The sequence below is a fragment of the Phaethon aethereus genome (assembly GCF_964289735.1).
Source record: "Phaethon aethereus genome assembly, chromosome: 29".
NCBI lineage: Eukaryota > Metazoa > Chordata > Aves > Phaethontiformes > Phaethontidae > Phaethon > Phaethon aethereus.
In genome coordinates this window covers 1,719,360-1,789,803 of record NC_138605.1, presented here as the reverse complement: position 1 = coordinate 1,789,803, position 70,444 = coordinate 1,719,360, and the positions used below count along the sequence as shown (strand labels likewise).

Here is a 70,444-nt window from a genome sequence, read left to right as displayed (position 1 = left end):
GCCGTACTCGGAAAGACGCAGGGAAATCTTAACTCACCATCTCCCCTCCAGATTGCACCTGTTTTAATTCGACGTCGAATTTTGATATTGATTTACGGCACCCAGACCCTGGATCTGGGTATTTTCAAATTGATTGGAACCTGCTTTCTATTGATTTAGCTTAAGTCGGTAGACGATCACTTTATGTTAAGCAGCCGTAAGGCGCTTTTAAATCAACGTCCCTGGCCAATGCAGCGCTGGCACTGGCAGCTTAATAGGGAGGTATTCCCGTAAAGTGCCGGTCATCTGGCAGCCAGCGTTTGTGCCATCGCTGGGCTGGAAGCAAATGTAATGGGATTTTTATTTAAAATTCAAGACAAATGTGGGGTTTGGAGGCAGACTTCTGCAGGAAGGAAGGGGTTGTGGAAGCCTTTTGCATCGAAGGGAGCGAAGCTGGGGGTCCAGCCCAAGCTCTGTTGCTTTGGGATGGGTAGGGGGGGACCACTGTGGCCACACCACTGTGGTCATTACTGGGCTGAGAGGTCTCCCCACCACACCACCCTGCATGTCGAGGATGGCCCCATCAGTAAAGCCGCAACGTCCGAACGCCCAGGAGGGAAACTGAGGCACAAGGACCTGCATCCCCTGTGGCCAGCCACAGTCTTCTGCAAGTTGCCACCAAACATCTCCAGGATGCGATTTGGATGGGTTAAGCCTCTGTCCATGAGCTCTTGGCTTCCTTTCAAGGATGGCCGTAGTGTCCCAGGTCCCTGACTCGCCTCTTGTGACATCCCCTTGCTCCCCTGTGGCTGGAAAACCTCGCGAAATTCTCTTCATTGTGCGGGCTTTATTGAGCTATAAAAAGGTGTGGACCTTCCAGTCCAGCCTGCCGAAGGAGGGAGAAAAAGATAAATAACACATCCCCGTAAATCACGCTGAGATTAATGGCGAGAGCTGAAGATAAAGCAAATACGGGCACATGCAGGAGCGGCAGCGCTGCGGCAGAGCTGCTGTGTCCTTCAGGGAAGGGTGGATGAGTCTGTTGACGATGGGATGCCATTGGCGATGGGATGCCCTTGGTGATGGGATGCCCTTGGTGATGAGATGCCGTTGGCGATGGGATGCCGTTGGCGATGGGATGCCGTTGGTGACGGGATGCTGTTGGCGATGGGATGCCATTGGTGACGGGATGCTGTTGGCGATGGGATGCTGTTGGCGATGGGATGCCGTTGGTGATGGGATGCCGTTGGTGATGGGATGCGGTTGGCGATGGGATGCCAGTGGTGATGGGATGCTGTTGGCGACGGGATGCTGTTGGTGACGGGATGCCGTTGGCGATGGGATGCCGTTGGCGATGGGATGCCGTTGGTGATGGGATGCTGTTGGCGATGGGATGCCATTGGTGACGGGATGCTGTTGGCGATGGGATGCTGTTGGCGATGGGATGCTGTTGGCGATGGGATGCCGTTGGTGATGGGATGCCGTTGGTGATGGGATGCGGTTGGCGATGGGATGCCAGTGGTGATGGGATGCTGTTGGCGACGGGATGCTGTTGGTGACGGGATGCCGTTGGCGATGGGATGCCGTTGGCGATGGGATGCCGTTGGTGATGGGATGCTGTTGGCGATGGGATGCTATTGGTGACGGGATGCTGTTGGCGATGGGATGCTGTTGGTGATGGGATGCTGTTGGTGACGGGATGCCGTTGGCGATGGGATGCCGTTGGTGATGGGATGCCATTGGTGATGGGATGCTATTGATGATGGGATGCTGTTGGTGATGGGATGCTGCTGGCGATGGGATGCTGTTGGCGATGGGAGGCCATCCAGTGCTGCCTGAGCGTTAACTGCTCCGTACCTCAGTTTCCCATTCCCACTTCCATCTGCATGGGTTGCTTCTGGGGCTCTTCCTGCTTCCTTGTCCCCCACTGCAACACACCATCCCCCCGACTTCCCATACATCCCTGTGCATCCCCCAATTAACAACCAGAGCCCAAATGCCCTTTGGCTCCTTCAAAGCACCAAATCCAGCTCCAGGAGCAAAACCCCGGTAACCTGGATGCTCTGACCACTGAGCCGCGCTCCCACGTGCGCCAAAAGATTTATCCCTGGGTAGCTGGCTGAGTTTCTAATGAGAGCCAAGACGGATGCTCCTCTCACCAGTTAATAGGCTGGGTCTTGGATTAGTCACACTAACTGGCATCAATGCACTGATTTTCTTTTTATTGCACATTATAACTCATGCCTGGGGAGGCGAGATAGAGAGGACTCTCGCGGCACTGGGAAGATACGGCTCCAGCCGGTTGTTCAACACTCGCCGCCAAAGATTTGCCGCTTCCCAGCTGCCGCGGGTGGATGGCAGGGAGCTGGGAGGGCTCGGTTTCCCGAACCGGGGACCCTCATGCTCCGCAGGAAGGGGGAAATGGGGATGAGGAGTGGTGGGAGGGTGTGGGAGGGATGCTGGCTTTGAGCATCCCATTGGGGGTGCTGTGCAGCTGCTTCACCGTCCTCTTCGCGTCCCGGGGAGGAAGGACGCGGCACCGCGCCGCTGCTGCTGGAGCCCCCGTTGCACCTCCTGCAGCTGCTCCCCTTGGGTTTTGGTAGCGAGCCAGATGTTTAGGGGCTGGGGGGTCCTCCATCATCTCCCACCTCCAGCAGGATCCAGGTGGCCACAGGGCCAGGACACAAGCCCCGGACCACAACTCCCCATCTCAACTGGCCTGGATGTGCCGGGATGTGACTCGATGGGTGCCCGTTGCTTTAGCGCAGGGGTGCTGGGGTGCATCTCCAGCACCCATCCATCACCAGTTCAGGGATGGAAATCCCAGCTCAGCGGGGCCGGAGGAGCTCGGGCAGCCAGGCAGGAGCAGGCAGCAACTCCGCGCGCTCATGCTAAGCTGTTATCTCCCCATCTAGTGACCACAGCACGCATAGCAAGATGCACGACGCTGCAGATTATTTGGGATGCTCCCAAATTATTTAGGAGCCAAATAAACACCGGATGGAACAAGAGCTCCCGGAAAATACCACCACCCCCACCCCCCCCGCCACCTCCTCCCCAAATCAAAACCTTTTGGGTGAGCAGTTCGGATGCAATCCCACTCAAAAGCCGTGCCCAAGGGGGGAGGTGGGGTCCCTTACGTGTCCCCAAACCGGGGACGCACGGGGCACCCCAAGGCATCCCCACCCCGGGAGGCCTCGAGCACGAGGCGGCTCCAACCGCAGCCGCCGCGGGGTTTTTCCTCGGCTTTCCCCACTCAGCAGCTGGCTGTGATTTACGGCTCTCGCCTAAACGCTGCCACGTGGCCGAGCTCCCGTGGGCGCCCGCCCCGAGCCCCCGAAATCCCGGCGGAGGCCGATGGGATGCGCAAGGGGGATTTCTGTTGGGGTTTTTTTTGTTGTTGTTGTCTTTGGTTTTGGTTGTGGGGTTTTTTTTGCGCTGCGCACGGTGCTTTTTTTTTTTTGGCTTTAAAAAGCAAGCAAGGAAAAAAAAAAACCCAAACAAACCCAAAAGCAAAAAATTTGCTTCGATCGCAAGGATTGCTTCTGTATCCGGAGGGTGCAACTGAGCTTGGAGCGGGCTGGGGATGCACCCGCCGGCACTGGGCACCCTGGGCACCCAGGTGAACCCTGATTTTAGGCTCTTTCACCCCAATTTTTCCCCTTTAGGGTGACGTGGAGATTGAGGGAGCATTTTTCCTCCGGGTTGATTCATCCCAACCCGCTTCGGTGATGCTTGGGCCTGGCTTCTCCATCCCCCAGCCCACCACTGGGGCATCAGGGCACCTATTTTCCCCCAAAAAAGCAATATTTGACTCTCTTTCCGGACAAATCCCTTCCCTCCAGCCTCCCCTTTCCCTTTCTGACCTCGTGGGACGTTTCAAGCTTTACACCCCAAGTCACAAAGGCTCCGGCTCTCCCCAGATGCAATGCGGCTGCCGATGCCGGTGATTCACGAATCCATTTTTTTTTTCCAGACATTTCCATAACTTTCCCAACCTTTCCAGAGGCAAAACGCGGCCGATAATTGTTTTCATGCAAATTAGAGCCAATTAAACCAAGATAGAGTTTACTGGGAGGCGAGACGGACTTTCCGCGGAGCGAAACCTGTTTGAATTTCATCACGGCTTTAATTACGGGGTAACGCGGGGGTGATTGCGCGGCCGTGGCTTGGGCGCACGTTGGCCCCTTTTTCATCATTTTTTAAAGGTTTTTGTTCGTTTTCATGCAAAAAAGGAAGCCACAGGATTTCTCCTGCCTGCTGGACGCCATGAGGGGCTCCGTCCCGGCTGCAAACAGGGTGTAGGATAGAGGCAGGATCCGGCCCCGCTTGGGGCAGGCAGGGAAATTTGGGGCCGTCTTTTGGCAGGAATGCCGAAATCGCGGGAGCGAGGAAGGGGGTAATTGCTTTGCAGCCTCTGGAGCCTCGCGGAGCCCCAAAGGGAGGCAGAACCTTGCCGACGCATCCGTAAAATATGCAGGGAACAAGCCGCAACAGGCCGAGCCGCCCAGGCTCCAGCCGCCCGCTGCGCCCGGCTCGCCCCGGCTCCGCGCGGGACGGAGCACGCGGGGGGACGTGCTCTCCCCACATTTTTTTTTTTCTCAAAATTTTTTTTTTTTTTTTTTTTTTTTGGATGCCTTCGGCATCCCCATGCGGTTCTCGCAACGGGTGGCCCAGCGCAGCTCGCGGAGGGCTGGGTGCGAAGCGGGTGCGGAAGCAGGGTGAGGTCTCCGCTTGGCTTCGCGCCGGCGGCCGGGCAAAGCTGAGGCAGGGACGTCCCGCGGTGCGAGAGCGAAATCGAGACGGGGATATTCCCGCGGGGCAAAACCAAGGCAGAGATGCTCCCCCCACGCCAAAGCAAAAGCGAGGCAGGGATGTTCCCCCGCACAGACGCAAACCCACAAAGGTCCCGCACCGGCCCCACGGCCCCTCCGCACCCCCAGCACAAACCCGGCCAGCACCCACCGCCTCCCCCCCCGGGGGACTTTTCCCCGGGTGCCCTCGCGCCTTTTCCCGCGGCCCGGCTGCTTTGGAAGGCGTATAAAGGAGCCCAGCCCGCCGCAGAGCCCCAAATGCCGGCGCAGCAACAAGCTGGGACCCGCAGAGCCCAGACGGGAGGTGGCTGCCCAGAAAACGCACCCCGGAGAGGTAAAACCCTCGCGGGTTACGCAAACCTTTTCCACCCCGCGCCCTTCCAAACCCCGCTCCCTCCTCGCCTGCAGCGAGTCGTTTTCCTTTTGATCAGCAAATAAAATATAATTAGTCGTTTTCTTTTTTTTTCCTGTCTTTTTTTTTTTCCCTACTCTCAGCACAGAGACCGACGGGGGGATTTCAATCTTTTTAATTTTTATTTCCCCCTTTTTCTTGTCTTTTCTAAACGGCCGAGTCCTGCGTCCGCTGGCGATGCTCCTCTGCAAACTGCGGAGGGTTTTGCAGGATTTGGCCCTTCGGAGAGTGCCTGCAGCGGGATTTGGCCAGGCTGCAAAGCGCTGTCGGCTGAAATTGCCCTCCCTGGGGCTCGCTGCCTTCTGCTTGGCTTCTCTAGTGTCTAATACGAGGCTGTGCTCCAGCCCTCTGCAGAGGACATTGGTGCCATATCTCCCTTTTTCCCAGCTGCCTCGTTCAGAATAATTTAGGGTTTTTCTCCCCGCTATGAACGCGGTGAAGAATTGGCCAAATTTGCTTCAATTTTGGCAAGGGATGAACCACCTGCAAGGATGCTTGAGCAAAGTGCTATGAAATGCTCTGAAATAAGAGCTGGGGGGGGGGACCAGGAGCACCCCAGGGTGCTGGGCGCCGCGGGGGTGCCGTGGGCACCGGCGATGGCGGGATGCCGGCGGCGTCCCCGCTGCGAGCAGGGACACGCAGGGCTGCGGATGCGCGGACATAACGCTCCCCCTGTCGAAGACGGGCTGGAAAACCGGGATCCGTCGGCGACGCCGCAGAGCCAGGGCTGCCTCTCCCAGCCTCCCCAGGAGAAAATGGGGCTGGGGAGCGGGGGCTTGCCCCCAAACCCTCGTCGTCTCCGTCGTGACGTGCTCGATCTGCCTCCCACAAAGTCCTTCACAAGGTCGGGGGAAGGAAAAAGCTGAATTGCAAAAACCGCTGCTCAACCCTGGGGGCTTCGGCACGGCGTTTCGGCACCCCCGAATTTTCAGCGTTTCAGCTCTGCCTCACCTCAGAGATATTTTCACCCAAAGAAATAAATCTCTGGGGAGAGGCTTGACCCTGGGGAAGCAGCTTCAGACTGGGGACGAGGGGCTGAGGGGGGATGCCAGGCTGGAAAAGGTGTTTTAATTCAGCTGACAGCCCCTTTTGGGGTGCCTGAGGGATGCAGGACTGTTTTCTCCGTCAATCTGGGGTCCCCGTTTCCACATTCACGCAGCCCCACATGTTGCATTTAATTACTAATTACTAATTTCCCCTCGATATGACAATTTAATTGCCTTTTTGACCTAGGCAAGCCACCCTGCAGCAGCCAACCCTGGGGAAAACGTGGGTGGATGTCCCTCTGCCACTGCCACAACACGCGCCCATGGTCCCATTCCCCAGCCGCCGCGGGGTTCCCCAGGGGAATGACCCTCCCATGGGTGACATTTTTCAGTGCGGCCACTGTATCTCAAATAAAAAGCCTCTGTGGCCAGTGAATCCATATTCACCACGATACCGTTGCCCAGCTGACGAGGAGCATCTCATTTCCTACTTGAATTTATTTACCTGCAGCTCCCCGGCCTGATTAAAGAGCCCTGGGCTACCGGCTCCTTTCTCTCCGTGCAGCTATTTATAGACGAGGATTATTTATAAACAAGCCAGAAATGCTCCGAACGGATCGAAAAACCCATAAAAATAAGGAGATTTGCAAGGGGGACGTGGCGAGCGGGGGGGAAAGCCCACCGAGGGGCTGCAGCATCGTGGAGCATCCCCTGCCCACGGGGCATCGGGAGATGGGGGTTTGCTCCTTTTCCGTGGGGATTTGACTCTTCAGGCTGGAAAATGATGGTTTTCCCCCCAAAAATATCCCCAAGTGTCTCAGTGGCTCTTGGCTACTCGTCACAGCTGTGCGGCTACCGAACGCAGAGCGGCGGCCACCAAAACGCCCGTTGTGCCACTGCCCCGTCCCCAAAAGGGCAAGTTTCACCCCAAATCTTCCGCAGGATGCGACAGCTGAGCTGATGGTTGGAATCGCACGAAAAAGAGCACAAAATGCAAAACGGGGCAATTCTCAGGGATTTTGGGTCACTCGTGACCTGGGTGATGGGAAAGGGATGGCGCGTCCGTCCGTCCCGTCGTGTTCTGAGGCTGGCAGCGGACTGGACGGGTGGCGATGGGTTTGTGCTTTGATTAACCCCCTCTCCGATTAAATCGGGTTCACAAAATCCCACAAATCTCCATCAAAAGGGGCAAAAACCATGAATACAGGGGAAAAAATCGCCGCGGGGGAGCATTGCGGGGAGCCCGGAGCCAGCCAGCCCTTGGCAGCAAAGATCAGCAAGAGCCAAACGAGGATATCAGAGCAGGAAAAAACCCTCTTTTTTTTTCTTTTTTTTCCCTTTTCTTTTTAATTTTATTAACATTATTTTTTCAAAAGCGGCGGATTTTCGAGCGGAGCGCAGCCAACGCGATTTTTCTCCGGGGGCAAATAAATAAACCGAAATGAAACCTGCGGGAAGGAGCGTCGCCTGACCTTTTCAAAGACAATTAAAATCCTGACGGAAACGGCGTTTTAAGGAGAATAATCAAAGCTTTGCAGGAAAAAAAAGTCATAAGATCGTGTTGTTTTTTTTTTTTCCCAAGGAGGGTTTTTTTCTTTTGCCAGCTGAAATGGTGCAGCGAGCGGTGCTGGTTTATGGGGAAATAAGTGGGGTTTTGGGGACGTTTGCACCTGCTGATGGTAATTGGGCGCAGTGTGGGGGCCAAAAATTCCTCCAGCGTTTTTTGGAGGCGATAACGGGGTTTGGGGGGGGCGGATTTCTGCTCGGTTGCTTTTTATTCCCCTTCCTTCCCCATCCCTGCAGCCTTGTTCAGGTTTATAGAGCATCTCTGCGGTGCTCATTACCACCGTATCTGTTCTTTTGGACTATTTTAACTTTTTTTTTTTATTTTATTATTGGATTTTACGACTCTTTTTTTTCTTTTTTTTTTTTCCCAGGTAATACCAAAAAAAAAAAAAAAAAAAAGCCCATCCCGCAGCCCCTTTGCCTCTTTGCCTGGAGGGATCCGATATAAAATACAGAACAATTTGTCAGTTACAACAGGAAATAAAAATGATATATTAGAGGGACAGAGCCAACCTCCACCCCGCTCCCATCGGCAAAAGGTTTCACCTCCTCGTGTCGTGAGGAGCAGAAATGCCGGCTAAAAAAAAAAAGGCTGGAGAAAATACACTTTTTGGTGGATATTTGGGATTTTCGGTGGTTTTCCAGGCTGGGGAATGTAAAGCCATTTGTGGAGGGGGATTTTTAAGCATGGGAAAATAACTTGAAAACCAGTGGCTGGACCCTGAGAGGCTTCAAAAGTCACCGGGGCAAAATCTAGGACCCAAAAATATCCTTTAATTCTCTTTACATCAATAGAAAATGTCAATTTGGGGGCTGAAAGTACCCTGTGGGGGTCAAGGCTGCTGTAAGCAGACCCGGACCCACGGCCAAATTTTCTTAAATGTTCCACCTTGAGGCTGAAAATGGCCAAATTTAGGGGTTCTTCACCAAAAATGAGTCTTCTCTACCGGAAGCTTCCAACAAAAACACCCATGCCCAAAAATGCGGCAGAGGGGAAAAAACGGTTGAAAAACGGGGGAAAAAATGTTATTTTGCCATCGTCCTCTTGGGGTTTTCGACCCCGGCGTCTTCCCGGGAGCGTCACTGCGGGAGATGCTGGGGAGGAGTTGGTGCAAGGAAATAAATCCGGGTTTTTGGGGAGAAAATGGAGCAACCCGTCCCGGAGGAGGGAAGATGTCCCTGGGAAGTCCCGGGCCCCAGGGGATGGAGCCCAACATCTTCCCCAAAATACATCTTGCCTCACCCAGGTCCCACCCGTGCCTGGGGAGCACCCGTGGGAGATGGTGGGTCGAGGAGGGAAAGAAGCCCCCGTAACGCCTCCGAGGAGCTGCTGCCTCCCGGTTTGGGCAAAACACGGTTAAATCTGAAGCCTCGGGAGGAATCGGGGTCTCTTGGCCCCCACTCCCCCCGGCACCCCCCCGGCACCTGGCCGGGGCTGCTCCATGGGCCGAGCAACCATTCAGAAGCTCTTCTCTGCTGTATTTTGGGGTGTTTCTAACCCAAATCGATCCTATCAGACATCTGCTCCGGCAGGATGAAGGGAGAGCTGTGAATTGGGGGGCAGAGGCAGCCGGGCGCCCCTCACCCTGGCATCTGGGCTGCATCCCCACTGTACCCAAAGCCTTAAACCCCGGGTGAAAGCGCAGTCCCCGGTGCTTTGCCCCGACCGCGTCCCCGTTGCCCGCGTCCCCCCTTTCCCCAGGGAAGCTGCGGGAAAAGGAAAAGCTCCGCGGGAAGTGGAAAATGAAGGTTAAACCCCCCCGTTTTGGGTCCGTGGCGCGGACAAAGGACTGCGGCGCCCGCGCGAGACAAAGCCCTGGCAGATGTCTCCCGAGGAGCCGCCGTCCGTAAATCACGGCCGTGCCGGTGCGGATCCGATCCCCGGGGCTGGAAGCGCGGGGGATGGCTGGGGACGCCCCGGCTCGGTGTCACCCCCTGCAAAGCACCCGCGTTCCCCCCAGGGTGGGGGGTCTGCAGCGTCGCCCACTCCCCGGGTGGGGTTTGGGCCCTGTCCCGGCATTGCTGGGGGATGGAGGTCCAGGTCTGGGGGGTGTCTGCTGCCCCCCGGTCCCTGCCCCGGCCGGTTCAGCTCACCGAACCTGCAGGAAACTGGTCGGAAACTGGGATGGGGTAAATCAGGTGGGATAAGGGTGGGGGCACTGGGAGGCTCAAACCCACTGGGATAAGGGTGGGGGCACTGGGAGGCTCAAACCTGCTGGCCCGGGGCACCCCCAGGGCCATAATCCGGATTTTGCAACCCAAAAAAGGGAAATCGGCCTCGGGGCTGGGGGGGCCCGTGGGGGCACCCCCAGCGCTGGCCTGGGGCGTACGGGGAGGGGAGAGCACAAACCGGAGGGGGGGGAGGGCGGGTGGCGAGGGGATGGGTGAATGGAAAGGACAGAGGGAGAGCGAGGACGGACAGACAGGATGGACAGGTGGAGAGACGGGTGGGAAGGAGAGAGGGATGGATGGGAAGGAGGGACAGAAAAGGCGGATGAATGGGTGGAGAGGACAGACGGACGGCTGGGCGGGATAGATGGGCAGAGAGGGTGGATGGAGGGAAAGACGGAGGGAAAGGATAGACAGACGGAAAGGATGCATCGATGCATAGGAAGGATAGATGGATAAATGGATGGATGGATGGATGGATGGATGGATGGATGGATGGATGGATGGATGGATGGATGGGAAGGGTAGGTGGGTGGGTAGGAGGGGTAGATGGATAGAAAGGACAGACAGACGGATGGAAAGGACAGACGTGGGCAGGAAGGGTGGATAGGGAGGATACGGGGATAGGAGGGCTGTATGGACAAGGACGGATGGAGAGAAGGGACAGAAAGAGAGACAGAGAGAGCGAGCGCTAGGGTACACAGGTAGGAAGGACAGACGGGGTAGGAAGGACAGCCAGCCAGAAGGATTTCTCTCTCCTCAGCCACCTCCTTGTGCACCTCCTTCCTCCCCAGCACTCCTCTCCTTCACCTTGGCCTCGACTACTCCCACACCAGCCCTGGACCCCTCACACCTCCTTGGTGTCCCCATTCCCATCCCTGTCCCCATCCCTGTCCCCATCCCTCTCCCATCCTTGTCCCCTTCCCCATCCCCGTCCTTATCCCCAGCCCCAGCCCCATCCCTGGCCCCATCCCTGTCCCCATCCCTCTCCCATCCTTGTCCCCGTCCCCATCCCCGTCCTTATCCCCGTCCCCATCCCCGTCCCCATCCCTGTCCTTATCCCCATCCCCATCCCCACCCCCATCCCCATCCCTGTCCCTGTCCCCACCCCTGTCCCCATCCCTGTCCCCATCTCTCTCCCACCCCTCTCCCACCCCGTCCTCCTCGCCGGGAAAGCACTAAATAACGGCGGGGCTGCGCCGCGCTCCCACCTCCCGCATAATCACCCGGCAGCTACGCTCCTGCCTTCGCCTTTTTGATTTTCTGCTTGAATTTCAAAGGCGCCGCGCGCCCGCCTGCATACAAATGACAGCCTTTACCCCCAAATGGAGAAATGTAGATTTTTTTTTTTTGGCCGTTGCCATGGAAACCTTCCCTCGGCTGCTCTTCAACTTTCCAAGCATCCCTGGCCAACGTGGCGGCCGTTCGGCTGGAAAGTGGTCCCCGTGGTACCCCAAGGACTCGCGGGGACGGGCGAGGACGTGTCACGCACGGGGTGACCTATAGGGATCCAAGGGTGGCCCCGGACACCTGGGTCCCCAACGCAGCCGTGACCGTGACCTTGGGTGTCCTTTGCCCTTGGAGATGAGAAATGGGGTTCAGGCTGGAGCGGGTCCCCGCAGCACCCCCGGAGCATAAACCCCTCCAGGCAGCTTCCCCGCCGGGAAGGGTGAGTCAGTGGTGTGGACACCGCTCCCTATTTTGCCTGGTTTTTACCCAAAATGGGTCTCCCCGGCCATTTTGCAGCTCCGCTCACATCGGCTTTACGACCCGCCTGTGTTACCCGAAGTCCTGATACTCGGCACCATAAAAGCGGCCGCGGAGCCAGTGGTACTCCGGTTTTATCGGGTTTGGGGTTCAGGCGGCATCAACGGCCTCGTGGCCTCGATGTTATCGGGGTTTCGGGGACCCATTTCCAGCCCCAAAATACAGCTCCCGACTCCGAGGCGGCTTCGTCCCCCCTAACCCACTCCTGAATTTCCCCTCCGGGTGGGAAAACAGGGAGCGCTGGAGGGAGCCGGACGTCCTTCCCTGGGTTTGCACGTGGGGAAACTGAGGCACGGGAGGGAGGGGGGTGCTGGAGGGGCTGCCTTGCCGCAGGTCTCCCCAGGGCAGAGCCGGTGGCCGAATTTGTGTCCCCCCGCCCAGCGCAAGACCGTCCCCCTCTCCCCCTCCCGCCGCTGCCCTGCCTCTGCCTGCCCCGGCGCTGATTTAATGGGCTGTAATGGGAATAAAACCGCAGCCGTTTTAATGCGTTTCTTTCTCTTTTAAATATTCATTTTCCAGCGGCGGCGGCGGCTCTTTTCCCCTCCCTTTGTGGCCGGGGCTGGTGGAACGAATCCCATTTCCCAGCTCGCTCGGGGCGCGGGCGGCTGCCAGCGGCAGCGCCGGGGTGGCCGCGGGACCCGGGAGCTCACCGCTCCCCCCAAAATGCCGCCACGGGGCGGGGGGGGCGGCAAGCCTCTGTCCTGGTTTTGGGGTACCCCAGGATGGGGTATGATGGCGGGGGGGGTGTCAGTGTGTGACCCAGCCAGCCCCACTGCAACCCCCCGACCCAAACCTCAGCTTCTTCCCCTCCCCAACTTTTGCCCTTTTTTGGCTTTTCTCAACCAAATTTGGGAGGTGGGGAGAAAAAATGTGGAGTTCGCCGATTTGGCCAAATTCGGGGGGGAATTAGGCAAAGCGCTGGCGTGACCCCGTGGGGAACAGCCCAACCTTTATTAGACATCAAAGAATCCACTGTGGCCGGGTGCTGGGGGCGGGGCGGGGGGCGTGTTGCGCTGTGCCTGGGGTCGCTGGGGTTTTGGGGGGGATGCTGGGGAGCCCCCCGGCCCCGCAGGGACACCCGCAGGGACCCCTGCCTCGCTGCCTTCCTGGGCGAGCCCGGAGGGTGGAGCAGTTGTCCCGAAAACGGGAATTGCGGGCTCCATCTCCCCCCTCCCCATTTCAAGGACTGCCTCCCCCCGCGGGAAAGCCGAAGTGCTGGGTCTTTGGGTGCCACCTGAGCACCCCTGGGTGCTCCGGGTCCCATCCTGCATCGCTTCCCTGGGGGGCACCCGTGGGTGCCCGTGGCCCATCCCATGACCTGCTGCGCTGGCCCGTAGTTCCCCTTCCCACCCTGGGATCGTGCATCCCACCCCCCCGCATCCCGCCCCACCCTGTCTCACCCCATCCCATCCCCTGGCTCTCCATGTGTCCCATCCCGTCACCCACCACCCAGACCTATGACCCACCACCCCACCCCGTGTCCCACCACCCATCCTATGTCCCACCACCCCATGACCCACCACCCCATCCCACATCCCAACACCCATCCAATGTCCCACCACCCCACCCCATGTCCCACCACCTCATCCCATGTCCCACCACCCCATCTCCATGTCCCACCACCCCATGTCCCACCACCCCATCTCCATGTCCCCCCACCCCATGACCCACCACCCCATGAGCCATCACCCCATCCCACATCCCACCACCCATCCAATGTCCCACCACTCCGCCCCATGACACCCACCCCATCTCCATGTCCCACCACCCCATGTCCCACCACCCCATCTCCATGTCCCCCCACCCCATGACCCACCACCCCATCCCACGTCCCACCACCTTGCCCCATGTCCCCCCACCCCATCCTCTGTCCCCCCACCCCGCCCCGTTGCTCCCCACCCACCCCGCAACCCACCACCCACCCCATGGTTCATCAGCCGCCATCTTCTCTCCACCCCCAACACGCTATTGAGGGTCCCGAGGGGGGAAAAAAATAAAATATCCCAGTTCAGGCGGAAAACCCTTAAAAGGGGAAAATATTAAACCCGGGGGAAAAGGGGAAGGCCTGGCAGGCGGGGCGCCGCGCGTCCCCGCGGCGCCGCTCGTTTCGCGACCTGCGTTCGGAGAACAAAGGAACGGCAAGAAAATATTGGGAGAAAAGACGCCGGATTGATCCGCGCCCCCTCCCCAGTCTTTTGTCGCGGGTTCACGGCGCGGGGAGGGGGAGTTTTGTGCCTATAAATCACTGCTCCTCACTCGGCGGCCGTAATTACGGGCCCTAACGAAGCTGTCCTCGTGCCGGCACCCCGATACCCGGCCACGGGGGCACCCGCTAGCTCCCGAAAACCAGGTCTGATCCACAGAGATGGGGAGGGGGGAGGCGTACCGCTAAGGGGCCGGATTGAGGGGGGGGGCAGTTTTGGGGCTCAGTGGGGTTCCCCAGCGGCAGGACGGGAGGGGAGAGGGGAAAAAGGGGGGGTCACGGCGCGACCGAGGGACGTGCTCGTCCCCACGGGGCTGCGCCCGGAGCGGGTGACCTTTCCCGGTTCTGCCTCCCCCTCCCTTCCCTCTCTCCCGGTTTTTTTTTAAACACCCCCCCCCCCCAAATCTCTCTTTTTTTGTTTTCACGCCCGCCGCTGCGGGGCTCTGATTTTCCGTCGCGTCGTGGCGCAGTGCAGAGAGCGGCTGAGGAAGAACGCGCCGAGCCCGCGCCCCCTCCGCCGCCCCCCACGCTGCGCAGAGCGCGGCCGGCAAAGGCAGCCCCCCGCCCCAAACAATGAGACCCCCCTTTTTTGCCACACCCCCCAAAAATAAGGGGAGCGCGGCTGGGGTCTCCCTCTGTCCTTTCCCGCCGGCAGGAGAAGGGGGGCGTAAAAATTGGAAGGGCAGACGTGGTTGCACCACCGCGCGCGTGCACACGCGTGCACGTGTCTACACACGGGTGCGTGTCTGCACACGTGTGAGTGTCTGCACACGTGTAAGTGTCTGCACACGTGCCCGCGCGCACCCGGCCTGGGCGCGCCCACACAGGCGCATGTCAGTACATGCACACACACGCGTGCTTGCGTGCACACATGCACGCACACGGGTGCCTGTGCAGGTACATACATGCACACGCACACGCAATATGCCTGTGTATATATGCACACGCGCACGCCTACGCCGGCGTACGCGCAACATGCGCTTGCGGGCACACACGCGCCCCTCCCCAAACGCACACAGGCGCTGAGGTGCACGCTTGCGCACGCACACCCGCGCGCACGCTTGTGTGCATGCACACAAGTGCCTGTGCTGGGTGACACGTGCAAACGCAGCTATGCACTTGTACACACAAGGACACACACACGTGCACACGCGTGCACGTAGATGCCCGTGTGCACGCACACACACGGGCATGCGCATGCTTGCACACATGCATTCACACACACGAGCATGCACGCACACATGCACATGCACACACGCACATGCACACACACAAACACATGCACATGCACACACACATGCATGCGCGCGAATGCACGCACACTTGCATGCACACACGTGTGCACACGTGCACACGCATGCACACACGCACGCACACACACACATGCACACACGCGTACATGCACACACACCCGTGCACACACACGCGCGCACACGCACCTACATGCACGCTCGCACGCGCACACGCGCACGCGCACGCGCACACGCACACGCATGTGCACACACGCACACGCACACAGACGCGCCCGCGCGCGCGCGCCCGCACACGCCCCGCCACCGCCCACCGGGGCGTGACCCGAGGGCGTGTCCGTGGGCGGGGACTCACTGGCGGCCCCGCCCCGCGCCGGCTCCGCGGTCGCCCCGGCAACCGTCGCCATGGAGCCCACAGCATCCCCCGGTCCCGGCCGAGCCCCCGCACGGGCAGCGCACTCGCGTGGGGGGTCACACCCACACGGGGGACATCCCACGCCCGTTGGGGGGTCACGCTCGCACGTGGGGAAAAAAGGGAAGAGGGAAAAGTGGAGAAAAAAGGAAAATGGGGAAAAAAAGGAAAGAAAAGGGGGAAAAGGGGAGAAAAATCCTGCCACGTTTTTAGTGCAGAAAAGCAGAAATTCCCAATTTTGCGCCGCGATGGGGCCCGGCCCTGGGCTCGTGTGTGGTGAGCTGCCGGCACAGAGGGTCTCTGGGGGCTTTTGCCCCAATTTCAGGGGGTTTAGCCCCAAATTTAGCCCTGCTTTCCTGGTGCAGCTGGGAAAGTGGAGTTTTTTGCTTGGAACCTGGGGTTGTTGTCTCAATACCGGTAGTTTTTAACCCAAAATTCAGCCTGGTCTTCCTGATGGTGCTGGGAATGAGGTGGGTCTTTGGGCTTGGAGATGGCCCAGTTGGAGGGGGGGGTCCCCAAATTTCCCCCTGTGCCCCCAGGGCTCTCCCCACCTCGGGGTGGGCAGCTCTGGCTGGGATTGGGCAGGGCAGGGCCAAGTGCTGCAGCTGGATTGGCCCAGAAGTCAAACAACCTTCTTAGGGATTGGTCTGAGGGCTGCTGACATCACCAGCTCGCTAAGAAAATTGATGACATCACCGAGGCAAGCAGTGATATCACCTCTTCCAGCTCGTGGCTGCAGCTCTGGCCCAGACAACCCGGTGATGGGCGTTTGCTGCTTGCTTTCCTGGCTGGGTGGCCTGAGCAGAAGGGGAAAGGTTGATCTTCCCCCACCTTCACAGCAACGTGAAAATCCCGCTCCCCGGGAATATTTGTGCCCAAATGCAGCAAATAAAGAGGACATGGGGGGTCCCCGAGGGGTTCCCGGGACTGCGGAGCTGGCGGTGGCGGTGACCTGTCTCCCACGCAGGGGAAATCTCCTTCGTTAGCGGCAGAAAATAGCGGCGCGGGGATGAAAAGGCAGCGGTAATATTTTATTTGTGCCTTTTTACGAGGCGGGCTCTTGAAAGCCGCCCTGGCACAAAGGACGGGAGCGTGATATATTGGTGGCTGCAGGAGAGGTGGAGCGTGACGGTGCTGGAGGAGAAACACGTGGCCGGTCGGTCCCCCTCTGTCCCATCACTGCAAATGCTGCTGGTGTCCCCAGCTGTGAGATGTTGTCCTCAAACGTGTGTCCCCAAAGGGTTGGAGACACCAGCCCTGGGCCCCAGTGTGTCCCCAGGTGCGAGGTATTTGATCCCGTTCTGAGATGGCGTCCCTCACCCAAGGCATGTCCCCAGGTCTGAGACACTGTCCCCAACCCAAGACACCATCCCCAGGTCCAAGATACTGTCACTGGACCCCAGACATGACCCCAGATCCAAGACACTGTCCAAAAACACTCTTTGCAGGTCCAGGACACTGTCACTTACCTCAAGATACCGTCCCCCATCCCCAGTTATCATTCCCAGGTCCAAGACCTCATCCCTTGACCCAAGACCTCATCCCCCAAACCAAGACATGTCCCCAGGCCCAAGACATTGTCACCTACCACCTATCCTCTGGTCCAAGGCTGTGCCAAAACACCGTCCCCACATCTGAGACACTGTCCTTTGACTTAAGACAAGTCCCCAGCTTCAAGACACCATCCTAAGACACCAACCCCAGGTCTAAGATATGGTCCTCAACCTGAGACACCACCCTCAGGCCCAAGACATGGTCCCCAAGTCATGTCCCCAGGTGCAAGAGACCATCCCTGACCCTGGATGTGTCCCCAGGTCCTAGCTGCTGTCCGCAGGCAGGAGACACCAGATAGCTGAGGGGCAGGTAGGGAAGCAGGAAAGCAGCAGGAAGGGGTCTGGAGGGCAGAGAGGAGCTGCAGGGCGACATGGAAAAACCCAACCTCTCACTTGCCAACAGCAAAACGAGAAAGCGACACGGTCACCCCAGCACAGCCTCATACCTGCCACCAGAGAATCCCCACTGACTCAGCTGGGCTCTCATCACCTTCCTGACAAACTTTCTTAGGGGGACTAAAACAAGCCCCAAGCTCCCAATAAATCGCTGTCCTCTGCCCGCGGCGTGTCCCGCGGCACCGGCATCCCGGCCGGACAGACGATATCTATAATCCTGCCGCGCTGTCGGAGTAAATCTCGCGGCTCTCCCAGCATCGCTGAGACCCCAATAAATATCTCCATTTCCTGCTGTCCTGGAGGGAAGATCTGATCAGCTTTTAAATGTCAAACGTAAAGTAAAGTTTGTCATAAAAAAGCCTGTAAAAAAAAAAAAAAAGAAAAAAGAAAATACCCTGTCGGAGCGGGCCGGGAACCGGAGCGAAGCATGGCAGCACCCAAAGCGCTGGGGGATGTTTCGGGTACCCCGTTCCCATCATTGTGGGGTGTGGGGGGACCCACTTGAACCCCCTCCACCCCAAAAAGACTCCGCCAAGCCCCTGCCCCCGGGATGAGAGGAGACAGGGACAGCTCGGGTGCGCGGTGAGGGGGGATTAAGGGTGTTCTTGCAGCGTGATTCCTTTGGCACCCCAAATCCTGAGGGGGATAAATTGAGCGCATCCCAACCCTTCATTGGCATCACCAGAGAGGCCCAAAAAAATCCTGAGTCCCCCCCAAAACACCCCCCACCCCATTTTTTTCTCCCTGCCCGGCTCGCCAGCCGCTAATTCCCCCCGTTTTAATGCCTCCCATGACACCATCCCATTTGGGCTCTTCTGAATCATGTCGTTTCACGTACTAATTAAGCAATAAGACACAACAGGGCATGAATTTATGGGGCCGTATTTCACGCGTAGGTGTGCGGTGGCACCGCGCGGCCGCGAGCGCTTCCCCTCCATCGCAGCACCTTCCTCGTGCGGCTGCGGCACCCAAGGGTCCCGGCTGTCGCCTCAGGGGTCCCCGCTGCCCCCCCAGGGGTCCCATCTGCCCGCCTGGAGCTGGTTGTGCCCTGTGGTGCAGATGAGCACACACCCCACGTAGTGTCACCCGCAGCCCGGTGTTACCCGCAGTCCGGTGTCACCCGCTGTCCGGTGTCACCCGCTGTGCAGAAATGGGCCCAGTCCCGGCGTGGCTGGACTGCCACTGTCCTCTACGCTCCCATGGCAAAATGGCACCGGCCCCTGGCACCCCACCGACCCCGCTGCACCCCGACACCCCGGGCCAGGCCCTGGGGACCAGGGGGCTGGCGAGGGAGGGGTCCCCAGGGCTGGGGTGGGAGGTGGGCGCCAGGGACAGTGATCCCCATGATCCAGCTGTGGGTGTGAGAGTGATCCCCGTGATCCAGCTGTGTGATGGTGACACTGTGATCCAGCTGTGGATGTGATGGTGACACTACGATCCAGCTGTGGGTGTGACGGTGACACCCACAATCCAGCTGTGGATGTGACAGTGACCCCTGTGATCCAGCTGTGCACGTAATAGCGACCCCCGCAATCCAGCTGTGGGGCTGTGACAGTGGCCCCCACGATCCAGCTGTGAGTGTGATGGTGACCCCCACAATCCAGCTGTGGGGCTGTGACAGTGGCCCCCACGATGCAGCTATGGGGGTGACAGTGACCCCCGCGATCCAGCCTTGGGGGTGCGGCAGGGCGGGGCGGCGCGGGGGGGGCTCTTGTCTGTGCTCACGCACACGGGGGTGAGCGGTCGCGCCCGGTGTGCGTGACGGTCCCTCCGCCGCCCGGCACCGGCACTGCGGGTGCGGGGGCGGGGATCCTCCCGGCCCCCCCGAACCCCCCACCCTGCGCCTCGGGGGGCTCCGTCCCTCCGTCCGCCCCCACCCGTCCCGGTCCCCCATCCCGGTCCCTCATTAGGATGCAGCACGGGCGGCGACTGCGCCAGCGCCGGGGACCGGGACCGGGGACCGGGGCCGGGCTGGGGCAGCAGCACGCGACCCCCGCCCCCCCCTCCGGTGCCCCCCACCCCGCGGGCACCCGGTAACCCCCTGCCCGGCAGCCCCCGTGCCCCCCCCAGCCCCCTGAACCCCCTTAAGGCACCCGTAATCCCCCCATGTGCCCCCCATTGAGCTCCCCCATCCTCTCTACACCCCCCCACCCCCCTATTGCAACCCCTCAACACCCACCCGCACCCCGACTCCCACCTCAAGCCCCACATCACCCTCCCCGCCCCCCCCCAATTCACAGCATCCCCCCCAGGCCCCCTCAGTCCCCACTCCTGCCTCAGTTTCCCCACTCAACACCAAACTCCCCCCCCCCAAACTATGGGACCCCCCCACCCCGCCACCACCCCGCGCGGCGGCCGCCGTCACGCCGCGGCGGCTTTGTAAATCCCGCTATTAATCGCAAGGTCAAAGCCATTACGGTGATATTAAACCCATCAGAACCCACGGGAGGGGGGGTGCGAGGGGGTGGAAAGGAGGGGGGGGGCTCGGGGGGGCCCCCTCTCACTCCCCCCCCCGGCTCGGCAGCTTTGGAGGCGCGCACAGAACATTGCTTTTTAATTTAAGCCGTTAAGGTCAGTGGCAGCAAATGGAGCCGCGGTTTAAATCAGGGAATAAAAAAAAAACCAAGGGAAAAAAAAAAAAAAAAGGGAGAAAATGGGAAAAGGAAAAAAAAAAAAAAAAAAAGAAGAGGGGGGAGGAAAGGCGGACAAAGACGGACGGACGGACAGGGCTGGGGAGAGCCCCTCTGGGGGTTTTAGGGGGATAAAAGGGGTAACGGGGGGTGCTGGGGCAGGGCTGGGGGAGGCGGCGCGGCGCCCCGGCGGTTTGGGGGGGGCACCCCCCCGCCTGCGCGCGCTCCTGCGCACGTGCACGGCCACGCACGTCCCTGCGCGAGCCCTCGGCGCGTGCACGCACACACACGCACGCCCCCCCCCCCCGTGTACACCCCCCCCCCCGCACACACACACGTGCACACCCCCGTGCGCGCACACACACCCGCGCGGCCCCCTGTGTGGCCCCCGCCGCGCGCACACACACCCGTGCACACTCGTGCACACACACACACGTGCACACGCGCGCACGCCCCTGTGCGCGCGCACACACACACCTGCGCACCCCCGTGTGCCCCCGACATGCACACACGTGCACACACATGCACACGCACGCACACACCTGTGTTCACGCACACACCTGTGTTCACGCACACACCCGTGCGTGTGCCCCCCGCCACGTGCACCCCCCCCCACGTGCACACACATGCACACCCCTGTGTGCGCACACACACCTGCGCACTCCCCTGTGTGCCCCCGCCATGTGCACACACACCCATGCACACACACATGCACACCCCTGTGCACACACAAACCCGTGCACGCTCCTGTGCCCCCCGCCACGTGCACACACGCCCACGTACACACACGCCCACGTACACACACACACATGCACAACCCTGTGTGCACACACACACCTGCGCACCCCCCTGTGTCCCCGACATGCACACACACACATGCACACACACACACGTGCAAACACGCACAACCCCATGCACACACACCCATGCACACACACGTGCACACACATGCACACTCCTGCGTGCACCCACACACCTGCATGCCCCCGTGTGCCCCTGCCATGTGCACACACACCCATGCACACACACATGTGCACACACACACCTGCGCGCCCCGTGTGCCCCCACCAAGCACACACACACGTGCACACACACACGTGCACACCCCCGTGCACACCCGCGTGCCCTCACAGCCGCACGCACACGCACCCCGCGCACACGCGAGCCCCCCGCGCTCCCCCCGCGGCGGCGGGGCAGGGCTGATGGATGGCCTCCTTTCAATCCCGGCTCCTCGTTATTGATTTTCCTTTAATGAAAGTTAATTATAACAATGATTTAATTGATAGCGGCGCTCTCTGCCTTTATGGCTTCCCGCATTAGGGCTGCCCATAAATACGGCTGCCTGACAGCCCGCGCGGCCCCGCAGCCTCACACCCCCCCGGGGTGTCCCAGCACCCTGGGGTGCCCCAGTCCTCCAGCACCCTGGGGGGACAGCATCCCCCCGCACCCTGGGGGTCCCCCGGCACCCTGGGGTGCCCCAGTCCTCCAGCATCCTGGGGGGACAGCATCCCCCCTGCACCCTGGGGGTCCCCCGGCACCCTGGGGTGCCCCAGTCCTCCAGCATCCTGGGGGGACAGCATCCCCCCGCACCCTGGGGGTCCCCCGGCACCCTGGGGTGCCCCAGTCCTCCAGCACCCTGGGGGGACAGCATCCCCCCGCACCCTGGGGGTCCCCCGGCACCCTGGGGTGCCCCAGTCCTCCAGCACCCTGGGGGGACAGCATCCCCCCGCACCCTGGGGGTCCCCCGGCACCCTGGGGTGCCCCAGTCCTCCAGCATCCTGGGGGGACAGCATCCCCCCTGCACCCTGGGGGTCCCCCGGCACCCTGGGGTGCCCCAGTCCTCCAGCATCCTGGGGGGACAGCATCCCCCCTGCACCCTGGGGGTCCCCCGGCACCCTGGGGTGCCCCAGTCCTCCAGCACCCTGGGGGGACAGCATCCCCCCGCACCCTGGGGGTCCCCCGGCACCCTGGGGTGCCCCAGTCCTCCAGCATCCTGGGGGGACAGCATCCCCCCTGCACCCTGGGGGTCCCCCGGCACCCTGGGGTGACAAGGCCCACACCCAGCCTCACACAGGTGCACGCTCCTTGCACACACACGTGCAAACACACACACGTGAGCACACAGACCACAGGGGTGCACACGGCCCTGTGCACACACACGCAACCCCGCGCACACACGTGTCCCCCCAGCCCCACGCACCCCCAAGCCTGCTTGTGCCCCCCCCCGAAACTGCCACCGCAGCGCCCCTCCAAGCCGCCAGGGGGCGCGTGGCGCGGTCCCGCCCCCTCTCTCTAGACCCCGCCCCCGCCTCCAGACCCCACCCCCTCCTCCCGGCCCCGCCCCCGCGCGGCACTGCGCCCCACTGCCCCGCAGAGGGCGCGCAGTCCCCGGGCCCGCCGCCTCCCGGCCCGCAGGCGGCGCCGCGGGGCGGGCGGCGCTCTGGGCGGCGGCACGCACGTTGCCTCTCGGTGGTGCTTCCGGGCGCGCCTGCGCACTCGCTGCCTCCGCGACCTGCCCGCCGCCGGTACGCCAGGTGAGCGGCGGCGGGCCGGGGCGTGAGAGGGGGGCACCCCCAGCGCGGGGACAAGGGGAAGGGGAGCGAGACCCCCTCAAGGTGGGGGGTGGGCGAGAGAGATCTCGGGGTGGGGAGGCCCCCCCAGGGGAGGGGGACAGCGAAGACAGACACCCCCCCCTTTGGTTGGGGACTGGGAAGGGCGACCCCCCCCCGCCAAGGAGCTGGTTGGGGTCGGCGCATCCCCCCCCCGAGTTTTGGGGTGACCCCCCCCGCACACACTGAGCTTTGGGGTGACCCACACACGTGCACACTGAGTTTTGGGGTGACACTCCACATACACTGAGTTTTGGGGTGACACCCCCCCACACACTGAGTTTTGGGGTGACACTCCACATACACTGAGTTTTGGGGGGACACCCCCCTGTTTTGGGATGATAGCCACTCATGCTGCCTTACGGGCTGACCTTCCTCCACACTGGGGTTCCCCTCTGTGCTCTGTCCTCTCCAGCCCCACGTCCCTTGCCAGGCCTGGGGATCCCCAGGCCGTGACCCCCGCCGGTGGCAGGGCCGAGGTGGGATCCCCAGGGCCTGTCCTGCCTGATGGCAACCAGGAGCCTCATGAGCTCCTGTTGCCCCCCAGGTGGGTGAAACCCCCCAGGACTTGCACTGGAGCAACTCCAGGACCCCAAATTCCTGAGCCCCAAACTGACTCCATGGTGGCACTCAGCCAGGAGCTGTCAACTGGGTGAAAAAGACGTGTCCTGCCCTGCCATTCCCGCATGGCTCAGACCTCCTGTGTGTCCCCAAGTCCCCTGCCTGTCCCGGGAACCACCGCACATCCGTGAGGCTGGATCCCACGTGCTGCAGCTCCTCATGCCCAGTGTCCGTGTGTCTTTTCCAGCCGTGTCCTGCACGTGTGTCCCTCCGTCCCTCGCCATGTACACCTGTGCAAAGTTCATCTCCACTCCTGCGCTAGTGAGTAGTGACAAAGCCCTTCTTTGCCCTGAATGTCCCCTCCACGGGACGAGGGTGTTCAGGGGGTAACATGTGCCCCACTTGGAGACAGGGGGGAGAGGTTTGGGGACACTTTTGCAGGTTTAGAGCCACCCTGGGCCGCACTGAAGGTGAGCAGAGCCCCGAGCGCTCCGCTGCTCTGGTTAAAGATCGTTTGCCATCCCTTGACGGATACTAATTACCCATACAGAGGTGGATACGGCGCTGGGAGTAAAGCGCCTTTGGCTGGGTGCTGGCCCCGGCGGCACGCAGGATCCGTACAACGACGCCTGCAGCCGTGGGGTGCCTGGGAGCTCAGCTTTGGTGCCAGGTGCCGGGACAGGCTCTCCCGGCTGGGTGCTGCCAGCTCACAGGGTGCCCCGAGGGGCTGAGCAGGTTTGAGGGTTACCAGAGGTGGCAGTGGTGGCCTCAGGGGATCCCGGGTGGAGTTTTGCTGCCCTGGGGCCACGTGGGGTGGGGTGTCCCACCCCAATTCTGAGGGTGGCCGTGCTTTGCAGGTGAGGAGGAGCTCGCGGGTGCTGTGCCAGCCCCTTTCAGCCTCTGTGCTGAGCAACCCCGAGGGCCGGACAGAGCAGGTAACGCACCCGGCTCGGACTGGGGGACACGGGTGTGCTGGGGGTGCTGAGCACCGGCTCTGAGAGGGGCGCAGGGTTGTGACTTTGCCCCCTGCCCACCCTGGGGCTGCCTGAGAGGCTGCTGGGAGCTCGACAGGAGGAAACTGAGGCCTGGGGCAGGGGCTGGGCTGAGGTTCCCCACCCCCCCACACCCTGTTGCCTGCTCCTGTCTGTCCCCTTAGGCACGGCCAGGCGCCCACCGGGCCATCCAGATGAGTGCGGCCCACCGGGACATTGACACTGCCGCCAAGTTCATCGGTGCCGGCGCTGCCACCGTCGGGGTGGCCGGCTCTGGGGCTGGCATCGGCACCGTCTTCGGCAGCCTCATCATCGGCTATGCCAGGTCAGGGGGGACACTGGGGGGTGGAAATGGGGGTTGGGGCTGGCTGCACCTCCGCTGACCGGCCTCTCCTCTCCCTGCAGGAACCCCTCGCTTAAACAGCAGCTCTTCTCCTACGCCATCTTGGGCTTTGCCCTCTCCGAGGCCATGGGGCTCTTCTGCCTCATGGTGGCCTTCCTCATCCTCTTCGCCATGTGACAGAGGTGGTGACAGTGATGGGGATGGAGCCGGCACCCCACTGTGCCTGGTCCCCCTGCCCAGCCTTGAATGCTGTCTGGGGGACAGGGGAGAGCCCCCACACCGCCACGGGCGGGAGGGGAATAAAGACGATTTGACAATGGGATCTCGGCTCCTCGTGTCTCTTTGATGGCCCCATCCTGTGTCACTTGCCCATGCCTGGCACTGGGGCACGGCACAGCGGGGACCACACTGCCCTGGGCTTGCTGCCACCCCCCCGGGGTCACCCTGGGGAGGTGGCAGTGTCCCCAGAGGGGATACCAAGTGCCTGGGGCTGAGCCCTGCTGCCACCCCGAGCCCTCAGCCACGTCCCCAAGGGGACGGGGACATGGCTGATCCCCGGAGACAGCCGGGAGCCCTCGGGACTGCAGCCTGGGCTGTCACCTCCGTGCCCGGGGACGACCCAGCAGTCACTCCCTTGGGGACACCTCAGGCAGCCCCAGGGCCAGGAGCTGGGGGTTGGGGTGCGGGTATCAGGCGTGTCCTGGGCTCAGGGGTGTCCTGGTGTCCCCGCCTCGCTGTCCCCGCACGATGGAGGGCCCCGCGGGCGGTCTCTCTGTCCCCCCGGAGGCCTCCCTCTCGCTGGCCACCTCAAGGAGGCGTGGTCAGTCCCGCCCCTCTTCAGTGAGACCCCGCCTCCGAAGCCCCCCATTGGCTTCGGCGCCGTTACCTCCCCTCGGGTCTCGCGAGAGTCTCGCGCGTGGGGACAGGGGGGGGCTTGCGGAGGGGAGGCGGGAGCCCCAGCGCGAGAGGCAGCCAGCGTGAGGCCCCGGCGGCGGCGCGGCCCGGCCCGGCCCGGCCCTCCCTCAGGTAACCGGCGGCGCCCGGGCTCGGCGGGCTGCGGGGCCGCCCCGGGCGGGGCAGGCGGCGAGAGAGGCGGCGGGGCAGCCCCGGGGGGGCCGCGGGGAGCCCCGGCCGGCCCCTCCCCCCACAACTCTCCCCGAGTTTTCGTGAGGCAGACGCTCTACCATCCCCGCCCCTTCGCTGAATGACGGCGCCCTCCCGCCAATCGGCTCGCCGCCAGGTCCGGAGTGGCGGGTGGCGCGTCCAATAGTGGCTTAGGGGGCGCCGCGATGGGGCAAGCCCCTCCCCAGGTGGGCGGGGCCGCTGGAGGCAGCGAGGGGCCCGGGCGGTGCCTGAGGGGGGGAGCCCGGAGGCCATGGGGGCCCCGGGGGGGTGGGGGGAAAGCCCGGGGAAATGGGGGACTTGGGGCGCTTGGGGTGAAGGTATGGGGAGGTCAGCGGGATACGGGGCGTCAGGAGTATGGGATTGAGGGTCTGGGGGTGGTCTCTGGGGTGGGAGCCTTGGGGGGGGTCCTGGGGGAATATGAGGGGGCTTGAGGGATTGCAGATAGGGATCATTGAGGGGTGGGGGTGTTGAGGGCGTCTTTGGGAGTTTGCCAATATGGGGGGCTTTAAAGGGGGGGGGGTGTATCTTGCAGTGGGATTCTGTGGGGTGAGCCCTGGAGAGATATAGGGGAGTCTTGCGGGACTGTGAGCGGGGGGGTGGGTTGGGTGGTGAGGGAGCTTTAGAGGATGAGAGAGAATTGGGGGGGTGTCTTTGGAGGTTGTAGATACGGAACACCCTTCGGTGTGCAGGCCCTGTGGGGACCCTGGAGAGATATGGGGTGTGCTGGGGGATGGCATATATGGGCATCTCAGAGGTTAGAGGGGATCCCCGGGGGCACCCCCTGAGGTGCAGGTGCTGAGGGACCCCCTTTAATTGGGACTCTGTCCTCCTCTGGATGAAGAGGAGTTTGGGCTCACCGTAGTGGCTTGTGACTTTTGGGGCAGCTGGGGAGGGTCCAGGCCTATGTGTGGGGGGCTCCCAGTGGCAAGCAGGTGTAGAAAGGATGTGGAGGGGTTGTAGGTAGCTATGGGGGTGAGGTGGTGGGGAGCAGGGTGTAGACTTGGAGAATGGCTGTGCGTCTGCAGGGTGTGGGGAGGTAGGGAGCTCTCAGCCCCATCCCACCCCATGCAGTCCCAGCGGGATCCGTGACTCCCACAGCGCTGAGTAAAGGTAGACATGCAAAGAGCAGGAATTAGAGAATTAAGTAGTTTCTTCCCAAGTCTGAAACAGTGGTTGATTCTCACTGGGGGACTTTGAGAGCTCAGACTTCTGAGAGCTTGTTGAAGCGGTGAGGTTTCACTGTGCACTTGCTCATCTGCTCCTGGTGCTGTGAAATCCGTTGCCTCTCAGTAGCTCTGACTTTGTGAGCACAACCTGGGTCGCATCTCAAAGCTGTTTTGTTCCTACTGCCAGAAGCATTGGTACAGAGTCCCTCCACCATACTAAGGAAAAGAGATCGGCTGCTTCAGGTGTGAGATGAAATGTGTGTGGCAACAAAAACTCCTTGTTCTGCTCAGCTTTCCCCATTTTCCTCTCCTGTCTGTTTCTTTGTTGCTGCTTCTTCACCAAGTCCCATCGCTATCTTTCTTTACAAAGTTATCACTTCTTTCCCTGCTCAGGTCCCTTTAAAGGACATTTCAATTTAATGTTCAGAAGTAGAACACCAAAGTGTCGCTGACACTTTGGTGGACTTACCAATTTATTTTGCCTCACTACAGTGCTTGTTGGGCAGGGACTTTCTTCCACCAGCAGTGTTGAAGGGCATGGTCTGAAGGGGTTGTCTAGTTCTTTGCAAACTGCTTTAAAAATAGTTGTGACTAAAATGCAGTCATTTCTGGAGAGGAATTCAGCAGCAGTTCTCAAACACTGGCTTTGTTGGACAGTTTTTTTGGATTGGGGTTTTCTCAGTGGAGTCTAAGAATAACTTCACTGTTTGAATGTGGAGGAGAAGTTTGTGGGAGGTGGATTGAACAGCCGGATTCCCGTTTGGAAAACGAGTAGGGTTAACATCCTTGCTCCTTGTTTCCTTAAAGCAAGAGATCATATTCACCCCCTGTGACATGAGTGGGGTAGTGACTGTTGCCAACTGTAATCGCTTTGTGGGCTGGAGAGTGCTGGAGTGCTTGTTTGCTCTTAGTGTTAAAAACAAACAAACAAAAAAGGAGTGGGTTCAGCTGGTGGAAGCAGCTAGTCAGCAATCACCCTGCAAGGTTTGTAATGATTACCTGCAGCTGGGGTAGTCTTTTCTCAGAGAGTGTTTTATTTCTCATCCTAGAAGTTAGTTGAGAAGGGAGAGACTATTTTAGTATCCTATAGGCCTTTGGAACTTTTCTAATGCAGCCATGAATTTCCTTAATTGCATGCCAATCCTTTGGTTATACCTCATAGTAGTATGTTAAACACTTCCTCTCCCTTTTGGCACCTGCCTGTCAATTAACTGTAGAAAATTATCATGTCCACCTTACTTACCACTTAGCCAAATTAGGTGTCTATTTATTTTAATCTTTCCGTGTAAATCAGTCCCTCCAGCTGCTTAACTGTGTTTTCCTGAATGCCTTCCAATTTGCCAATATCCTTCTGATACCGAATAGCTTGGAGTTGAACATGGGTTGCATCAGAGTGCTGGATTCCAAGACTTTCCCTCCTTGCTTTCTGTCTGCTCAGGTGATAGGAAGGAAAAGCTTTACACAAACTTTGTGAATATGTTAAACTTTCCACTTGGAATTTGTCTTCCACTCTAACTTAACTTTCCCCTGTCAAAGAGTATTTCTAACATTCATTTCTACTTATTCTTTCTCGTATTTCTGTTTACTCAGGATTCCTTATTTTCCAGTCTTCTCCAGCATTTCCCACCATATGTATTTAGTGCTCTGATTTTTTTTTTTTTCCCCCCCTGTGTGACCTACAAAGATGTCAGGTGAAAATGAACTTGCTCCTGAGCTTTGCTGAGTCCTGCTGTTAGATGCTCAGGCCATCTTGGCAGGTTGCAAGTGTTGTTACCCTTTTCAAGCTGGTTGATGGGACTGTTGCTAGTCTGAGTTAACTTGGAAGTGCCGTACAGTCCGTGTGGCATGACTGTGATGGTGATTGCATAGATATGCTGTGGAGGAAGATGACAAAAATAAAAGGATGTGGATTAAAAAAAAAAAATCAAACTTGTCATTAAGGTCTTTTCCCACCTCTTCTGAAACCCCTCGGAGCCCGGCTGGAGGAGACGCTGGCTGTGGAGGATGTTCTCAGGATGGCTGGAAGGGGGTTTGTGGACGTGGTGTGGGGCAAGCAGGAAATTTCCCTCACCCTTTTTAAAAGATGGGGAAGTTTGAGAGAGGAAGCGTGAGTGCATGGGTGTGAGAGGAAGAGGGGAAGGAACCGAATCCTCCTTCCATCCTCCTTGAACACACAGGACCCTGCTTGCAGGGTCCACCGGTTTCACCTGATGAGGCAGCCAGGAGGAACTGGAGCTCTTCTGAGGGTGTGCGGCGGGGATCAGGGCAACTAGGACACATCCTTGCCCAGAGCTGGTCGCTGCCTTTTTGTGGTGGAAACATTTTTAAAACAGCTTAGTAAAATACACTCAGCTTCTGGCAGGCCTCATGGTGCATGTGTTGTTTTTTGCAGCATGTGTTAGTGGAGGATCTCTGGGTTGGATTTTGGTTTGGACTCATTTTCTGCTGCATCGCATGTGATGGTTTTTCACGTTCTGTTGGGTTTTACTTATCCATGTGACTTTCTTGGAGCCGCCCCACCCCCCCCCCTTTTTTTTTTTTTGTTTTAAATGCTCCTAGCACCAAGAATTGAGGCCAGATTTCCAAAACCACTCTTCCCCCATTCACTTAGCACCCAACTATGATGCATTTTGAGAGGTCTTTCCAGTGCTGGGAGAAAATATTTTTTTCAGAGACCTTCAGGATTGGGGACCTGTTGCTTCCTGTAACTTCCCCCCCTATTTTAAGGTCATCTTGTTTCTTGGTTTTGGTTTCAAGGAATTTGTAATACAGTGGGTGAATGCTTAGTAGTGTAGGCTGAGCGGAGATGTAAGCAAGGGGACTAGGTTTCCCTGTGGAGCTAGAAGTGCTTTCTGTTTGGTGTAGAGGTGTGTAGGAAGCTGCCTATAGAGACTAAAACAAAAGCACATTTATAGCCTTGCTTCCTTTTGAATATAAAACTGAGGCTTTAATCAGCCGCGTAATGCTCAGCCTTCTCAGTATTTCTCACATATTTTTCTTTGACTGATGAATTCCTACATCAGGTCACTTGAAGTCCCCGATGAATCACTGTCTCTTCATTCTGCTCCTTCTCCCCTTCTTTGAATCGCTTTGCCCGGATCCAAAAAGTTAAGACTTACTGGCAGAAGTAGCAGGAGCAGGAGTTTGAGGCTGGCCAAGCTGTATCTGTGGCCTCAACCCTCCTCCATGTGAGGCAAGTAAGGTGTTAGACTGGGCCACGGAGAGCACGCGCGTTGGAGGACACCAGGATTTCCTCACTGAGAGCCCTTGGAGGTGGTGGCACCCGCAGAGGTTCCTCTCCAAGCTGCTGGCTGATGTTCACGAACTCGTGTTTGTTCTCCCTCTTTAGAGCTGATACTTACAAAGTGTTTTGCTGCAGTTAGTCTTGGCTTGTGGGAGTTTGGCTTAATTGCTTCTCTGAAGTTCGATTTCATAATCTTCCAAGAGCTTCTTGCCTTTTCTTTTTACTCCCCCCCACCTCCTCGATGTACCTGGTGGGGCACACGCTGATGCAGAAGTCGGCCTGCAGTAGCCTTTGTATAGCAGACGCTGTATTTTAATGCGTGCCAAAGTTTGACATTTGTTTTTGAAACATGAGAAATTTAGCGCCTTAACCAACTCCAACACAATGTGGTTTCACCGAGGCTAAACCTAATTTTAATGCTGGCTAATTATTTCACCGAGCGGGATTTTTGGCTTGCGCCTCTTTCCTCTAAGCTCTTCGCGTGCTTTGCTGGGGTGGTGGTGAGAGGCTGAGCTGGCCGGAGTGAATTTTCCTACCGCCGTGTGTGCCTTTCACTGCTGTACATAAGCAAGAGCTGCTGTCCCGCATCGAGACAAGCGCAGAGCCGGCGACAGCAGCCATTTATTGAAGTTTCCCGATGAAAGCAATGTATTTGGCTCACGGGGAGCAGCGCGGGGATTGCGAACGGTGCTGCCGCTCTCGTCGCAGGAGCGAGCCAGCCCACGGAGAGCCTGCAGCAGTCTGGAATGCCGCTCTGCTGTCCCACCCTTGTGCGAGAGAATAAAGTGGCTGTGGAGACGCGGTGCCAGCCGTTGCAAGCTGGTTCATGAATAAACAAAGCTCTGCCAGCTACAGACTGCGCTACCCACTGGGGGTATTTCTCTGTGCACGCTCTGCAGAGCTCTGAGCTCTCTTTGTGAGGCATGGCTACTGAAAAACCCTAGAACAGAAGCTGTACGAAGACATTTTCCTCCCCTTTTCCCCAAAAAGAGATGTTTGAACTCCTTTGGTATGAAATGCACGTTGTGCCAGGAGTTCAAAAGAGTGAAGCTGCAAAGTTCCCTGCCTTTTGGGGCCATGCTGCCACGCTTGCAGTGCTGCTGGTAGCAGAGCTCTTGCACAGCTTGCTTGGGGTTTTTTTGCTTATGGAGAACGTTTTCAGCCCTGGCTGGCAGAAACTGCATTCTGAATACCATTGTTACTATTTAAAATAATAATAATAATAAAAAAAAGCAGTCTTTCACAGACTTCAGTGTATTAAGGACTTGGCTAGATGTGGACTTGGCAGTGCTAGGGAATAAGCAATACCCGAAAGAGTGTATTTATACCTGTGTAATAACTGTACCAAGCTGTGCTATACCCTTTAACTGTTTCCAAAGTGAGTAAAGCAGACTTGGAGCAGAACATGGCTTTTGGGTTTTCTGCCAAAAAACTCTTGTTGGTGCTGAGTCTGCTGAGATGAAGGGAACAAATCTTCAAATCGCTAAGCAGATGATGCTTGCAATTATTTAAAATAACCGGTGTTTAAATTAGACTTGTTTCTAGAGGTACAGCTGGTTGTGTCCACGGCTGAAGATGCTGGAAGTCCTTAGAAGTTTTGAAAGTGAGGTTGAACTGCTGCTGGTGAAGTTAAAGTAGGTTGTGTGTGGGGAGGGAAAGCTTTGCCAATTCATCTCCTTTTGGTGAAATGTACAGTTTTCTTCTACCTCGTGCTGTTCTCGTTGCAGCGGGATGTGAAGGTAGGCTTGCCAGCCTTTCACGGGCCGTCCTTCCGCTGTTCCTGCGGTAGGAATATTCCCTTATTTTTTTTTTAGTGTTGGTAAAGTAGAGCCAGACAAGGAGCAGAGGGAGATGAGATCCAAAGGCAGATTGTCACCAGGGATGACAGCAGCTGGGTGCCAGGTCTCCTGGAATTAACAGTTGGGTCCCAAAAATGTGAAGGCAGAGACTTAGTTGAGCATCCTGCAGCGTGGGGTAGATTTACTATAGGAAAACGGGGCTGAGGAAGTTTATCTACAGCCTTAATCGGATTAGAAGTCTTTATATGGCAGTGTGCGCTGTTACAAACCTGGAGAGTTTATATAAGACCGAGCGTTGCTCATTGTCCAGATCCGTGCTCTGACCGAGCCATCTGCAAAGCGAACGTGACGAAACGTGACTTTTTTTGAACGTAATCCTGAGCATAGTGGCATGGTTTCAATGAGCAAGTACGTTTTCTGGTGGAGGTGGTGAGAAACTTCCCAAGGGATGCTCGCTGTGGATGTTTTTCATCTTTCTACCCCACGTTGCTTTCTTTTCCTTTGTTTTTTGGAAAGCTCTCTATTTTCAATGCATATAGAGCGCCCGTTTGTATGATCCACACTTAGGATGCTGTATCCTTCATCTACATAAGATTTCACATTTTGAATTATGTAAACTATATATAGGAAATCATTGCTTTGTTCACCGCTAAAACACAATCATTGCTAAGCTAGAATGCAGTTCTAGTTAAACAACTCACAGTAATGTACCAGATTTCTAGACATTGCTTATATTTGGAATATTTCTTGCTCCCCTCTGATTTTAGGGCTCGCATATCAAATAATGATGCTGTAAAATGTGTGTGCCTTTGAATGCTAAATAAATAAAAATGCCCACAGGTGATGTAAATAATAACAGGTGGGACAAAATATTTTTACTTTATGACCACACGTACATACAAGAGCATCGTGCCTTTCTGTCCCCTGTCCCGCTGGTGCTATTTCAGTTATTTTAATTCCTTGACAAGAGTTTTATCCATAGGTAGTTGCTTACATAAGGGGCTCTCCCATTCTTAATTCCGTGCAGCCTTGACTTTGAACTTGCTTTAAAACTATTCACATGCTATTGTGGGGAAAATATGTTCAAGCTTGACTTGGGCTCTTACATCCCGTTTTCAGCAGCTCTTTTTCTCACTTTCATTGAAACAAGGGCCCTTAAGCGGCAAAATAATTTCAGGAAATGGGACTGCAGTTTCTAGGTCACTTAGGCATTTCCTAGGTAAAAATAATGCATTCTCTAAGGCTTGTCATGGCTTTCTTATAATTATCTCTACTCGGTAAGAAACAGTGGGTCTCTTAGGTTTTTCCTCCCTTTCTTAAACTTGAATTATTTCTCTCTCCTGTAGTAGATCTCTTGCAATATGTTGTCCCTGCTGTGAAGAAGTATATAGCTGAAGATGTATCACCGCTAATGAAGAAGCGTGAGGCGACCCGAGAGCTGTAGTGCCAAGATCTGGAGGCTGCCTGCGTGCGTCTTGGAGTCTGCCTTTTAGAGCGTCTGTTTACTCAGTGTGCTGTCGTGCTACAAATTCGAGCCTGCTGGAAGCAACGCCAGAAAAGTTTCCTATTCGGTGATCTCTGCTTAGAGCCTCTTTTTCTGCGGGCTGCAAGGGTTCACTTGATTGTGGCGTGAAGGAGGAAAGGAAAACTTTGCTTGAGGTTGTGGGGAAGGTTTGTGCCGTGTCGCTTTGGTTAGCGTTGGATACAGGTGAGCTCTCGCCTGTTGTCACTCTGAGTTCATGGTTAGGTTGTTACCTTGATCCTGGTGACAGATGTACCTCTGGGTCGAGCCAAAGACACAGGATCTGCTCTGATCTCGGAAGTGGCAGCAACGGTGGGAATTAGAAGTGGAGGCTTGTCTGACTGCAGCGGAGAGGTTCAGGGACTTCCATGTAGTTCTGCCCATTTTGGAGGAGGTCCTGGAGCAACCAGATAAACCACGGCTGGGGCCTTGCTGCTTGTTGCAGTGTGAGGCTGGATGCTGTATTTGATGGGAGCTGGTGGGGTGCTCCCATCAAATTCCCTACCTGGGTGCTGCCAGTGAGTCCTGGCACTGTCAGGGTCTTGCAGTTTGGTCTCTCCCTTGTGTTTTAGTGCAGATACCTTAAGGACATCCTGCAGAGTCTATCTTTTCTCCAGAAACTAGCAGGGGAAGCACAGCTTTGGCATATGAGTAATTGGATGATGATTTAGAGGTGGTCTTTCTCCATCTTCTTGCCTGGGGAAGTTGCTGACTTGCTGGTTTATGTTGGATTTTGTCTCATGTTCATCAAAGGCTTCAAAAATCTTTGGACAGATGCCTTTTCCTATTAGAAATCTAACACTTGGCACCTAACTACAGAAACCTTGCCTGCGTTAAAGCATGTTTTGCCAAGCTACGGCTGCTTCGGTGATGTTTGGCAGGGATTAGTTAAAGTTGGTATTTGAAGAGCAGCAGCTACTTCTTTCTCAGGAATCTGACCGTGAAGGGAGAAGTAGGAGGACGCATGCTGTTAGTGCGATGAAATCGGACCTCCCTGCACCTCGAAAACACCGAACCCAAGAAGTGCTCGCAAGGCATCTGCAGACCGGTGTCCTTCAGCTCAATGGTAGAGAGCAGAAGGACCTCCTGAAGACAGTTCCAGATCACTCAAGCTTCTTGAGGGTGTTCTCACTTGCTTTTTTTTCACCTCTGTGTTCTGTGTAGATTTAAAAAACCCAGTATCTTTCCCTTTATGCTGCCCGTGACGTACGGGCAGCCCCGTGGCTCGGCTGGAGACCAGCCATGCCAAGATGACACAAGACTTTCTCTAACACCTTGCTCTGAAGTTGGAGGCCAGGCCAGATCTGATCTGGAGGCTAGCCAGTGTGAGGAGGCTCTTGGACAATGGAGCTTCTATAATGGTTTTTATCCTGCCAGACCCTAATGTGGAGGCAACGTTAGCAAATGACACTTTTTGTTATGGTAACGGTAAACTCCTTACTGTTTATAAGAGGGTAATAAACAGTGTAAGTTGTGTAGTTGGGAGGACTGGTGGAAGCTGTGCTGGGAGAAGCCTTCTGGCTGGCTGGAGCTCTCAGCCGAAGGGGTTTGTTGCTCTAACTGCAGGGGAGAAATTTTTCTGGTCTCGGCTAAGTCTCTCATGGCTGCTGCTGTGCTGTTTTGGGGCCCCTGTTATTCCTTTTGCTGGAGTTTGTTTTACGTTTGACAGGAGGCTGACAATGCCTCCCTATCCCATCGCTCACGTACTGAGAGGAGGAGAGCAACTCTTGTTCGTGGCTGTTGCTTCATGCGAGGTTTGACCCTTTTCCCGAAGCACAGGGAAATACTCTTTGCAGCCGGGCTGTTAATTTGCTCCTGCGTGAGCTGAGGAGAGCTGCTTTTTGAGTCACTTTAGGGCCAATGTCATGCCTGGAAGGAAAGGTCATTCTGATAGCAGCGACTGCAGCTCATAGAGGTGGTGAAGCTCCAAGGCTGTTTTAAGGCTCTTGCAAATGAAAACCATCTTTGATGCTATCAAGGCAATAGTGCCCCAACTATTTAGGGATGCTCTTGTGGACAGGGGATCCTCCACAAGCTTGAGAGCAGTGCCGAACACTCAGAAAGGTACAGTCAGGTGGTAAGTAGTTGGACTTTGCTTTCACCCTGTGCTGTAGGTTAACTCGTAACGACTTGTTAAATACTGTATGTCTGTTGCAGATTTACTTCAAGTGAGTTCCTTGCCAATATTCCAGTTTATACAGTTGGGTTTGCTTTATCAAGCTTATAAAGCATAAGGGTGTTATGCCTCTAAAGCAGATTTTATAGCTTCGGCTTTTGGCCTTCTTTCCCAGATGACAATTTTAAGCTCTCTTTGTAGCTTTTTGGTTACAAAGCAAACATTCTCACTCCTTCCTTCACACCCCGAAATAACTTTGAAGTCAAAGCCTAGGACTAACAGCAGCCTGCGCGTTTTCACTAAGCTTGGTGGTGGCCTCTCCCTGTAGAACTTAAAATCTTTTGCAATGTCTTTGGGTGTGTAATAGCTGGTGATAAATAGTCAAACAGAGATCTGGGCACCCAAAGGTGCAGAACAAGCTCTGTTCCTAAGTCCCTGCAGGCACCTAATTTAGTTTGAGAGTCAGCAGTCATTCACCAGTGGAAATTAGGTGCCAAATTGACTTTACAAAGCACCTAAAAGCCGTTTGGGCACCTAGCCCTTTGTCTTGTGGAGCTAACCCTGCAACAAGAAAGCAGAAATGTTAAAGTGGCTTGTTTCCCTGTGTTTTTTGTTTGTTTTGTTTTTTTTTTTTAAGGAAGAACTTCACCTATTTGTTTTTACCCCACTTTACAATGGAGTGTGGTGCTCCAAATCCTCATCGCAATGTTGTAACTTAATCCAGGGTAGCATGGGGAATGTGGACGCTAAACCCCAGCCAAGTGCTGTGGAAGTACTGGGTTCCCCTCCATGCATTTTCTGGGTGCTGCTGCCTCTGTAACCCTGCTGATCCCAACCTATTCAGAGCACTGTGTGCTGAATCTTCATTTCGATGGTCAGGAAGCTTGAGGCAGAGGGCTGTTAATGGCTGCACTTAGGAAAATAATAAAGAGCCTTTCCTGGAACGGTCTCAAAGCAACATGTTTCCTTCCTTGCATTTTAGTGGGAAATCTCTTACTATTTTTGAGAGCTTGGGGCAGTGCCTTATACTTCCTTCGCTTTTGGCTAGCTAAGTAGAAATGGCCATCTCAGTCTGACTTACTTTCCCTCGTACTTACCAAAAAGCAGTTTGCCTTTTGATTGCAACCAACCTCTCTTCCAGTTCCAGCTCCCAGTGGCAATTACAGATTCTGTCTCGAGTCTGCCTGCAATCTTGTATATTCTCCTGTAGTAAGATGTATGCTACAGCACAGATTCTGTGCAGCCATCTATAATAATCTAGTTTATTGTGGTTTTATCTCTTCTTCCCAGTAGCAGTGTACTGCCTGTCCTTGGGGCTTGGTCTAGTGTCTTGAGCGCTATTTGTGTTTGAATAGGCTTGTTTGTATCGCGGCTCTGGTTGTTAATGCTCTTGGCATGGCTCCCAGGTCTCAACAAAGTTACCCAAATTGATCTGGGATGGCCTTGCGACTCATTAGTCTCTGAGAATTAATCCCACGTAGCTCAGTCTCATAAAAAGTTAACTCCTAGCTCTGTTTTACCTTTTATGTTAAACTAGCATGCCAAAAGTGGAAGAGCAGCGAGGAGCACAGTGACTTGATCAAGGAGAAAACAAGCTTTGCCTGCTGTAGGTGTGGTAGTACCCAGGCTGTACCTCACAATAATCCCAAGTGACGAAGCCTTCTGTGGGAAGACTTTCTCTTTTTTTGGGAAACGTGGGGATTGTTATAAGAACATCGTTTCTGATCCAGTTCTGCCTTTGCTCCTGCTGTCAGCTAAGTACTGTAATTTTCCTACAAAAGCCACAGCCCTCCTTGGGTCCTCCACCCTTCTTGAAAACTCTTTGCCCTATTTAATAGCCCAGGACAATTGCAAACAGGTTTTCTGTATTGCCTGTTGGTAAGAAAGACATCTTACCTTTAGCTGCACCTTTGCTTGGACTTGTTCCTGCACGCCTGAGGCTGGTGTCTGTAATGGGTTTTACATCTGACTGTGATGGGTACTTTTTCATTTTGGAGAGTAAACCAGTTACGATCTCTGTGCCAGTACGTGTCCTGCAGTGATACAGGATGGGGAACGTGCACTCAACCATCTGGGTAACCTCGTTTTGCTTGCAGATAGCATCGCCCCTCTCGGATGAACTCCCTCATCCTAGAGCCCCTGGTAAGAGCCTTTTTGGGGCACTGGGTGCCGCAGTCGCCGATGTGTCGGCACTGATCCAGACACCAAGGCACCAATGCAGTTATCCTGTGTGATTTGTCTGCTTTTCCTCGCCACCTTGCCTTCCATCGTTGCCGTAACTCTTGGCAGACGTGCAAAACTGATGCTGAAATTCCCTGAATTGTCCCTTTTTGCGGTGCAGCGCTCAAGCGATTGTTCGTTCTTTTGGAGGCTGCAAATCTGAGGGGTAAGAGAGCGTGATGGGAGACTGAAGCCTTTTGCTGGAATCTGAAAAATAACCATAGATAAACTCATGCACAGACAGACTATAGAGCAAGGGAGGCTTGATCGTACCTGCAGGCGTTTGTTCATCTCTTGGAAACTAACAGCCCTTTTGTTTCTGCACCGCACCTTTCACTGACAGTCTGAACTTACAGTCAGTTCCCTGGGTACGGCCTTTCTCTTGTTGTCCTCATCTCTAGCAATTTACTTTTTTCTAACTCATTTTGCAGCTCATTCTTTGGTCACGTCTTCCTAGGCGAGTAAATCTTAGCAGAGGGAGACTTCTGTCAGCAAAGCGTGCAGTTTGCTTTTGTTTTCCGTTCTACTTTAAGCCTATTTTTAGGAGCTTGCTCTGCAGCTCTTTTGGTTTTGTTTCATAGCTGGTGCAACCTCTAGCTTTAATTTTGTGGTCATATTAATGTAAAGTTTATCCTTATGATTTATGGGAATAAACCATAACTGTGCTTGTACTGCTGTACTAGTAAGTGCGTTTGTGCTGGAGAGGGGAGCTGTGCTGGCAAACTTGAAGCAGAACAGTTTTTGTGTAACGCCCAAGTGTTCATTTGGATCTGAAGTATTTCAGCTTGTCTTGCAAGGCACAGATGCAAGAGTGTTGGGCACAAGCATTCCTGCAATAACAATAGTCACATGCAAGTACAACAATAGAGCCTTATTTTTAGAGCGTTTTCATACCAACTCTATCCCCCAACGTTCAGCAGAGTTAATGACCTGGGAGTTTATTCCATCTTAACACTGAGGTTTAAGGAAGAAAGGTTTTTTCTGATGGGCATTTGAGGTGATTCAGAAAAAAACGCTTTCCAGTTGGTGGGAGCTATGAAGGTCCCAGTGTTGGGCGCAGGAGATGTCAGGCCACCGTTGGAGGCAGCTGGACCCAGCAATATCCTTGGAGGGGAAGGGGATGAGGGGCCCGTTGCTCGTGACTTTCACAGACCAGAAGAGGCATGACTCAGATTTACAAATCTTGGCTTGCGACTGCTTCCAGACCTCAGCTACTTGTCAGTGATTCAGCTGGAACAGGTCCGTGAAAGCTTCACGAACACAAACACCCACGCCGCTTGTACCTGGATCCTGACGTGTATTAGGGCAATCGAGCGTACTTACCGCGAGGGTGTGGGATATTTGTGGTAACGTGTGCTTGTGAAAGCGTGGCTGTGGGTAACTATACTGAAGACAACAAAGAGTCTTGACTGTGGCCCTTTCTGTGGCATCAGGCTAATGCTGCCAAGCAAAACCATGACTTGTCCTGTGGCTACAGGCATACCTTGGAAACTCTTTTCCTCTGTAAAGCTAAAATAGTGCATTTGAAAGGATATAGAGCATCTTGGTTGAAAGGATCCATAAATGCCAAATGTGCTTTTGAAAACGTGTATCCTGCTTCTCATGTCTCTTCCTAAACTGTTTCCAAATTGAAGTTTTTAAAATGGGTTCCATGAGGTGCCAACATGCGTCCTGGGGGAAATCCTTTTCAGGAAGGCTGGTCTTTCATTGCCGTTGTTGATGCATGTAATATGTCTAATTCCTTTTAAGGGAGTTAAAATATTACCCCTAGGTGTCTGTCTAGACTAGGATAACGGGCTTAGTTTTTTCTTAATGGGTTAGTTAACATGCTTTGGGACCACTTCAGTTTATGGACTGATATACCAGCGGGAAAGTAGCATATGGGCTGACTTTAATATCTGCAGGAAGAATTAAACTTTTAAATAAGTGGAAATTTTGATTATTGAGGTAAGCAAAACCAGCTTATTCCCCAGACCACTGTCCCAGTCAAGTTCATCATAAATAGAGGATCTGATGGGCAGCTCAGTTTATTTGGATGGGAAGGGGACCTTTCACTGGTTACCTGCAGCCTTTTCCCCTCCAGCTCCTGCAAGTACCAAGAGCCTGTTTAGATGTGTAAAATACATATTTTACTTTTAAAGATGACAGCATCATCCTGTTTATATCTGAACCTGGGCATCACTTTTAACCTCTCTAGAACTTCACACCTAGATTGTGGTTCATTGCCAAGTTTGAAATTATACCTTTTTCTAGTGTTTAACGTACCTGCCAGCTAATGCCGTTATCCAGGGGAGCAGTAGGGAATCGGGATGAGTAAAAGTGTATGTGTGCATGGATGTTGGTGAGGGAAAAGGGATGATTGAGAAATTCAATGGTAATAGTGGGAAAAGGCAGAACTTTACTATTAGACTGGGCAGAACTGCATGCAAGAGAAGGAGGGCCTGAGCTGGGGGAAATGAGCCGTCTACTGGAAAGACTCTCAAGTAGAAGGTCCTGGACTGGACCCCTTTCCTGCTTCCCATCCCAGCAGTTCATTTGCACTCTCTTTTTTTTTTTTCCTGGTGGACTTCTGTGGAAAGTCATAAGAAAGAATAATAGCAAAGCAACTTCTGAAGCACCCACTTGGAAAGTATGTGGAACTTTACATCCCTAAAGTGGTGGTAGTGGGGGGTTTGTGAATCTCCTCCAAATTACAATATGCTTTGTCGTCCCAAAATTGGGGAAGGCTTGTCCAGCTCTGACTGTGGCCTTACACAGCTCTTTGGGAAGACCCTTCCCTTCTCCTTCCATCGTGTAGAAGAAGGCACAGCGCACATCGCGGCGTGTAATCTCTTGCTGTGCTGGCACTGGTGCCGCAGGCAAAAAAACTCTTCACTTCCATCTGTCTGCCTTCCCTTTGCAGGGGTTTGCCTAGATTAGGGATCCTCACGGCTACCTTTGATTACAGTTGATCCTGTCTACACCAGGCACTGCAAACGGGTTAGTTAAAGCATAGTTCTAAGTATATTTGATCTAAGGTAATAGGATATATTCTGAAACGTGGAGAAGACCTACTTTTGTTATGTTTAAACTTTGAGAGGACGAAAAAGTGGTAAGTGATCTCCTCTTCAGTGCAGCTGTATCAAAGCCTGTAGCTCTCCTAATGTTTGTTACAGGGGCGAATTGCCACCTTCTTCATTGCCGAGAGCAAGCTCTTGTGCCCAAGTTCAGCCCATGATTGATTTTTTCATTTATGAGCCTCCATGGTTCTAAGGGGATTTTGTATGGTTTGAGTTCTGCAGGTGCTAATTTGATATTTTGATTTGTTTGAGGGGTTTTCTTTTTTTAATTCTGTTGACTCTTCACAAGGGAATTCTTCCAGCAAGTTTCAGGTGGGTCTGCTGACTGAATTATTTATTAAGCAATCTGCAGCATGCTTGGTGTATTGCACACAAAATTGATGTGGCGTCTGCACCACCATGTTCTCTCTCTTGACTCAAATTTTCCAAAGCCTCAAAATAAAGTAGATTGTCTTCAATTCTTTCTTCATCAGACCAATAATCATCTCCAAAACAATGTCTTGTAGTTCTGAACTTAATAGAAGCCCTCTGCTATCAGTAAGGCGTCAGGCTGCTCAAAATGCTCTCTCGTTAATGGACATTTAAAACATGCTGCCTCTTTTTAATGGGGCCTATTGCGATAGGACAAGGGGTAATGGTTTTAAACTAAAAGTGGGTAGATTTAGACTAGATATCAGGAAGAAATTTTTGGCAATGAGGGTGATGAAGCACTGGCCCAGGTTGCCTGGAGAGGTGGTAGATGCCCCATCCCTGGAAACATCCCAGATTAGGTTGGTCGGGGCTCTGAGCAACCTGGTCGAGTTGAAGATGTCCCTGCTCGTGGCAGGGAGGTTGGACTAGACCTTTAAAGGTCCCTTCAAACCCAAACCATTCTGTGATTCTATGATTCTGTAGCACACACAGCAAAATACTTAACTTTATTGCACATCAGCTGTGACTTGGTTACTTTTTTCCTTTAAAAACACATGCGATCCCTCCCAGTTGAGGACCTGAACTGAGAAAAGGCTTTGCACACAAGTTCCATGTGGAATCAAAACTTTAAATATCTTCATATCCTACAAATGCAATTCAGGCAACAGTTGAATAAGCGGAGCCTACCTGGGCGTGCATTTAATCTCTAGAGGGTTCGTTTTTTCTAGCTGCAAAGCAATCGTAAGTGGGTTGCCCAAGATCACAGCACAAGGCAGTGACAGAACTGGGAACAGGACTTGTGTGAACGTTGCCCTGGGGTTCTGCCTCACTTTATTTGCAGAAGAGCCCCTCGTCTCTCAGATGCTATCACAACACGTGCCTCCTGTGTCAGCTCAGTGTCAGGTCGATGTCAGCCCAGCATCCTGGCATGCACTGAACCACTCCACGTTTATCTTCCTGCTTCTGGCATGGAGAGACGATGTCCCCCACAAATCAAGAATGAGATTAACTTCAGGAAAAAGTCATCATTGCTCTGTCAGCGCTGACACTTTAGGATAAGCAGCGCTGGAGAAATGGCAAAGTGTGGCCCTGGCTACACTCGTCTGGCTTTGCAAACGTCCCGTGAGATGCTGCAGTTGCTTTGGTGAGGAGTTAAAGTTGCGGGTGAAGGTGGGAATGAGATCCACTACAGAGCAGATGCACTCTTGGATGCAAAGCTCATGTTTATTCTGTTTTTCTGCATGCTGTGCATGCTCTGGAGGAGTTGCTCCCGTTGAGAGCGCTGCTTTATACAAGCTAGTCTTCAGAAAATGTGTACTCTTTAATACCCTGTGCAAACTCCAAGGGGTGCCTGATTATCAGCACAACAGATACTCGAGACTGCTGCAAAGTGTGGTTTTGGGTTTATTTCTTACTACAGCCAGCCTAGAGGTTATTTGCATGAGTTAATAAGACGAGAGAGAGAAAAACACATACAGACTTGGGGAGCACAGCCTCTTTTGGTTGAAAATGTCGTTTCTGTTTTCTGTGAGACGGCAGCTGCTTGTCAGGTCTGTGCTGACAGAACTTTGAAGAACGCTTCAGTAATCTGTCTGCATTTCTTTGCTTCCCCTTGCTGTTTCCAACATGCTAAAAATCATCAAAACAGTGAAATACTGTCCCGCGGCTGCAGGAAGAGGAATGAGAATGTGTTCCCAGTATCCAATCATCTGCTTATTCTGCCTGTTCTTAAGAATAGAATTTATTGAAGCAATTTATCCTGACTAAATGTGATATAAATCTGAGCACATGTATGTACATACCAGTCATATTCTGTAGTGAATGAGCAGCTAAATCTTTCTTTAAAGAATGAGTGAATCCTCCTGACACTTTGCAAGATCAAGTAAACTGGGGTTTTTGCAGTGTGTTGGACCTGATATTTTTTTTTTTTAATAGAGCTGCTTGTTATGCTATCAGAAGTAGCTGGCAGACAGCCTGAAATGCCATTGGGTTTTTGTTTTGTTTTCCTGCTCTTCGTTTCAGTTAGTGTTATCAAAGCCCCGGGAGTGACAGCTGATCCATTTCTTTAATTTCTCAAATGGCTTTTATATGCATCGGAAGCATAAATATGAGGTAGAGGGACCCTGAAGTTCTTCATTTTGGCGAAGGTAGCAGGCTGCTTAAGTGACAGCGGTAAGGACAGATCTCTGACCTGTGTTAATTAAAAAAGCATAGGGTTGGCTGCCCTGTGAAATACAGCAGTCTCCCTCCATCATAATTATGCTGCATGTTTAACAATAAGATTTGTTTGTTGATGGAATAAACACATCCCCAACCTCATCCCACGCAAGCGAGTTTAAATGCATGAGGGTGACTTAAACAGTCTGCAAACACTTCCAGCACCAGCCTGACTTTGACAGAAGGGGCGTTACATCTAGCCTTTAAAGTTTTGCGACTTTGCTGCTGTCTCAGTACCATAGCTCTTAACTTGGAGCTGCTTACTCACTTGACAGTTGGAGAATGCAAGTGCTGGACTGGCACAGGACTTCTGATTTTTGTGGTTACCTTGAGAACAGAGTGTAAAAACTGATGCTCCAGGCTCCCTTTGTAGACCAGTTCATCAGCATACCTGGCTGTGAGGACTCCTTGAGGAGCTTTTGGGCTCTTGTATGGCCACGTGCTTAGCTTGCCAGCTCGAAGTATGGTCATTCCTGGTGCTATTTGCATTGTCAAATTGCCATTCAAACACAAACCCGTGAGCCCCTGCGAGTGCAAACTTGTGCCCCTCACTTTGTCGGCTGATAACCAATTTGTCAAGTCCTGTACAAATCATTGACTAAATAGAGATTAAGAAATCTGGAACTAATGACTCTTGCGTCTACCTTCACCTTGATGGACAACAGTGACTGCAGCTCCCAGGAGCCTTGGGCGTGCTGAGAGCTGTGGGACAGATCCTTGTCTCTTACAGGCAAGGAAGACAAGACCAAAGAAAGACTGTTGGGATGGGAAAAATCAAGGTCCAGGCTGCCCAAGACAGCAATTGTTGACTTTTATTTGGTCTGTATCCTGGTACCATAGTGTTACCTGCCACCATATTGCACAGGTGATGGTAAAATAACTCTAGCAGTCATTGAGTTGGTTTCCTTTGTGTCTGATCTGATTTGTCTTGTTATTTTCTTACAGAAAGAGTAGTAATTAGGCTGCCCTCTGCTAGGAGTGCATGATGAAGGACTAAGCATTGTCTTGACTCCTTCAGAGCTGGAGCTTTTTGTGCAGCTAACTGGAAGGTTCAGGTGCGATATTTTTGGACCTCAAGTGCAAGTGATAAAATGTGTTTAATCAGTTTAGTGCTTCTCTCTGCAGTGTCAGGGAGTTGATCTGAGCAGTGGTTTGGTATTACAAGAAGGTTTAACCTTTTCATCCCTCCTTGCTAGAGGCTGCTTTTTCATGTTAAAACTTACTGAGGAAACCTGGGCTTCTCTGTGCCTTCAGAGCAGGTCGTGACAGCGGCTTGTATGTCCGTTGTTAGGATGCAGTCACTACTTCAGGGCCAGAAGGAGATTTCTCTTGGAGGAGGATCAGTTGGCCGTTGGATGGAGGCGAGGTCCCCGTTTGTTTGGCAGGCAAGGGCAACAGGTCAGTATTTTGGCTTCTCGAGCTCCCAGTTTGGAGCTTTGGTGGAAGTTCAGAAGGATGCTACGAAGAGTCCTATCTTTTTAACGTGTCCTCATTCAGACTTATCTTGCTGTCATCTGCACCCATGTTGCCTCAAGGCTAGCCTTCGCCAGGGTTTAGTCTTCCTGGTGAAGATACAGAGCTGCTGTTGTCTCCTGCCACAGCACCCTCCAGTTCTGCAAGCCCCATGTCGCTTCTGTGGGCTTTTCTGGGGGGCTGCTGTGGTGGGTGGATGTTCCTGGCCATCTTTATTGCTTTTATTATTACGCTTGTCCTATGCTGGGGAGCGTTTTGGCTGCTTGCCCGTTACTTGTGAGAAGGCTATCTGTCCTTTGTGAGTTCCTGTTTGCATAGGCCCTGGAGTTTTGCTTAATAAATCCAAACATAGTCTAGTGTTGTGGACATCTCTCCCCTTTTTGTGAGTGAAGAACTATTAGCTACTTTCTCATAGCTTTTGGTTGTTGCCCTTGTGTGCTGTGGCTGAGCCAGTGCTTGGGGAGGGGAATTCCACCTCTTGCAGCCACCCATTTGAGCTGCACAGTGCCCTAGCGCACGATACTAGAAAAATAATCTTTTTTTCATATTATGGAATAATTGATTTCTGTGTCTTTTCAATAAAAGCAAAGGGGCAGTTTTCTGTAGCACATGCATTCAGCCTCTGCTGCTAAGTCGCATTCTTGGAGGACTTTCTCATATAGCTCCTAAAAATACCAAGTCTCCCCACCCTCTTGCTGCTGCTCGGTGAGTGCGTGCGTGCATGTATTAATGGTTCGAAATGCAAAAAGCTAACTAAAAGAGCCTGTGTCTTCGTGAACGCGTTTTGGCCGCGTTCTGGTTTCATTTCTGCTCTTGGCTGTAGCAAGCTGACATGCGTCGCTGAAGCCAAGTGCCGAACTTGGAGTAAGAGATGCTGGAAGCAACATGAACAGCCAGAACATGTTCGCACAGTAAACCCCCTGAAGAGATAGCATTTGCTTTATTATAGCTTTTTAAAATCCTGCTATAAAAATATCAGTGGGTGGAGGGAACCATTATTTCTTGAATTTGAGGTGGTGGGGGTTACTTTATTTACTCTTATTTTTTATTAATAAGAATAGCTTCACTTATAGCATAATAGGACTGAGTGTTTTGTTATCCTTGGCTATAATCTGTGATAAACTACCCCTGCCATCAGCCTTGTAGTTTACCCACTAGGGAGCCAGATTATTGCCTTGTAAAACGGAGCACCACTCCTATAATCCCTTAATTAATTAAATGACAAATTTTAGTTCTCTCCCATTGAAAATATAACTTGTACATAGAGAGGACTTGGATTTATTTGATCGCTTCTTGCTTGCACTTTGTTTTTTTTTTCCTGTAGATTGTCACTGTCTTTGCGTATTTGTCTGTGATTTCTACTGTAAATACGAAGGGAGGCTGAAGCAGACTGTGCCCTTCCTCGACACCCTCCGTCGGGGGGATGTTCCGTAGGTCTTTGCTGCGCCGGACGGTCCCTTGCAAATGATGAGCGTTGTCCCCGTTTTGCAGGTGGTGACGCCGAGATGCAGAAAGCTGCTTGGCCCTTCAGAGAATTGGTGGTGGGCCTTGGTGGGAGCCCAAGCGCGGAAAACTCCTCTTCCTTTCCTACCCATGGGCCCGCACTGTCTCACTGTCACGGTTCCCAATGAGCCCTTCCAGCTGCCGTGCCGCGCTTTCTCTTCCTACGTGAAAAATTGACTGGGCCCTCCGAAGTCTTATTTAAACTTGGGTTGGATTAATTTCTCTTCCCTGATTGTGTCTGGGGCACAAAGAGATCCTCTGTCCCTGGGAGCAGGGTGTTGATTAATTACGGCCCTGCAAAGGGCAGCTTCTGCTCTTGATATTTTAAATTTTTTTTAGCTTATTTAACAATTTCTTCTTCTCTCCTTTCTCCTCAGCTTAGCTCAGCTGCATGAAATATGGGAGACGACAGGCCGTTTGTGTGCAATGCCCCCGGCTGTGGACAGGTACGTTTACAGTATACTTTATTGTGAATGTGTCGTTGTGAATCAAAGTGGCTGTTTTATCACTGAGGCAAAGAGTTTAAAGCCGGTGTTTTACGTGATCACTGGAGGTAATCAGATCAGAGGATTTGCAGTGTGTAAATCCAGGTTATGAGCAAGTGCAGGCACTCCAAAGTAATGAAATCTGCCTTGCTTTGTGGCGTATTGTTATTCTGCTGGTGTTTTCCGTGAGACCCACACAGCCCAGAGAAAACATGCTGATCTCCTGTTAATGTTTTCTGATAACATTGCTCATCTTCTTTCAAGGCTGTTTAACCAAACGACAGATATTCGTTCTCTGTCGGGATGAGTTAGCTGCTATAGCATATTCTGTAAAGCAGCTGAGAATGTGACAGTTGATGGTTTGTGTTATGCGAACCCCAAACGGCCGTAGTCTATTTTGGGCTTGTGGAGGCAAAAAAAAAAAAGAAAGAAAAAAAAAAAATCCATTGTGAATTTTTCCTCCATGGACGGCATGCTGGAGTTGGCTATGGCCTTGCAAAACTTTTGCTGGCTTTCCTAGGGCAAGTGATTATTGCTTTGAATGAGTCACATCCCCTTTTCAGTCATAGGACCCTCCTCGTAGGCTTGCCTGCCTGGGAAGGCACCTATGCGTTGCATTTTGCTTGGCTTTGCAGTGAAGCTAGTGCTTTCCCAAAGCCGAGCTTAGGGTTTCTCTGGCGTTCAGTGGCGCAGTGTCTTGGCAGCTCACACTTATTAATGGGAGGATGGGGGGGGGGATTGTGCAATTACTGCTGGGGCTATTTTAATGGGAGCTATTGGAAACTGGGGCTTCTGTGGAAGTGCAGCCCTGTGCAGAGTCCAGGGAGAACTGGTTTTGTCTGTCCTGAAGTGTTTGAACCTCAAAATGCTAAGATGCTTTTTGCAGGGGAAGGAAGGGGGGGGGGGGGGGGGGGAAGAGAAATTGTGGCTTTTAATTAGATATTAAGTGATGCACACATACTTTGTTTTCCTGGCTGCAACCGTTGGATGTCGAGTTGCCAAACTATTACGGCTGTGGCGCGTTTGGGAGCTCTAACTGATCCCAGGGTACTCCCCCTGTCGTCCTCTGCCCCCCCCGTGCCCCAATTCTTCAGTGTATTTAATATCTTAATGCCTCTTGTGGGTCTCTCAATTGAAATGAAAGATAATTCTGCATCCCCAGGGCACGTCCTTTGAGACTGCATGTGTATTCTGTGATGCATTTATTTTTATAGCACAGAAATGGGTCAGAAATCTCATCTGCCAACTCTTGGGGACTGTGGCTCTTTAAAAATATACAGTTAGGACTTCTCAGCTTTTTAGTCATTCAAGCACTCATCTCATCTGAAGCATCTCCTATCCACTTGCAGGTGATCTTCCTCTTTTTTTTTTTCTTTTTTTTTTTTTGTAGGCTGCTTTTTATCTTGAACTTCTTTGCCTGTGAAATTGTGCAAGTCATTTATAAAATGTATTAGCTGTATTTGAGCACTTAATGATGTGAGGACTTCAATCATACAACCTTAAAATCGGATTCAAACAAGCAATTAAGGCAAACAACAATGTATTTAAATTTAATCTCCCACAATCTCCCACAAATGACATATAAAGGTGGTTGCTTCCTCCTTTCGCTGTTCCAGACTGCTGCTTATGGGTAATTCTGACAATTCTTCATGTTAATATTGAAATGTTAGAATCCGGGTAATTCATACCGGTATGATTCATTGTGATCTAACCTGACCTCGTGCACAGTTTCCTAGAACGTCCTTCAATACCTGTTCAAACCAGAGCATGTATTAAATAATGATGATCCAAGCTTGATTTAAAATATTTCCAGTGATGGAAAATTCACCACAGCCCTTGGTTAAGTTGTTCTAATAGTTAATTGCTCTCGCTGGTAAGGAAAAATTATGCCTTATTTCCAGTCTAAACCTGTTCAGCTGCAGCTTCCAGGCTGTGGATCTTGTTAATTTTTGTTTGTTAGACAGAGGATCCTTCCTATCAAATTCCTGATGTCTGTAGGTGTTTACTGACTGATCAAATCACCCCTTAACAGCCCTTTGGACTAACTAAATACATGGAGCCCCAAGCCTCTCCCTGTAAGTCCTAGTGTCTTAACGTGCTTTTTTTTTTTTGTCCTCTGTTCTGTATATCAGCTTTATATTGAAGGTTTTTCAGAGCCTTTACAATCCTGCTCACCACTAACACGCAGCAGTACCGCTGTAGAAGCGCAGCGGTAGCCGAGAGCCGTACAGACCGTCGTAGAAGGATCAGCTAAAATTAATGCCTGGTGAGCTGTGCTTTCTGGGGCAAAGGGAGTAAAATTGGATCGTTGCGATGAGCTGGAAAGGGTAGGGCAATTGGTAGCTTTGAATATTAAAAATAAATCCGAATTTGAGGTTGGGGGGCCGATGGTGGCCAGCAGCTGTCTGCAGGGCTCGACCTCCGAAGCACATGCTGCATTGTTTCCCCAGCAGCTTGTGCTGCCTTTTGGCACTAAACCCTGACCCTTGACAAGCCACTGTGGATCATCCCATCAGAAATGGCTTCTTTGTGTGGACTCATGTTAAAGTGAAGCCTTAATCGGGGTCAGAGGTGACTGCACCTATCTCAGTTCATTCCCTCATTCCGAAAGATCGAGACCCTTGTCTTCAAACACAGGGGACAAAAAGGGGCAGTCAGCTCTATGTCACCTGCTACAGAAACATCCTGACCTTCCCACAGGTGCTGAGTGCGTACGGCTCCCATCAGAGTCTGTAAGATCCAGAGTTTTGAGCTTTCTGGAAGGTAATCTGATTTTTTTTCCACCCAGGCACACAAATGCACGCCCGAGCAGTGCTGTGTTACTGCTTACAGCACGAGACGCTTTTTCCCAGCTCAAAACCAAGCCAGGCTGTTGCCAGCACTGGAGAGGGAAAACTCCTTGCAGGATTCAGCCTTTTTTTCTGATTCTTTAAGACCTTTGGGTGCATTTTGCTTAGGAAAAAAGCCTTTTGAATGAGAGGGTGGCTGTTGAGCCTCTTTGGTTATCAGGGTCAACGTTTTTGGGATAATGCCTGGCTCACTGTGTCCTTTCACCGTGGTGGCTCCAGCATCTCTGTTTTTCTTTAATTTCTAAACCTTTGATCCCGTGCCAAATCCGTTGGCGTGTTTTTATCCCCGCAGATTCCTCTTGGGAATTGGGTATTGGAACTTGGCTCTTTTGGGTATTCTCCTGTTTGAGGGGTTGCATTCTGGTTTTGGTGGGCCGCTCCCGTGGGAACAAACTGCTTTGATCCTGAGTAAATCGGAGTGGGCTCCTGGATCTCACTGTCAGCTGGGGCAGCAGGCATGGGGACAAATCGCCCAGTCCTTTTCTGCTCGCTAAAATTAGTGACCTGCCTGTTGCAAATGCCGCGGTGAGACGTGCAGTAGCATGGGAGGTCACAGGAGGAGGAGAAGGCAGAGCAGAGCCAAACTGCTTTGAATAGGAGACTGGAGACAGTTACTGGGAAGCCAGTGGTGATTTTCCCCCTTTAATTTAAACAGGAAAAAAAAAAAATCTTTTACTTCCTGGTGTAATTTCTTTGAACCATTAGCTGCTTCTTTCCCTCTGTAGCTGGTACCTGCCCCACGTTTTATGCTGTATGCCTTTTTCCCCTCCTTTTCCTTCACTCTGTCTATGTAGAAAAAGGCTGTAAAGCTACCTTTTCAGGGAAGTGAGGAGGAGGAAGAGGGAATGGCCGCCAAAAATAGATGAGCAGATCTCGCTGTACCCCCATATCATCACAGCTAGTGGGCTTTCAGTGGGTATGTAAACATGTTTTGGTTGCTAGGTCTTTAATGGGTGTTATTTTTGGATTCTGTACGCGATCACTTCCCAACAGTGAGTCTGCTGTGACACAGCTGACTTCTAAATGTGCCGCATATACCGCTTTTAAAAAAGATTCTTCTCAAGGTCGTTGATCTGGTTTCTCCTCTGAGAAGACAGGTGACACATTTTTCCCTGACCCCCTTCTCCCTGGCCCTCTCTGCGTAGAGGGAGAAGAGCTATTCCCCGGCGGGGACGTGGCTCCCCACCCCGTGCCGCTGCCTGAAGGTGAGGAGGGAGGTAGAGGCAGGCCCCTGCCTCCAAAATGTCTGCAGAAGACACAGAGCTGTGCCTCGAGTGAGGCTTTCATTGAATCCGTGAAGTGAAACTAATCTGGGGGTGGCGTGCGCTGCTAATCGTTACTAAAATCTTCTAATCCCATTTAAAACATACTGAGTGATGAAAGGCAGCCTTAGCGCAACCGAGTGTTAGCTGTAAACTCCAGCATCGCCGTTAAAGTTGAAAGGTATTAACTAAGTCTGCATAATGAGACAGCTCTGACTCATTAACACAAGGTAATTAAAACTTCGGGCTGCCTGTCTAAGGCATCCAGAGCAAAGGTCTGGAAGGAAGGCAGGGGCTTCAGATGCGCTGGTGCCGCTTCGTTGCCGTGAGCAGAGGGAAGTCGCTCAATGTCTGGCTTTATATCGTCCCTTACAAAACTGTGTTAAACCCTTCTCGGGCTGCCTGATGGCTGACCCGGGCAGGCAAGTGGCGGCGTGAAATGCAGGTCGGTGGATAGACGCGCCTCTTCTGCTCTTCTTCTGAAGGCTTCCGGAGCGCTGGATGCTTGAGGCTTTATGAAGTGTCATAACGGAGGAACATCTTTATTAATAAAACTGTTTTGTCCACTCCTGTTGCCCAAACTAATGGAGGGGCCATAATATTGAATATATTCTACTGGGAGCAAGGCTTTCCCTAGCCCCTGCCTCCCCACTCCATGCCATTTCACTTTTTATAAGTGACACAAATCATCACTCGGGTCCTAATTCCAGCGCTACAGTTATACAGGCCATTTCCTCAAACAATCGTTTCCTTTTTAAACCCACCCTTAATTTAACAATTTATTCCCCTTAAACCCATGCCACTGAGGTGATGCTCGTGGAGTGTCCGAGAAACGCAAAGCCCAGAACTTTCACGAGGCCAGAAAATGATTTTTCTTCTTTGTGGTTTATTGTATCCTCTTATCTTGTCATATAATAGAAATAATGTTTATGGCATTGAGGCCTCAGCATCACTTGGCATTTAACCAACCTCAAAAGCAGTTTATTGCTTTGTATACTCTGCCGCCATGACCATTATCCCTTAAATCTCTATTGCTTTGTAATATACGAGGCAACAAATGGCTTCTGCGATTGGTTAAATGTGGAACTGAAGCTAAGGTGTGTTTTGTAGCTTGTATAATCCAAACGAATATAGATTATTCCTTTTATATGAGTCCTGGTGTAGAGAGGAAAAAATGGCCCTCTTCTCTTTCCAAGAAGCGGCGGGCTCTCCTTGCCACGGTTCAAACTTTCAAGCGGCCCAGGACGTGCGCAGTGCCTTGGCCGCTCGGAGGCTTGCCGTGGGATTTGCAGCCATGGAGGTATCACTGTCGGCAGGCTGAGCTGCGATTTGTACCCGTATCTTCATCCCAGTTTCAGGTAGGGACCGGCTCCAGCTGTACGAGGAATGAGTCTTGTCCCTGTCTCTGCAGGTCTGTCCGTGGCTGAACATCCTCAGTGGAAGCAGATCGTTCAGGACAAGCTGTTGTGATTAAAAGAGGCAGGATAATATAGTGAAGCAAGTAGACAGGCGTGTAGAGCAGCCCAGAGGTGAGAGGAAGAAAGTGTCCATGCCCATTTGCTTTACAACAAAGCATCTTTCTTTTGCTATAATGTGAAAGGTTTGCTCTGTTACCCTCCTCCTCTCCTCCCAGTTACGGGCTAAAGCAAAAGGTAAGAGAATATTCCCTGTCTCGAAGCTGCCGGGAGCCACCTTTACTCATGAGAAAATCCAAAGGGCTGTCTCTGGAGCTTACTGCCAGCCCTGGCCAGGACCACGTGTGTGCAGGACGTGAGTGTGTTCGGTTTGAATATAAGCATGTACAGAAAGAAATACTTGTGTGTTGATTTAACAGCCTCCTTAGGGTCTGCCTCTTGAGACTTTGTTCCTGAAGCTTATGAAGGGAAGCCAGACAAGCTGCCTGAGAAATTCAGAGAGTTAAAATCGAATCTTTGAGAAACTTCAGCCCAATTGGCTACCTGCTGTTAGAGCAAACAGGAATTTAAATGGTTATTAAGCAGAGTTAATGACACCCTGTCCTCCAGTAGAAATTGTTACTGTCCTGGCACGGGAACTGAGTGGGACTGGACTTGGACACAGGCACAGGGTGTTTTTCCTAAAGAGTTCAGGCTCCCAACACCCACTGGTTTAATGAGGTAGGAGCCGTTATGTCTTTGGAAATCTGAGCCTTATTAATCGGGAGAATGGCTTCTGTGGAGCAGGGTGGATAACGCCGATTGCCAAAGCTGGATAGGGCTGGTGAGAGTGGCAAGCCGAGAGCAGGACTTGAAACAGCCCCTTCCAGGGTTACGTGACACGATCGACATCAGGTCTCGGCTCCGGGGCACCCCACGTGCCCCGGACACCACGATGCTGTGGGGCTGGGTGCCGCATGTCACCGGGGGACCGAAGCAAAGGGCTGGATCACACGGGAAGCTGTTCCCCTCCACCTGCAAGCCCTACGGGCGGTATAAAGACTTCCCCTGCGTGCCCAAAAGGCTCGAGCTGCGGCTGACTCCCCCCTGTACCGGCCAAATATTAAAATGAAAAATTGTGGATGTTAATGATGGAGCGAGGATAAAATCCTTCTCCGAGCTTTTTGTTATGCTTGGGCACAGATACCCCTTGTCTGTAGTTAGCATGCAAAGTCACGTATGTGTTGTGTCCCTACTGCACCCAAGTGATTTGAAGAGCTAAGCCATAAACTAGAGTTTCTTTTCTGTTTTTTAAATTGAAGGAAACATCTGAAGCTCTGTGGTGAGGAATTCCTAGCTGTATACGCCTGCTTGCTTCACATCTGCAGCTTTTTATTTGAAGCTGCCACAGCTGAAATAAAATTCTACAGAGAAACATCTTGGTTAAAGGTCTTCTATTATTTTACAGGAATGCAGGTTTCCAGAGTTAATTATTTATTTCAAATTAAGGCCTTTACAGCTGCAGTACCTGTACATCAAGCACAAAATGGCAGATGCTACACAAATCTCCAAGCGTTTCCAGTATGTAATGGGTCTGCGTAAAAGTACTGGTTGGTTATAGTAACTCTTCAGGTTGTTAGCATCAAAAGTAGTGAATTAATTTGAATAGTAACTCATGTATTGTCAGCAGAGTAAAATGATCTCTCCCACCTCTTGCGGAAGGTATTTTTGGAGGTGGGGAGGAGAAAGCTAATTTTGAATAATAATAAGCTTGAGAAGGCATCTGAAACCAGTAAACGTTTATTTTTTACACTCCTATAACTTAAAAACGGCCAAACCAATTTAAACCAAATTGGATAATAAAAAATATTGCTCCTAGGCTGAGCCCCTGTATGCCAAGTTCCAGTCTAGAATGAATTTTTATGACCAAATTATAAACCCCCTAGAAATGAAGGTTTAAAATGGAAATGTTGACAGACCTTTAACTACAAAAGCACTATAATAGAACTTCTTTTTTTATAAAATGGCTGTTTTAAAATATAATTAAGACTTAAATATTATTTAATAGCAGCATTTCCTGTAAGTTAAAATCTTCATCATTCCTATGGCTGGGATTCATTGCCAGTTCTGAGAAGGCCAGCTCTGCTTTGCATTTGAAGCACGGGTGCGGTGCTGAACCCACACGGACACTTGTCTGTCAAATGGAGATGGGTCTGGACAGCTTTCCAAATTCCCTTTTTCTAAATAAGAGCCTGGATGCCAAAGGACTCGCTGGACCTCCGCACAAATCCTGCGGCTCTGGGAAGAAAGCGCTGCCTAAGCCTCTGCCAAAGACTCAACTTTTAATAACGCGAAACGCCGGTGGTTCATTCTTTGCAGGAAAACACGTTTGCATCCCCTCTGGCTGATTAGGTATTAATTAGGAGTTGTGCTGTTAGCCTGATGGCTGCTTTGGTGTGCTCAGCACACACTGACAGCCTTTCAGGGCACTTTGGAAAGCCGGGGACCGAGCAGCCCGTCTGGCCGTGATGAATCTGGAAGCCCCTCGCGCTGCAGAGCGGCAGCTCGGAGAGCCGTCCTTGCGGGGGAAAGAAGAGGCTTTTCTTCCGCCGGGGCTTTGCTTCTCCCCGCTCCCGCAGGGGTGTGTTTGCTGTCGCAGCTCCGGGCTGCGACCTCCCCGAGGTGCCGGGCAATGGCTTCGTGCCGCGGGGCAGGATGGTGCTGTGCAGCTGTCGCACCCCACCCAGCGCCGGGCTTGGTTTTCATCCCGGCCCCTTTTCCTGGACTTGCCAATTCCTCTATTTTGCTGCCTTTCTCCCCCACCCTGTCTCCCCTTCCCACGTGAAATGCCGCTGTTTAAAAATAACCCCGGGGTGGTTGCTGCAGTGCCGCGGATGCAGGGATCGTTGCAACACCCGGTTCCTGTACTGGCTTGCAAGTGGAACCAGCGCTGTCAGAGTCACGGTCACTCCATGGCGTCCTCTCCGTTCTCCTGCTGGCTTCCTTGCTCTCGGCGCTCCTTCGGCAGGTGAATAAGCTTCCCGGCTGTAGCCCTGCTGCTGAACACCTCCACAGGACACCCTTTGTTATCGGGGATGCTGACAGCAGGGTGCAGAGACCCGGGAGAGCTTCGCCATGATCTGTTGGGGTGATATGTTTTGTATAGGGTGTTTTTTTGGGGTTTTTTTTGTTTTTTGTTTTAAAGACTACCTCTGAAGACGACGCTAGGCGGAAAGCGATGTAACCTGGAAATGGGGAACGTTTGTAGATGAAACTCTGCAGTGCTACAAGCACGCCTGTACGTGCATACGCCGTTGCTTGCTCTTCCTCCCCTCCCTCATGGGAGCCACAGGAGTTGCTCTCCCTTCTGCAGCCACGTGTGAAGGGCTGGGTGTGTAAAAGCAGCTTTTCCCTCCCACGCAGGGACAGCCACAAGCTGGGAAATCCATGCCTAGAGTCATTTTGGGAGGGGGCTGTTTTAAAGGGCAGGTGTTGAAGCAAAATTTACCCAGAAACTGTTATGTGTATTTTCGGCCGTTGCAGCGTCCTCCTCCTGTGTGTACTGTGCACGCAGCGCGAGAATTTGACTGGCAAAAGGTCTCTGGAAGCCGCAGTGGATGCGCTCGATAAGGCTCTGCTGCATCTTTCGCTAGAAACCTCCCAGATCTGGTTGCTGCAGTCGATCTGTGGGGTTTTTTTGGTGTGAAGTAATTACTTATTAGCACAAATCCATTTAACGTGTACGTGGAGGAGATGAGTAACTTCAACTCATCTTAGTTTCTTTCTAGTTCGGATTTTCTCAGAAACGTCTGGGCTGTGACTTTGGCTTCCTGCGCTGGAGATACAGAGGGGTTTGGCAGTAGCTTTTACATTTCTGTTCTGGTGAAAGCCTGTTCTCAAATAAGCCCTCATTAGGATTTCTTAGCCATATTGGGGGCCGCTGCAGCAATTAAAATGAAGAAATAGCACCTCTGGATTTGAAGAAATAGCTGCCTGGTTTTCCCCTCTATCGTCTTAGAGATGCTGCGCCGAGGCTGCAGAATACCTAATAACGCCTTAAAATATGCAGAAGCCAGCTTTAATGCAGGTCCTGTCAAAGAAAACGCTATCGGAGGATGAGCCGTGCTGCAAAGCGTCGGCTCGTCGTCCGCCGCCGCCGTATCAGGCACGCTCTCCAATCGCTTCATTAGCATACTTGTTCATTTTGGCGTAAAAATGGAGTATATGAGGCGGCACGCAACTGGTAAACCTATTTCATGTGGCAATAGAATAGCCAGTAATGGATCTAATTGCCCTTTTGGAGCACCTCTTGTCCCAAAGGATTCTTCAACCGGTCACAAATCACATCAGCAACGCGCCCGCCGCTGAGCCGCGGCGCTGGGGAAGGTGCGTTCCCGGGCGAAGGGAGCCCCTCCTGCCAGCGAGGAGGGGGCTGAGAGCTGGGAGGCAGCGGCACGCTTTTCTTCCGAGCCGCTTAAAACTTCGTTTAACCTTCCTGGTTTCAAAGGAAGGGCGCTGAGTAGCGCTGCAGGGCGTCGAGCCTTATTTCTAGGGAAAGCTGGGCTGTTAAGCCATCTGCTTTTCCATGGGTGACTTGCAGACTCAGCAAATAAATATAGAGAGAGAGAGAGAGAGAGCGAGTGCACGCCCAGGATATGTTCCTATATAATAGGGACTATGCTCCCGGTCATATAGGTGTATCTACATATATATTTATATGAATATGAACGTATCCTGGCTACTGGTCCCCCTTTATGGGGGCTGTTTGATGCCACGTACTTGAGGGCGGCAGGAGGGAAGGTCAGCAGCGTTCGTTGCTCTGGACGTGAACACAGGAGAGCATCCCCTTGAAAAGCGGCCTCTGCACGGCGCCTGGGGCCGCAGGTTTTGGCAGGGTATCTGTTGATACGTGCGCTTTAGTTGGGGCTTGCTATTTCGGAGAGGGCATCGCCATCCTCGCCTCCCCTTTCAGGGGGTCTGGGAGAGCCCCCGTGCACGTCTCGCACCAGTTAGTCGTGCCGCTCGCAGGCCACCGAAGCCCATCGAGCCAGGTCGGGAGTTTCTCAGATGCTGCCAGGTTTCTAATAATTTAAATTTCTGTTTCGTTGTGAGTTTGGGTGGGTTTTTTTGGTTTTGGGTTTGTTTGGTTTGGTTTGGTTTGTTTTGGGGTTTTTTTTTGTTGGTTTTTTTTTTTGCTGAGCCGTATCCTCGTCGTTCCCAGTTTCCACTTTCTGCAGCGGGGGGAACGAGGAGGGAGGCTTTCCCCTTTCTTGGGAACATGATCAGGGCTGCAAAAATACCCACAAAGGAACATGGCCGTGCGCTTGCAGGGAACGGCTGCTTCTCCTTTTTGATTTAAGGGAGTTTCACAACCATGGATTTTCTGCTTTGAACGAAATAACCTCAGCCCAGTCCTTACCTAAAGCTCTTGCTCTATATCAAAAATGCAAACTGCGTGTGCTGCTAGCACGAAGCCGTAAATTGAGCCAGGCTCTTTTATTAACTTGAAATTAGACTGATCTAAAAGCTTACTTGTGGTCTTGAGCTTAATAGGAGCGAAAAGCTGCCGGTGGCTGCATGCTCTTGCAGCCGAATGCGAGTGTTGCCATGTTGACCATGGCTTGTGAGTTTAACCTCAAGTGATCTTATCTTAAGAACTGCAAAACCTGTTTTTCATCCGTGCTGTATGGCAGCTGCCATCCCTCGTAAAGCAAACGAGAAATTGGGCACTGGCTTTGGAGGTTTTAGAGGGAGGAGGGTTGGTTAGGAAACGGGAGGGAGATCGTCATAAGGTACCATCAAAGCCTGCCTTAACACTCAGTAATGAATTTTTCCTGCCTCTTTGAGCTCTGGGTTTTTTCTCAGCCAGTAAAGTATTTCCTTATGCTAAAAACAGTCTCTTGAAGACGAGGCTGTTCGGTTTTGTGGGCTTTTTTTGTTGTTGTTCAAAGCCTCACTTGCTACCTGTCTGCTAATCTCTGAGAAAATTATGCTTTGTGTGTTACTGCGTCAACAGATAACTTATTCCCCAAGCACGGATGCAGCACATAGCTTTGACAATGGCCTCCTTATCGTGCCATCACGGATACGTTGCATTTTCAAAAAGGTGCGTGAGTTTGCAGGATTTTCTGTAAACTTCTTGCATAAAATCCAGCCAAGCTGTCGCTTGAGGACAAAAAAAGACTGCCTGGGACTTCCATCTCCTTCCCCAGCAAAAATGATGCTGAGGGGGCTGCTTTGGGTGGCAAGGGGAAAGACAGGCATGTTTTCCTTTGGCTCCTTAGACCCTGCATGGAGTTATTCATAACGAACAAGCCCGTGACCTTGTTTTATTTCAATATCTAAATAACTCGGGGATTTTTCTTTTTCGTGAGCCTGCTTCCCCTGTTCAGTTCTCTAATCCCAGAAAGACACAACTGAGCTTTGCAAAGACACACGGAGGCAGCTAGAGATGGCTCTTGGAAATCGGAAAGGCAGCTAAAATCCTCTCTTTTTCTCTCAAGGATGCTCATCGGGCTGGAGCCGGGCATTGTTGGATGGCGGAGGCCGCTCCGCCCCTCTGCGGCAGCGGGGCCGGCGCGGCGGCTGGCGCAGAGCAGCACGTCGGGCGGTCGATGCGGCTCTCCCTGGCCGTGGCGGTAGCGGTGATGCCGGAGCACGGGCGAGCGGGAGATGCCGCGTCCTTACGCACTTGGTGGGGAGAAAACCCCCCCAGCATCTCATTGCTGGGGAGCAGGGTGGAAAAAAAAAACTTTAAGCTGTGATATCTCGGGTCCTTCCTAGAGATTTCATGTGAGATCTGAGAATGAAAGCAGAGCTATTCATAGAAGTGATTTCTAGTCACGCTTTTTTTTAAGCTTTAGGGGGTTTTTGGCTAACATTTCTCTGCCCTCGGTGGATGCTGCTTTGCATGAGAACCTTCCTTAAGAGTCAGTTCTTGGGTTGAGGTGTAGAAGCTCACAATAAATACATTGATTTCTATTAGCAATTTTGACACAGGAGGAAATGTGAGATTTGTAAAGGACTAGTGGATATGCTGGGCAAACACTGCGTTATCCCGCCGCTGGGGGCTTGCGATGCTGTAGCCGCACAAAGGGCTGGTGCGTGCGTGTCGGAAAGAAAAAAAAGTACCTTTTGGGCTTTTTCTTCCCTGTGCTTAAAGAAGAGGGCACGTGGCCGATCTGCAGAAATCCCCTTTGTCTGCAGAAGGTAGCAAATGGGGATTTTTTTCTTGGCCACGGTTCAGCCCTTCCCTGGGTTAGTGGTACTGTCTGGAGGAGTTTAGGCTAAAGGAGGTCTTGGGTGTGTTGGCAGGAAAGCAAAGGTCCGTGCAGTTAGCTGTCAGCTCGGTAACATCCCTGCCGTTCTTAAAAGATCCCCTGCAAATCTCCTGCCGTGGTAAATCTCGGGAGGAGCGTGGCGTCGTGTTTATTTAACACCTGCTTAATGATGCAGGCTGAGAAAATGCACCACCACTTTCCAAGCACTTGTACCAGCTGTTTTGCTCAAATAATTTTTTTATATGCTGGATTAAAACAATAAAAACATTAAAGTCCTAAAATTCCCCCTGAGAGTAAACATCTAGACAATAAAGAATTGTCTGTGTATAGGGGACGGGGTGGGAGAGTTTTGCAGCCGTGCAAAACAAGCTATAAATTAATCTCAGCAGTAAAGCCTGCTAAATTAAACCATTTCATAAAATGAAGTTCTTGCAAAATGTTGAATCAGTCTGTCTTTGGGGCAGTTAAAGATTTTCAGCTTCTTAAATTCTTCAGGTTATTTATAAACGGTAAATGTGTCTTGCGTAGCTGTGTCAGTCGCCGCTTTTAGGCGGAGAAGCGGGGTTTATTTTGGGGGATAGACGGGGAGGGTTTTATTGTCACTAGAATAATTGACAGGAATTCGAAGCATCACCTGCCACGTTCATCTGCTTAAACCCCCTTAGTGGGGGCTTCAGACGGGGAGGCGAGTGGTTCAGTCTCAAAAAAGCTCATTTATAAGAATAAATATTCAAAGGACTGGATTTTAAGCAGTCCAAGCTAGACTTAAAAGTAAGGAGCAGATCATTCCACTGATGTCTTGCTTGTGTGTATCTTGCTGGCTCTTTTCTTTGCCTTTTTTTGTTGGGAGGCTTCTGCCTTCCTCACTGCTTCTGCTACCCCAGACATCTGCAAAGCCGCTGTGCGATGTGTTACCAGATACTTGCAGTGCTGAAGGTACAGGTGCGAGCTCTTCGTCGTACAGCATCGCTATCGGCATCCTAATTCTGGCTTCTGCACTTGTAAAATCGACTAATTCACCTACTCGCTGGGGCGTTAATCCAAGCTTTTGTTTCTGTGGCTGGGGGAGGTGTTTCCTGCGCACATTTTAGGTATTAAAAACAATTGGCGATTGCCGTGTTAGCTTGTCTCCCTTTTAAGAGGCTTGTGTGATGTTTGCTATAAACCTGAAACGTTTGTAAGCTTTAGAAGAAAATTTAAATGCATTTTGCTCTGACTGCATGCGAAATTTTATTATCTGCAGCCCATAATGTAGGCGGAAAAATTGTTAAGACCCTAAGGATGCGAGTAAAGCGATTTTGGTGACCTCAGCTGTATATTTCTACATCGCTGAATCATCACCCAGTTGGCACCTCAGCGGGGGTAATCTCTGCTTGCGAGGCTGGGAGCACAGACGGGGCTGGGGAGGAGGGCTGTAGATCAAACGACGTGGGGAAAAGCTTATGGGAAAGCTACTTGCGTTATGCTTGGCTCTATCTCGACTGATTTTTCTTGCACTTAAGAGTTTATCCACTTAATTTTTATTAAGGGCTGCAGGTGGAAAGTAATGTTAAAAGGGTTTACCATTAGCCAGGAGTGGCTAAGGAGGCAATTAGAAGCGAGCGAGAGCCCTGGGCTGGTGTGAATTGCAGCTGGGGAGCCCACTTCAGAGGCAGAAAGGCTTTTGCTGCGGATTTTGCCGGGTCACTAAATCCACAGAGAAGCACCGGGGAGCTGGGAGCGTGCTAATGCGCTCCTCAAACGTAATCCTGTTGTGTAGACAGCCGAAACCTCCCCGTCGTGAGCTCCTGTAATGGCAGGCATTGCGAGGTGTTTGGAAACGGATGTGAGCAGAGCAAGGAGACTTGCTTCCCCGTAAGCCTGACCTCACTTGCTGGGGAAAACTTGGCACCCTTTGAAAGACGGTGCAGTTGCATAATGATTGCAGATGATTTTGGGGCGGGGGGAAATCTGGATCCTCGGTGCGGGAGATGGAGATGCCGGCACTCTGGGTATAGGATGGAGTCAGGCAAAGAGCTTGGAGTTAGACCCTTCTGCAATAGTCTGCTCTGAGAAATCATAAATCTTGAGAAAGAAGAGGGTCACTGAGAACCTCATCAGGGTGGGAGCAGCAGCGCCGCGTTAATATGCCCATAAATCTACCTGTTACGATAAAACAGGTGGCTCTTCCAAGAGGTAAAAATAGTCTAACGCCCGGAATTTTTTTTCCTGCTGCTGCCTATCTCCTTTTAAATGCATAATTACCATGGTGCACTGACATTTGATGACTTATCACGGTCCTTTATAAAATACGGGACATAGTTTTGCGTCCATGTCTGGAAAGCAGGAGCAGAAAAAGAGAGAAGAGGCTCTCCAGGTTGGCCAAAATCTCTGGGAGAAAGGTGTGGAGAGGCACAAAGAAAGGATGAGTTTTCACGCCTGGTGTTGGCGGGATCAGTGCCGGAAAGCTCTTTGTGCTTTAAGGGCTCTTCGGAATAAAGAGGATGAAGGGAGCTACAGAATAGGTTAGTCACGGAGGGAATCGTGCCCTCCAATAAGATCTGGGAGCTCCATGAGAACGGATGGATGGACGGGATGCGAGGGCAGGACCGGCCCTGGCCTGACGGCAGTGGCTGCAGGGGTTCGGTGAATTCCTCGGTCTCTCATTTCACGTCTTGCACTGGGACGTCTGTGGAAACCGGAGCTGGACGAAGCGATCTCTGCTGAGCTTCCGCAGAGCGCTCGTGCCTCTCGGTGTAGACAAAGGGAGCCGGACCCTTCTTATTTCTATGGCTCATTTGCAAAACGCCTCAGCCGCTTCTCAAGGTGGCCAAGGATCCATAAATCTCAATTTGCCTCCTGTATTTTGTCCATCTCCACTTGATGATACCCCATCTACCACCCTCAGTAATTGCCCTCCTGATGTATTTAAGTCGTGCCCACGCACCTCCGGTTATTATGTGGGTCTACATTTCCTTATAGCTTGTTCCCTCTGACTAGCAAATGCCGGCGTTAAAGGCGGAAAAAACCCCCAAGCCTCTAAGCCGCTTGAATTCTGTCTTCATTTAACATGGTGCCCTCTCCAAACTGTTGCTGTTGGAGCTTTCCCATGAGAGGTCCTAGCTCAGATCCACAGGAAAAAAAAAAACACCCTTTTTTCAGGCAATTAAGCCCGTAAGGAGAGGCTTGCACACCATGAATGGGTGGGCGCATACCCAATATTGCAAATGAATTGAAGGAAATCAACCTTCCAGTGCATTAAAAAACTGAATGGGGACCATGGCATCCTCCTTCTAATTGTAGTGTTGTTCAAAGGTCAAGGCTGAGTCACGTCGACTTTTTCAAGCTGCAACATACTGGCACAATGAGCGCTTTTTTCCATTGGAGCTAACTTTTTTTTTAGGATCGGCTTTCTCGTAGCCCTGAAACAATAGTGCAGTGGAGCGGGTCGGGTTAGCCTGGTGCAAGGCATCTTCCGAGAGGACAACCTCTCGGATGAGACCAAATTTAACCTCCGCTCCCTCAGCCCTTGAGGATTTGCTTTGGAAATGACCGTAAGCGGGTTGGATTGGAGTTGAGGGACTGGCTGTTGGGAGCAGAGGCTCCGGAATCCCGCTTTCCCAGCGCAGCTTTCTTTTGCGCTCTTCCGAGGGTAAGTACGGAAAGGGAGATAACCACCGTCCCGCGCGTGGGCACGGCAGTTCCCTGCAGTCTGTGCTGCTCAAGGACCCAACCGCAGACCCTTGCGCCCACGCAACTGCGTCGGGTATCTCAAGGGCCGAGGGGGAGACATCCAAGTCCTGGTTTTGGCTCCGTCCTGCTCCCTCAAACCATTTTTAAGCTCGCCTTGCCGGTGCCGCTAGCGCTGCTGTGCCGGGGGAGCTTCGCAGCGTCCCCGCCAGCTGCAGGGACGCGTAGGCTGTAAGACTCCCCGTTGTCACCCCGTTTCCGATAAGGCTGAGCGCTCGGCTGCGATGTATGGTTTGGCGGGGAGCAGGAAAGCTGGAGTGGCTTGTACCGCGGCGCTGCCGGAGCTGCGTGTGCTCCGGCACCTGCTGCCAAAGCCTCTCCTCGCCCGTGCGGTATTGACGGGCTTGGCCGCCGTCCAGAGACTTTTTAAGATCCCCGTGCAGCCTCTCGAGGCACAAATCCTCAGCCCTGTAGACAAATTAATCGAGTCCAGTTCGGATTTAATTATTTTTACACATACGTTCTTGTTTCTCGGGGTATGCAGAGAAGGAGTTTCCTGTTATTCTTTTCTTTTCACTCTATAAATTATCTCTCGCATGCATGCGTCGCGCGGAGCTTGCTGCCGATGCTGTTTGTTTGCCGAGAAAGAGTCTTTGCTCCCAGATTATTCATTCAGGAGCTGCCGAGCGTTCAAGGCAGGAAGGGTGACTCATTTGGTAAACAGCAGAGGCTTGCAGGGGAAGGCAGGAGCCCAGATTGGGTTTCTGTGGTAGATCTGAAGTCTTTGGGGGGGATTTTTTTGTTCTTTTTTTACCCTTTTTTCTCTACCACCAGTACCAAGGGTTCACGATTCTGTCTCCACGTTGCGCAAGGGCAGGGCCCCACAAATAACACAACAGCACAGCTACGTAATTCACCCTTTTCCTCCCTCAATGCCACATAACTTCCTAAACCGCTCAGCCCAAGCAGCTCGCTGCGGTAGGGCAGGGCAGGAATTTCACTTAGCCCGAGCTCCCTGCCCTCTGCTGTGCCTCTGTCCGTTTTCCTTGGTCCCTATTCCCCAGCGCTTGTGACGGGAAGAGATGCCGAGCTCCTAATGAATCACCAAGCGCCCGCGCTTGAAATACGGTTAGGGAAACACAGCTGTAATTGCCTTTGTTAATATTTTTTTTTTTTTTTTCCCCCTGCAGTGCTTCTCGCATGGCTCCTGGTACTTGCATGCGCGGTCGGCTTCCTCTCCTAACGCCCTCGTGAAGTATGGTGCCTTTTCCCTTTTTATTTGCTCTGTCTGGTAGGTAGGAGAAGAATTGATGGCTTGCCCAAGGTCACACTGAAAACCTGTGGTGCTGCTGGGATTCGAGCCGAGGACGTAATAATGATTCACATCCACACTGGAGCTATCTGGGGGTTCCCGTGGGGCAGGCGCGTATCCATAGGCGCAAGCTGTGGAGTCGCTGACGCTCTGCAACTCCACCCCCTCGCTCACCTCCGTTAATTACCGCTGTGCCTCTCCTCTTAAGTTATGTGGCAGCGGTAATTAATACATGTATTTTAATAACCTTCACTTTTATCGAAACAAGGCTAAAAATGCTCCACCGTGTGGAAGTAAATAATTATTGCATTTCCAGGTTCTAGCCGAGCGGCGCAGGCTTTGGGCGACTGCGGGCAGGTCCCCGCATCGCTTGCCTGCGTCTGGCTGCAGGGATGTGCTGCCGACGGGATGGAGCAGCCGACACCTGCGGACAGAAAGCTTGGGAGGAGCGGACTGACTCCTCGAGGTGTCCATCCCCCTCGAGCAGAGGAGGAGGGTATCAGTGTCTTAGAAAATCCTGTGGGTGTAGACCCACTGGAGATCTAGGAGCCTGATCTTCCCAGGGTTTTGCATCACGGGGTCTGGGCTGTAATTCCAGCGGCTGTCCCGGAGGAGCTGTGCCTGTGAGGCACTGAGGGCTCCTTGTCTGTGGGACCGGGTGTACTTCAGGCAAACCAAGGGGCTGCTTTCCTCCCAGGGGCTCCAGAAACCACCTGCCCTTTTTTGAAAAGGTTGGTTTGTGGTCTTTTGGTGTCCTGCAGAGCAATTCCTCAGAAGCTGGAGGGTTGGATTTGATAGCTATAGCACCCGGTGTCCAACCCAGGTTAAATCCCGCCGGGATGAATGCCTTCCTAGCCAAGCGGGTTGGCAGTTCTTTCTGTCTGCACCCAGATGTGCTGATGCTCAACCCGGGTGCGCTGGGGATGAAGGAGAGGCTGTGTCTACCATATGAAACTTTATTAAAAAAAAAAAAAAAGTTGAATACAGAGTTTATTAAAGAGTTTGCCCCGTACGTCCTTGGCCGAATGTTCCCTCCTCACCGCTACGTGGTGTGCTGTAGACCAGATGGTTTCTGCCTTCCCCCCTGCTGAAACACCTGCATTTCAGTGGAGGGGCATGTGTATGAGAAGTCCTCTGGGATAAGTGAAGCTATAGAAATGTAAATTAAATTATTTACCTACTCAGAGTTAAATGCTCTGCCCTTCTGGCCAAGGAGGAACAGGATGGGACGGGCTCCAGAACCTGGTTAACTCTTTATTTAAAGTTTGTGGAGCAACCTGACTATCTGGGCACTAATTGCCAGTGATTTGGTAGGAGCCGAATACTGAACTGCCCATAAAAATCTGCTCTCTCTGGCCTGGTCGTCGCTGCCTTATAAAAAACGTAGTTTTGTCTGTCACCTCCCAGGTGCTGATCTCGGGGAAAGTGAAGCCTCCCGTGTCACACGTTGGCATCTTAATCTTGCTGCTGCTCTCCCTCGGCTTGCTGGAGGTGGGAGAAGCCTGACGTGGAACTGGCTGCATTTGGAGGACAGATTATATGCCGCAGAGGATGCTGCTGGGCAGCGCCGATCTGCGATAACTAGCTTGAAAACAAAACGCAATCCCTCAGAAAAACAAAATCTGAAGGCAAATGGCGCTCTCTAAGCAAATAAAAGGAAAAAAGGCAAATTTTTGTGGTTTGCACAATGTTCATCCCAAACGAAGTGCTTGTTAAAGGACTTTTTGGCTGTTTGGACGTGGCTTCCTAACAGCAGCACTGAATGCAGCCTGTGAACAGGCTGAAGTTTCTGGTTAGTATTCTTATTCTTTCTCTCTTTTTTTTTTTTTTTTTTTTTTTTTTTAAACAAGGGAAGGAACGTGAATTAATCACAGTGCAGGATGTAAGCAGATTTTTAAAGTAAAAGGCATAGCCACATGGGTCCCTGGAGTTGCCTGAGCCAAAAATAACATTTCAAGGCTTAATCGCAGTGCAGTTTTAGTGGGGCAGTGGGGAGCTGCGGGGGGGGCATTGCACAAAATGCATCCAAACCTGCTCCTGAGGTGATCGAGCTGGCTGTGGCCTTTCTGATTTTCACAGGACCTGAGTGAGCAGAAATAAGCTTTGCCTGCTGCCTCCGATTTGGGAAGGGCACCGGGCACTTAATGCCCGGACGTTTTGCAGACGCGCGTCCTGCCGCGATGCAAGAAGCGGCCCTGCTGTGGCAGCGACAAAGCAAAGCCCTGAAGCCGACGCTGAGCTGCCATCCCCTGGCTGACGTGGCCGTGGAGATTACCTCTCGCCCCTCTTTCGGGTTTTTGTTTCTCCCCTCCGCGCGGGCTGGGGTGAAATGACCTTGGCTCAGGGGCGTTGTCGGTATAAAGCCCGCGCTGCGCTCGCAGCCCGCCGAGCGGCCGCTCCCCCTCCTGCAAAAGGCTTTGTGCTCGGGCAGGAGCGGCAGAGCTCTCATTGAATAGCTATACGTGCAATACATGAGCTGTTTTTTTTGTTCTTGAGCTGATCCCTCGTAAACCTTCACTCTTCTTCTCATTTATCCTCGTTCAGGCTCGCGGAGGTGCTGTCTCTTCCCTCCTCTAGCGGAAGGATGCTGCCACTGAAACCAGCTTTCCAGAAGCGCTCGGTCACCGTAGCTGCTGCGGCCGCCTTCGAGCTGCACGGACTCAGTGCCTTGGCTTTCAAAAACGTAGCCATGAGCTTTCCAGTGGGAGCAACTGGGCTCCGAGCTCTTCTGAAACCTGGCCCGGTGAGCACTGCCTTACGGGGAACCCTCCAAGAGGAAACGGGTCCGAAATCTTTGCGTGTCGCCTCTCGTAAGTGTAAAAACAAGACAACTTGGCCATGCTATTGTTGCGTTCTTTCAAACCAACAAGTCTTTGCGGTGTTATCTCCTCGTCGTCTCGTGACACCTCCTTTCCTATGGAAATGGGCCCATCTGGGGATTCACGTGGTCCTGGGCAGATAATTGTAATGGTCCCCCCGGCCTTTAAAATCTATGAATCACTCCAGTATCTGGGCACTTTATGCACATTAGCGAATTAATCCTTACAGCCTCTCTGCAAGGGAGGGAATTATCGTTGTCATTGTTCAGATGGGAAATGGGTGAGATGGAGCCCAGATCTACGCAAGAACTGGGGGGTCACATCACTCACAGCCATAACAGCTAACCTTTGGGCACCCAGCCCTCGGGGGCATCCGTGACCCTGCATTAGTTACCTCCGCAGTTGTGCCGAGTGAATGGGGAATATCTATCCAGCCTGCCACACGGCTAGAAATCCATCTGAGCCCTGTCACGGCGAGATGTATGGATGGGGCGTAGGCAGCGGGGCTGCTGCAGCCGGGAAGCGCGGGGAAGATGTGTTGTGTCGGCCGCTGGCTGGGCTGGGATGCGTGCGGGAGGTCCAGCATCGCGCCGAGGGGTCGGCCTTGCGCTCCGCACACCGCTGTCTCCCGGCTCACATGGGTATCCTGCCCAACGAGAGGTCCCCAAATGGAGGAGGTAGGTGCCCCTCGCCCGAGGTGGTGCCAGGAGAGCAAGGCAGACCCCAGGACATCCCCCAGCCCCCTCGTCCTGGGCTGATGGCACCGTGGTTGCTCGCTGTAGGTTAGCACAGCAACCAGAGGGACTTTGGAAGTCAAACCTGTTGTGGCTTCTTTGAAAGTCAGTGACTTTGAGCTCAGCTTATCCACGCTGGAGCCCGTAGTGCCGACATTTACCTGCAGCAGCTGCAGTTGCAAGGCATGTGCTATTTTCTTTTGTTTCCCGTGGTATCCTGGTGTTTCCACCATGTCACGGCAGTACCATGGTATCTGTGGGCAGAGCAACACACCACCGTGCTAGAGTTGGGGATGGAGCAGCATTTCTGCTTCCCTGTCCTAATGACAATTTATTAATTCAGCCGTGTGATGAGCTTGATGGAGAGAGGTTTGGCTCCTCACCCCTTTCAGGTCTGGTGAGACGGTACCAGGGCTTGTGCTTTCGGCAAGGTAAAGTCTCCTTTTTACAAGCGTGTGCCCGTGGAACAGTTTGTGCTGTTGCAGCCTCCACTTGGTCTATATTAAAACTGAATTTTGGCCAGGCGATCGGCTCGGTGCGCAGCCGGTGTTTATGTTCTCTGAAAATTACTGTCAAGGTTAAAAAATAGCCATGCAATTGTGCGCTGGAGCTGCCGGGAGAGCCAGCGAGCGCCTGGGCTCCTGCACAGCCGGAGGGTTAGATGCGATGGGTTTGGTGCTCACCGACCCTCCTTTTGCATCAAACGCCGTTGTAGGCTTTACAAAAGCAAGGAAAAAACCCTGAGCAACCCCCTGTTCTTCATGTTGTGCTTATTTAAACCGATGGAAAATCCTCCTCCTGACTAAAGATCCAGGCTTCAGCCTACTGCATTTATTCTCTGGCTCTTGCTGTAATGGAGATGGCGCATTGGTCCAGCTGGAAGTATTGTGTCCTATTAAATAAAGATTTTTAAATGAGCACATTTTTTCATCGAGCTGTCACAGCGTGTTGAGTAAAGAATGCGGACTGGCCAGCCTTAGTCTGCCTCAAATCTGTTTTCTCCAAAAAGCTGTTACAGTCTCTGGGGTAAATAAACCCAGCCCTGCGTTTACCCAAGCCCCAAACGCCACCCGTGCTCTCCATCCCCTGCACTGAAGGCAGCCGCAGAGCCATCACATGGGGGGAGAAAAGCAGAAATCGGGGCTGCGCGTGGTGTTTAAACTTGTCTTTTATGCAGCCCTTTGCCGTTGCGGCGTGAAGGGTCGCTGCCGCTTTCGGGGCCGATTTGCGGCGCGGAGGCAGCGGCGTTGTTCCCGCGCCTGTCCCTCGCCCCACAGAGTTTACAGTCTACATCTTCTTTTTAATTCAGACACCCGCAAAATAGCAGGCTGGAATAACACTGCTATATGTCAGCAGCTGATGGAAGGAGATTAAATATTAAAGCCAGTGCTGTGGCTTTAACTCATTCGATTTTTTTTTTTTTTTTTTACCCCCCCCCCCTTACTCTTCCCCCTTTCTCCCCCCCTGCTTTCTTCTCTGTGTAAAATGACATGATTTAGAACTGAAGTGCCAGACTCAGCCTCTAGGTTTCGGCGTTTGGAAATGTATGTAGAAAGATATATTGTGTCTGTGAGCATTTCTGTGCAGAGAAAGAGAGAGCTCCCAAGCTAGTGAGACCACATAAAGATGTTAAATAGAGCTGTAACGCACACCAAAAGCAGGAAAAGTGCCCTAGGAAAAAAAAAAAAGTAAAAAAAAATCCTGCAATGGAGCAAAATGAAAGATTAAAATAAATTCAGAGGTACCGAGGCCAGGCTGAAACATGCCCCTCGTGGAGTTGGGGCTGGTGGGGAGAGCATGGCGGGGAAAGAATTGTGACCCCATTTTCTACCTCATCCTCTTGCTGCTTCCCTCATTGACCTAAAAATCTCTTATTTCTCTGCCCGGCATAAAACCGACTCGGAGAATTGGGAATTTTCTTTTTTGTCCTTTTTTTCCTGGTCTCTGCATGTTTAGTGTTTGGAGAAGCCGCTGCCGCCTGCCTGCTAAATATTCGTCTGAAACCGGCTGTTCCTCACAAAAAACCTGATTTATTTTTCTCCGCTTACCGTAACCCACCTATTTTCCTCCGCTAACGGCTCGTCACCGCATCGCAAGGGGCGAGCGGAGTTGGCAGCCGAGTACGTTAAAAACCGAGGTGGTT

General features: G+C 52.7%; 2 protein-coding genes across 3 annotated transcripts in view; both read left to right on the top strand.

Annotated features, from left to right (window-relative positions):
• Window positions 1–23,589: 23,589 nt before the first annotated feature.
• Window positions 23,590–24,819, top strand: ATP5MC2 (ATP synthase membrane subunit c locus 2; the record flags this gene model as incomplete). Its single annotated transcript, XM_082011777.1, has 4 exons — window positions 23,590–23,628; window positions 24,165–24,242; window positions 24,464–24,624; window positions 24,705–24,819. 4 exons carry the CDS (start codon window positions 23,590–23,592, stop codon window positions 24,817–24,819), a joined length of 393 nt encoding a protein of 130 aa, XP_081867903.1.
• Window positions 24,820–46,895: 22,076 nt separating this feature from the next.
• Window positions 46,896–70,444, top strand: part of LOC309414462 (cyclic AMP-dependent transcription factor ATF-7) — a gene marked incomplete at its 5' end in the record, with an annotated part of 43,310 nt that continues 19,761 nt past the window's right edge. For both annotated transcript variants that reach the window (XM_082011792.1, XM_082011791.1), the window contains one exon: window positions 46,896–46,943. In XM_082011792.1, coding sequence (XP_081867918.1) covers window positions 46,896–46,943 — 48 coding nt within the window. The remainder of the gene's footprint in view (window positions 46,944–70,444) is intronic.